Genomic DNA, 58149 nt, shown 5'->3' with positions numbered 1-58149 from the left:
ACTTTGATTTGTGTGGATCTTGGCAGTGTTGAAAGTCAAACAGCACACCCTGGCAGCAGTGTGGTCAGGCTGTATGCATGTATGTATGTTACGTGAGGGAGCCCAGAGCAAACTCTGCACTGAGGCTAACAGTCAATAAGCAGTGTGCAGAGAACCACAAGCCACACAAATAAAAGCACAGAGTCCATAAAACTTTGCATGAGGCTACCGCCGTGGTTACAGGCACAAGGCCACGGCGAGTATGCAAATATGGCCGTGGGACCCGGTGACAGAGGACGCCAGTTGGACAACATCTCCACTGGTGGTTTCCACAGCATCACACAGCATCGGTCTGAGCATGTCCACACTTAAAGATGCCGGTTTCTAAACCAAAATCTCCCTCTGTGACACTTTAAAGTGCAGCCGGGTGCTCAGAGACACCTGTAGGGGAGTCTCACAGGAGTTTATCTGTCTGTTGTAACCAGACACATCTTTGTGGCTGCAGTGTTGTGTTTTGTCCTCGAGTAAGACGCTGTGTCTGCACGCTCTGGATCAAAATGGCTAAATCATTGTGACAAATATGAGAAATTATTTCTTTCAGTCGGCACAAAAGTTATTTCAGAAATACATTTGTTCAGTAAAACACTAAGTGGATGGATAAACTGGACTAGAAAACGTGTCACGTTACAGGCTGACTACTAGGACAGCAGGAGTTCATAAAATGCAAATAGAGAGGTTGTGCGCTTTGAAAAAGAGAAGCTAAATTTTGTTTATGAATCACTGTTGGTGCCTTGATGATGCCCCAGGCCGGACGATATTGTACAATAAAGACAGTATTAGCCTTTAATTAATGCATTTTTACTATATGGTTTTGAATATTTGTATACAGCTCAGTATGAGAGAACATGCTTATTGTTAAACCTCTATAAAATGTGTTTGTGTAAGGTAGTGAGGTGAGCCAGCTCCCTCACAGATGAAGTCTTAAATCTTGGCGATATTTGCAGCTGTTTTAGTCGCGTCACAGGCAGATTCCCTGGAAATGACTGTGAAATGGGGCTCCACCGTAAAACAGCGCATTATCTCTGGTTAATGAGCATCGAGCGCCATAAAACAACTCTTTGCTCCCTGAAGGCCGGAGGTGTGGGAGTCGCAGTGAAGGTGCGTGGGACTCGTCGTGTAACTCTCCCTTCTTAGCACCTATGCTCAAAATGAGGCGGAGGTGGCGCCACGCTGATCAGTGCACACACGCCACGTTCAACTTGAGCAAACACTTTTTTACAAGCAAGAGTTTAGATAATCCTGACTGGGGAAAATGACAGTGTAAGGTTAAAAACAGAATATTGTTCATGGTCTGAAATAGCTGTTTACATTCCACACAGCTGTTTTGTGGGATGTCATGCTTTAAGCAGAGCTCTTTGTGAAACAGTGTGCCTTGTGCAAACTATGTCAGTCATTTTATTTGTCATATGCACCGAATAACAATGGATTATCCAGAGCAGAGGCATTAAACAAACAACCAAAAAAAAAAAATTATATATATACACAAATCAGAATTACCAATCCTACAAAATATAGATTGTACACATGGAGAGAATGGCACAGGGTACATTTATGAAAGGGTACATTTAGTTATTTACACAAAGTGACCAGAGCATAAAAAGTTCCTTCTGTGATGTGCGGTTACTCGTTTGGTGTTTGTGATTAGGGCTGCAGCTAACGATTATTTTCTTTATCGATTAATCTGTCGATTTTTTTCTTGATTAATCGATTAGTTGTTAGCAAATGTCGACCAGTGTATCCCAAAGCCCCGAGGTGACGTCCGCAAGTGTCTTGTTTTGTCCAAAAGCCCAAATGTATTCAGTTTACTGTCACAGAGGAGAAAAGAAAACAAAAGAAATTTGCATTTGAGAAGCGGGAATCAGAGAAGTTTTCTTTTTTTCTTAATTGATTATCAAAATAGTTGGCGATGAATTTAATAGTCGACAACTAATCGGTATCAGTTAATTAATTAATGTAAGCAACCATTGCAATTAGGAGACAAGATATGGCCCTGATGCAGGACTGGAGCTAATTAATCGATTGAAAAAAGACTAATTGAAAATCTTCAGGCTTTTGGGTGTTGGTCGAACAAAACAAGCAATCTGAAGATGTCACCTTTAGGCTTTGTAAACTTGTGACTGTGATAAAATAAAGCAGGGCTCAAACTATTATTTTCATTGTTGATTAATCTGTCAATTATTTTGTTGATTAATGGATTTGTTGTTTGGTCTATAAAATAGTGAGAAATATCGATCAGTGTTTCCCAAAAGCCCAAATGACGTCCTCAAATGTCGTGTTTAGTCCAAAACCCAAATATATTCAGTTTAATGTCACAGAGGAGCAAAGAAACCAGGAAATATTCAGATTCGAGAATCTGGGATCAGAGAATTAGTAAGTTTTTTTTTGTTAAAAAGAAAAGGATGCAAAGCGATTTATCGATTAATAGTTGGAGATTAATTTTAATAGTTGACAACTAATCAATTAATCAACTGCAGCCCTAATTGAGATGCTCATGATATCAGCTTGAACGTACTGTTGAGCCGGGGACACACAGTTATCATAAAGTTCCCAACCTGCAGAAAGTTTGAGCTGCAGCGAATTGATCCATCAACAAAACATTATCAACTACTTTGATCGGTTTGAATAAATTTAATTTCAAATGTGACGTTTTTCTTTCTCTCCTATGAAAGGAAACGGGAACAGGTTTGTATTTTGGGTTGTTGATCAGACAAAACATGGGTTTTTAAAAATGTCACCCTCGTCTTTCTCTCTGACATGTTACAGACAAAATGATGCGAAAATTGATCCACGATGATCGTTAGCGAGTATGGACCGTGTGGACCAGAGGCTTTGAGACGTCAGGTTGTCATGTTTGAAACACATTGATTTTTCAGGGTGCGAGTTTTGGTTCCCTTTTCTTTGTTCACCATGCTGACGCTGCTCAGACACACAGCCGAGTGGCATAAACTGAGTTACACATCACATGTAGGTCTCATGGCTCTGCATCAGATTTTTCATCATGTGACCTATATCATATCTGTAGAACCGTGACTCAGCGCAGCTGTTTGCAGTTTTCTGCTGATTAGAAAACAAATAATCCGAGTCACATGCGGGGAAAAAGAATCTGACTTTAAGCTGCAGTGTGAACCCGCCCGCCTTCTCTCTGCTACAGGCCAAGTACATCTGATAAGGAAACAGCAACAAGCAGCATATATTTACTAGGCCCTTTGAGTCGAGAACACATTAGCAGATTATCATATCAACAACATCTCTGCAGCACTTTATGAAGGCTTGTTACTGAGTGTACATGCTAACTCCAGCACACACCATCCTTTTATTACAGTTATAATCACCAGATCAGAACGATAGACATGCAGGAGTTTTAAATATGAGCTTCTGACGCAGAGCCTCGTTAACAAATCTAGTTATGTGTCGCTACAATGTGAAGCGTAGAGCGCAGTGTGAGGCACACAAAGCACTGTAGACTTTAAATGAATACGATTTTAAAAGATGTTCGCAAGTGTACTGTGGAGTTTTCTTAGCGGTTTGTAACGGCGGAGATAGGGCAGCTGGTGCTGTATATGGATCACAAGTGCCAGATACTTGCAGTTTGTGTCTATATCTATCTTTTCTTGAGTTGAGAGGTGATCCAAATAAAATTTAACGGCGTTTGTGGCGTCTCTACGAGGGAGTCCGGTGTGAGCTGCTATCTTGGTCTGTTGTTTTGCCCTTCAGGTCACTGCGCATGTCACGTGACTGAAAACTATGAATTCCATGTAATTGTAATTTATTTTGATGTCTTTGGGTTCTCCAGACCTTGCAGGTGTGTGAGGTTGTGTTGATTGTAGTCTCCTTTCTCCTCCGCAGTACCCGTTCACGCTGGGCGTCAGCTTGGCCCTCTGCTGGTGTCTCCTGGTCTGTCTCAGCCGGATCTACATGGGAATGCACTCGGTCCTGGTAAGCCCACACACACACATCAGGCCTGCCACCTCCAGTGCAAGATTTGTCATCATTCTGTCCGTTTGAACATGATATCCGTCATTTAGGAAACTGAATCCGACCAGCAGTCACTGGCGTCTGGTTCTGGCGTCGGCAACACAGTCACCTGTGTAACTGTAGAAGCACAACACAAACGACAGCTATACACATTTACAGCACAAGTCATTTTCACGGCTACCAAAACGTGTGGAAATGACTTTAATAATGAACATAGAACTGTGCATTTTCTGTGGCGACAGGCTAGGTTAAGTCCTTATATAGGCAAGTTCCCGCCGCTCAGCAGCCATTTTGGAAACGGCTCAGAGGCTGTTATTTTTGACTAACGAGGTGAGGCCTCTGTCTAAATGAATGGGGAGAGAGCTCCATTGCACTGTTCACCAGGACATAAAACGTGCATGTATAGAATCACCAGTGAAAGGTTTCATGACTTTGCCCCAAAATAATGTTTAAAAAACGTTTTTCCACGCAGGTTATGCTTTTACTACGTACGCACAAGCTGTTAAAAAACAGATAATTAGCTTGCTAGGGGCGGGACATGTGCATCCAACCGCCATCTTTGGCGTTACAGACTTTCCCCATTGGATTCTATTCAGGATTTCTTTCCTAAATCGTCTCTGGACTAGGGTTGCCGAGTTTAAAACAAATTCAAAATAACACGCAGTTCGCTTGGTTTGCGTGAACCGGATGCAGTGAGCGTTCGCTGTCACATTAGTGTATGTGGTCAGCAATGTCCGCCCGTCAGAGAGTGCGGTGTCATACAGCTGCACTGTGTGTCTCAAGTAGGGCTTTAGTTTTGACTCTTATTTATTAAAACTTTATATTTTGTTGTACTTTTGTTCAGCACTTTGTTATGTTATCTTGGTGAGGTCTCATAACAGCACACATTTGGGATAATCTTTTATTATGTTGTGTGTTTCTGAAAAGACGGTAAAAAAAGAAAATCGGCTGACGTATCGGATTTTAAAATCCTCAAATATCGAAATCGATATCGGTCTTAAAAATCCCATATAAGTCGGGCTCTTGTTCGGACTGAAAAGGTATTCCCCCTGGAGAAGAAGCTGCAGGTGAAAAAACTTGCGAATACAAAAAAAAACGGGAATGACGTCGGGTGCTTTTCTGCCCAGAGTTGATTTTGGTGTTTTGCACACTTGATTGCGATTTTTTTTTTTTGCAGTTTTGTTATGATCGGCTTTGAATCCAACTTGATGCAGTTAACCAAATCATAGTTGTTCATGTAGCGTCTAAGTTGACCTTACGGACCCACTCCAGACATGTTTTATACCCTGCTGTGAACATTGTCTGATTGATTTTTCCAAAAACACATTTGATTTACTTGAATGTGCAAATTCAAAGACACACGAAGCAAAACACATTTTGAGTGAAGGGTGGGACTTTTAAAATGTCCTGTCAGTCTCTGTTGTGTAATTTGTATGGTGCGATTATCAGGCAGGGTGTGAAACAGGAAACGGTCCACCCATTGGGTTTAAGCAGGATTTGGAATCTGATCTTAAGCCTCCAAACAATGGTTTCCCTTCGTTTTTAGAAATGTGGAGAAAATCCAACTTTTGCCATGTGTCTGCTTCTTGTTTACAGGCAGCAGGGGTTGTTATCATGAAGTGAACCTCTGTACCTCAGCTGTGTTTCTGTACAGAGCATCAGCTGTTCCCTGAAACAACCGCACAGTTTAATTTAGTTTCCTGAGTGCATTTCAGTCTGCACACAGAACAAAGTCCATGCAGACCTGAAACGTTCATAATGCTTTGTTAAATTTACAAAGACAACGGAGGAACCTAACTGTTTTCTAAGATGATTTCCACAGATCAACAGTCCGTGGGCCTCTAGCTTCTCTGTCTTTTGAACTAAGCCTCTCCAGTTTCTACCTGTACGTGCTCAGGCCTGTCAATTTTCTAAACTCAGTGCAGATGTACGTAAATGAAAAACTCTCTCAATTCTTACTGGCAAAACTATTAAGACGTATTCGTGCCTGCAAAAACTTGCACCTGTATCTGCTGCTGTCACGTTAGCAGATATCTTTGCTGACAGCAGGGCTTTGGCTGTACAGTACAGGTACTTTCATGGGAAGCATGATCTAACACCGCTGGGTGGGTGTGTTTACCCCTGGTGCCCTACAGCATTACAGGATTTCTCAAAATCCAGGGTTGTGACACAAAGCAATAGATAAAAATTTCTGTAGACAATAAATTGTGTTCCCTAATCAAGCATGTTGACTTGAGTGAGATTTGAACCCTGGACAGCGTCTGCAGAGCAAAACCACTGCATAAAATCTAGGACAGTATTTTAATTAAACTAGAATCTTCTTCGCTAAACGACAACATTAATGAATTAACTGTTGGGAATTAACAGAAGATGGTATCTCGAGAGTAAAACCTCTTCCCTGCAGTTCTCCCACTGCTCTCAAATTAAAGTGTCCTTTTGTAATTGAATGTGAAAGTCCATTCTTCTTCAAAATATCTTTTCTGGAGTTTTCAGCCGCACCTCGCAGTCCTGATATGGGATGGACTTAGACCTGGCTTTGGTTATCGTTTTAATTTAATCAGTTCTGATTCTCGAATGCAGTTCTTATGGACTCTCGGTTCTGATTCCTTCACCACAGATCTAATCAGCGTTCTGTGACCTTCATCCTCCTCTTTGCTCATCCTCCCCTTCATGGCTTCAGTGAAAGGAGTCTCTCTCTCTTCTTCACGCTTTGTTGATGTAACAAATGACGAGGTTGGGTCGGCGTAGCAGGTCCCGGCAGATAAGACTGTAAAATGCTCACTGCAGTTCAATCAGGAGCTGAGATATGCACAAAGTTAGGAACCGAGAAGCAGAATCCAAACGCGGGGTCTTAATAAATCCACAGTTCTTGGAAATTTGAAAAGCTTTCAACTTGGAACCTGTTCTCGATACCCAACCCTACTTTGACCTCGAGTTAAGATTGTTTTGTCAAACTGGGACTTTGGGGTTGGGTAATATGGCGTTAACGATATGACGTTTCCGTTTACTATACTATATTATTTACGACATCATGATACACAGATTGATATTGTGAAATAAAAATGCATATATACTGTACTTACACTGTCGCAGAGGATCTAATCTGCATTGTCCGCTCCCACTGGAATTTAAGTAAAATAAATTATTGTCATAGCCAGAGTAGGAAACTTCGCTAAGCACTGTAGTTTTTATTATAAGTAGCATTTGTAGTCCTGGTGGTTTGTACAGATAGTCAAGCCTCTGATGATGTGTGTCTGTCTCTCTTAGTGCCGCATTTAATCACTAATGGGATTTCAGATTGGAAATTTGTTCTGTTTTATTAGAAATTGTAAAAGTATGAGCTTTTTAAATGAAAAGTTATCAGATTAAAATATTGGATTAAAATTCACGGACCTGGTTTTGTCCATGAATTCAATGAAATAATTCAAGCACCTCCTGCAGACGAGTGTGAGTTGTTCTGTCCACGCGCCGGTCACATTAACCCTCGAATGGGGTAATTTCACTTGCTGGTAAATGATGTCAGTCCCGGTGCTCTGTCGGGGTCGGGCCGTCTGTCGCCATTGCAACAGTCTCCGTGTTCACAGCAGAGCAGCAGACGTTACGATGCACTGGCCGTCCTCCCAGACAAACTTTAGAAGGTAATTGCACATCAGAGACTTTCTGTAAGGGCTTTTTGTGGCTGCCCGCAGGCGGTGGCGCGTTTAACACCGCCACCTCAGGAACCACATGCACATCTGCCGGCTCACGCTGTCTCAACAGAAGTCTGTGACCACCTCAACAGACAAATTATTCCTGCTCAGGCCTGACCTAGATAAAGTATTTAAGATGATTCTCTCATTCAGCAGCTATTTAGATTTACAATTTACAGTGAGTAAATTATAGGACACGGCCTGAATCATCCTGGTGAACTGAGCAACTTGAGGCACGCCTGATTCACACAAAGCACCACAACTGTCATTTCCTTTTAATGAGTTACAGCATTGTCTGAGAACGAGTTTTGACAGCACACTTCAATGAATAACATCCCCGAGAGTAATACTTTTACAAAAGTATTACTTTTACCGAGTTACTTTTACAAAACGGGTGTCTGTAAAATTTCTTCAAAGAAGTTTAACTTGATATAAATGGAAAACTTCCTTGGTTCCACTTTACTTTTACCACTTTAGTTTTCAGGACATCAACTGAGGTCCGGATACAAGAACAGTTCAAGCGAAGTCAACTGACGTGTAAATCCAGTTTATTTATGTCGACTGAATGATCCCATCTGACCTTTGCAAAGCTACCATCAGCGTATCATACCCATTATAACCTAACCGTTAACTTACAACTAAGAAATTAAAAGAAGACTCCTTTACGCTCGGCTTTTTTGAATGAATCATGCGATGGTGGATAAGACACATGCCTTTGGTCGGGAGAGGCCCGGGTTCAATTGACCCTTCGCCCCCCTTAGTTACTGTTGCTAAGTCCGACACGCTGTCGGAGTTGTCGGACTTTTATCACGGCGCTGCCACAGTCTGTTGCTTCACTCCCCAGAGAAATATTGTCTAATTTTTGGAAAAAGCGATCTCAGAAAGAAGCAGACGGTTTTGCAGTGATTTTTGCATTTGAAGGTTCAATTCAGACTGATTCAAACTGACGTGAAAAAAATAAAGACAGAAGCTGAAGCCTATCGATCACAGAGTAAAAGTGAACCACCATATTATTATTGACTGTTGAGAAAGAGGGCAATGATATTAATTAATTAATTAATTACAATGTTATCTGACCCTAAAAGAGAATTCACACTGGCAAATTACCTGACTACAATAAAATGTCCTAAACTAAGAAAAAAGTTGACAACATACAGACTGAGTGAACACAGCCTGGCCATAGAAAAGGGTCGCTACAGACAGAGCTGGCTACCACAAGAGGAGAGACTCTGCTCCCAGTGTGACAGGGACAGGTAGAGACAGAGCTGCTAATCTCATGCCCTAAATATAAAACACAAGACAAAAACACTTTGCAAACATTTCCCAAATATACCCCAAATTCAATTCGAATTCATATCAGACACACAAAAACTCCCCTATTTACTGGGAGAAATGCCCAAATGTGAAATAATTGCTGCAAAATATGTCTCCTCATGCGATGAAGTGAGGACAACCAGTGGAACCTCAGACTAACAAATAATTGTACAAATTTTCAAATTATTATTATTTTGATTGTTTGATATTTTAGTAATTGTTTTGTTTTTACATTTGATACTGATTTCTTTTTACATTTCTTTTTTTTTAATCAATTCATTATTTTTGTAATTTTTGTCTATTAATATACACACACGTTACTGTTTCATTTATTTATTTTATTTTTTAATATATAATTTTTTTAACACACATACTTGCTTACTGTTTTATTTATTTATTTATTTTATTTGAATTTTTATATATTATTTTTTTAACAACACACGCTTACTGTTTCATTTATTTATTTATTTTAATTTTTATTAATTTTTTTTTTACACACACACGCTTACGCTTTAATTACTTGTTTAATAAATATATGGGGTTGATTGTTCTTATGTAGTTTGTATGATGCTTTGGCAATATGTTGTTACACATTCATGCCAATAAAGCTAATTTGAATTGAATTGATATTAAGGATCAGCACCGTTCCTGTACAGCTGGGTAGGTCTCTGTTCACTACTGTTCACTATACTCACTATACTTCATTACAGTCATTAAAAAGCAGAACGGTAGGGCTTTATAACGCTATATACTGTCTGGATAACACAGAGAACAGAGATATTTTGACTGTTTACACAGTCTCCCTGAGTCCAGGGTTACATGCAATATGTTTGGAATTCCATTAATAGTAAGTTAGCTAGCGTTAGCTAACTAACATTACATTAGGAACAATCCACAGCCGGCATTTTTCTGGATTTATTTTAGGTTTTGGAAAGAGAATAAATAGTACTTCTACTTTCAACCTCTCTGGCTAGCGACTGTATTTATTAGAAGTGCCCCAGGAAAAGCTTTGACCATAACATAGAAAAATACAGCCAAAAAAAAAGCTAGTAAACGACTCATTTTGCATTACAGACAATGGAGCGCAGCCATGAAAGTGTCGGACCTCAGTTAGAGCGAGTCCTGTACTGCGCTGTCCTGTCCGGCAGGATGCTGTCACCCACCTAAAACTGGTATTTTCAACAACGCATGTGGATGCATGTTGTAATAAAACGCCTCATGGTTTAACCAGGAGGACTTAGAGGCCGGTGTGCTGTAGTGTTGGCTGTCAGTAACTTTTTGGTCGCCACAGAGCCACAGAAGATATTATTTTATTAAATAAGTGAAGTGTACTTTAAACTTTAAAAGAAGTACGAGAGGTTGTAATGGAAAGAATGAATTGTGATTAATAATAACTAACCCAGAGCCAGTAGAACAAGTACACACTGTTTCAGCATGTGCAACACATTCTACGGGTTCATCACTAGAAACAAACTTGTTCAAGCCACCTTTTTATCTGTGTTGGACCATGGGGATCTGTTGTACGTGCATGCAGCATTGTCTCTGCGTAGGTAGCTAGATACTTTGTCACAGATGCCTAATGTTTAAACAAATGGTGGGACGGCCTTCTCTAGTTACATGTATACAGTTACACTGTTGTGTTTTTTTTTTTTTATCTACAAGGCAATCCTGTGCAAATTATGCAGTTACCTCTCTAGCGTCCTTGACTTTGCGGTCAGTGGTTACCAAACACGGTCTCGCTGGCTACTGCTTTTAAAAGTCCCCAGGGTTGTTTCCAAGTTAGGAGAAACTGCCTTTTCATATTGTGCAACCTCCTTACAAAAGATTATCCAGTTAGAGGTGCTGGTACCACTTTTGTGTGTGTGTGTGTGTAGATGTTTCCCATAGGCTGGATTCTTTAAGTGTGTGTGTGTAGGTGTCTTGGAAGATGTTTTAATGCGTCAGTGTAACTTGTAAAAGCTGTTTTGCTTCCTTTGTTGGTCAGGTCTCCCTTGAAAAAGAGATAATATCTCAGCGGGGCCTCTCCTGGTTAAATAAAGGTTAAGAAATAACTGATAAAAGTTCAGCACTCAAGTCTGCAGAAACACTTTTGTGGACCTTCTGCAGCAGAGGATGCAGCACTTGAGTGCATTGTTTGTTAGTTTGTTTGTTTACTAGCAGCAAGGAACAATTTAACCACCTGTTTCCTTCCTACAAAGTACTTTTACTACTTCTTCCTGTTACAGTTTGTACTCCACATGTCCCTCAGCCCTTTCCTCTTCCTCCTCCTGTTCCTGCACATCACCCAAAGCATGGTTCTGTCAGGCAGTCTGTATAAACCCAGAAACTCCTGCTGCTCTTCCTCATGGTCATTTTTTCCTCGCTCTCAATCTCATGAAGATGTAAATCGATGTCTGTAACCATAGCAGCTCAAACCTGCGTACCATCTTAGTAATCCCTTAAACTGTGATATCCCTTAACTAAAAACTAAGCTAAAAGAGTATTTTTCCACACTGCATCACAGTGTCACGTACGCGCTTAATCTGGATCTGGATCTTCCAACGCTTCAAGTAAACTATGTCACACTAGTAACAGGTGAAATATTCAAACCAAAGGTCAGCATCATTACATCAGCTGGGAGAAATGTAGACGTCTTGTCCGTCTTTGACACAAATCCCTGGAATTCAGATTTATTTGGGATCTCAGTGGGTTGGATCAGTTGGTTTTAGCTGCTGGGCTGTAGATTTGAACCCCAGGCTTTTTTGTTTCAGCCATCAGCCAGGCACGCCATATATTGTTCATTTCAGAATAAGTGTGTACTGGGATACTCACAGGTGAGTTGTAGTGTACATGTTTAAGAACAGTTTTACACAAAAAAATGTATAAATAATAGTTTTCTGCAAGAGTTGTTGTTTGTATGGCCACAGGTTTTTCAAGATTTTGACACCGCAACTGTTGTTCTCTATCTAACTTTTGTCTTTTTATTTTTGATTCATTTCCCACAGAGCTTTGTAAACAGGAAGTATAATGTGGCTAGGGGCCCTATGAGTCGCGCTGTGGAATCACGAGAAGAAAATTTAATCAACCGTAAAACACTGTGAAAAAACTATTTTTCTATCATGTCCCGGCACTGCTTCTTCTTTTTGTGTCAGTAATACACTGAGGGCGGCGCTCGGTGAGAGCAGCGATCGTCAGATCCACTTATTACCGTGGTGTGTTCAGCAGCATACGGAGGCTGTCAAGTAAAAAATCTATTAGATAGGGGACAATTCACATTATAATAATTGCACATACATTTGAATATTTCTATATGCATATTTTCATGATACAACTTACTCATTGATATTGATTCAACTTGTCTTTTTGTCAAGTACATTTACTCATTTTATCCAAAGCGGCTTACAATTGCTATATATGTCAAGGACACCATGGTGTGTGTCGCAGTGGGAATCAAACCCGGGTCTTCCACACCAAAGGCATGTGTCTTGTCCACTGCACCATCACCACTCCTATTGAACTGATGAAATCTTATTAATCCACCACATGATTATACACTCTTTCTGATCACAAAATGTGCTTGAATTGTAAAACATATTACATGTGTCCATTAAAAGTTTAAAAAACAGGAAAATGTTAATTATTCTATTTTCTATTCTTTGATTTAGGGTTGATGGAAAAACATTAAATAAATTTGTTGACTTTTGATGCTGTTTCTTCACCATTTATAGCTCTACAATGGGTTTATGATTAGATAGTTTAGAAGAGCGCAACATTGTTTACAAAAATGCAAAGTTCATTATAGATAACCTCCTAATTTCGCACCAAATTATTGCATTCAAATTTAAAATGTACCAAAAACCCATTAAAGTCTCAAAATCCTGCAGGAAACACTGTTTTTTTTTAGCCTTTTTGGAAAATTAGCACCATTAAAATAATGCAGAATTAGCTATCAGCAGTTCCTGTTTGCAGCGTGCCTGTGGAAATACAGACAGCTGTCTCTACATTACTTTGATTCTGAAGAAAATCTTAAAACATGATGATTCTCAGGACGTAGAAATCATTAATAAAGAGGCGCTGCTCGTAAGTGGAGTTATGAGTGTTGTTTCACATTGGCCATCTGAGATGATAAAAGTGCAAGTCACACTGAATCACTGACAAAATAAAAAAATATGACTAAAAGTGAGTGTGACACAGACATCATGGGGTTAAGTGCATGAATCATCACAGACATGTTTTCTTTAACCAGCGTAGAAACTGGATCTGTTTAAACAAAGATCTCAGAAACACAACATTTGCGTCGGGACCTCAGAGCTAACGTTATGTGAGGTGGATAAATCTGTAGGTCAACCTGATAACACAGCCTGATGTCTGTTCTGACTTCCACAGTCGGTCCATGTGGAGACTGTTTTGTTTCAGGGAGACTGTTTTGTTTCAGGGAGTGGAGCTCGAACACATGGTGAGCCATTAGCGGTCTGCTCTGGCTGGCGTGCCAAGCACTTAATCTGTTCTGGAAATCATCACGCCCAATGAAACTACTTCCTCCTCTTTGTTCTGCAGGAAGAGCTCGGAGACAAAAAGCTGTTCTGCTCCTGATGGTGTTGTTGACCTCTGCAGACCTTTTACCAGACTACTCACTGCGCACTTTCACTCAGATTTTAGGTGTTCTTCCTTTATTTAAAGGCTTAATTTATGCTTATTTAAACAAGAAGTATATTTTAACTCGTTGTTTGTTTGGTGAGCACTGCATCAACACTGGATCACCTTCAAACTGTTCTGCAGTATCATCTTAAAAGTCAAGCTTCTCCATGTCCAAGATGGCGCTGAGTATAGCTGCCTCGGTGTTCGGTGCGCTTTGTTTGTCTTGTTTTTGTGTGTTAATTCAGTTTTCGGCTGCGATTCCCGGTGCTCATTCACCAGGGAGGAGCTCAAGAACATCAGGGGAACAACTCCAGCGGATTTAATTCCAACTTTTCTTGCGTCGTAAGTGGAATTATTGGACATTTTGTTGAAGGGTTCGCTCGCTGTCGTTCGCGCTGTGAAGCGCCGCAGGAGAGGGAAAAGAGCCGGGTCGCTTGTGCGTCTTCGCCGGCGGGGACTCCGCACACCGCTACTCCTGATCTGGAATATTTTCTCATCAACTGTAAACCATTTTACTTGAGTTTGCTTCATTCACTCTGGTCGGTATTTACGTCTCGCCGCACGCAAACGTGCACGACGCACAGCGCATGCTGGCTGACCAGATACTGTGTGTGGAGCAGACAAACCCGGACTCCCTTGTTATTGTTCTCAGTGACTTTATCAGGGGAATCTCAGCCAAGAACTCCCCAAATACAGACAGTTTATAAAGTGCCCAACCAGAGGGGAACACTTTGGATCACTGCTACACCACAGATAGCAGTGCCTATCACGCCGTCACACGCGCTCCACTGGGTCACTCTGATCACGTGATGGTCCATCTGATTCCTGCTTACAGGCAAAAACTAAAGCTCTGTAAACGTGTAGTGAGGACATCAAAGAAGTGGACTAGTGAAGCTGTTGAGGACCTCCAGGCATGTTTGGACTGCACTGACTGGGATGTTTTCAAGAAGGCTACCAACAACCTGGATGAGTTTACAGAGGCTGTGACCTACATCAGCTTCTGTGAGGACACATGTATACCGACATGCACCAGGGGTGAGTTATAACAATGACAAACATTGGTTCACAGCTAAGCTTAGACAGCTGAGGTTGGCAAAGGAGGAGGCATTTAGGAGTGGTGACAGGTCCGGGTGCAGGGCGTTAAAGTACAGGTTTAGCAGGGAGGTGCGAGAAGCTAAACGACTGTACTCTAAAGAACCAGTTCTCTGCAAACGACGCCACTTCTGTCTGGAGGGGGTTCAGACAGATCACAAACTATAAACCCAAAGTCCTCCACTCCATAAACGATTCTCGCCTGGCAAATGAGCTGAACCAGTTCTACTGCCGCTTTGAGAGTCAATCGGACACCGTCCCCCGTGACTCCTCCGCTCAGCTTCAGCCTCAGTCCATCACTTCTTCCCCTCCCTCCTCAGAGCTGGCCAGCTCCACCCCCTCCCCTCCTCTCTCCATCACAGAGAGGGAAGTCAACGGTCTTTTCAGGAGGCAGAAACCCCGCAAAGCAGCTGGGCCGGACTCTGTCTGCCCATCCATCCTGAAGCACTGTGCTGATCAGCTGTCTCCGGTGTTCACAGACATGTTTAACACCTCACTGGAGACATGCCAAGTGCCAGCCTGCTTCAAAGCCTCCACTATCATCCCTGTCCCCAAGAAACCAAGGACCACTGGAGTAAATGACTACAGAGCCGTCGCCCTGACCAATGAAGTCCTTTGAACGCCTTGTGTTGTCCCACCTAAAATCCATCACAGACCCACTCCTGGACCCCCTGCAGTTCGCCTACAGAGCCAACAGGTCTGTAGATGAAGCAGTAAACATGGCCCTTCACTACATCCTCCAGCACCTGGACTCCCCAGGAACCTACGCCAGGATCCTGTTTGTGGATTTCAGCTCTGCTTTTAACACCATCATCCTGGCCCTGCTGCAGGACAAGCTCTCTCAGCTGAACGTGCCTGACGCCACCTGCTGGTGGATCACTGACTTCCTGACAGACAGGAAGTAGCATGTGAAGCTGGGAAAACACGTCTCTGATTCCAGGACCATCAGCACCAGATCCCTTCAAGGCTGCGTTCTCTCCCCCCTGCTCTTCTCCCTGTGTACCAACAGCTGCACCTCCAGTCACCAGTCTGTCGAGCTCCTGAAGTTTGCGGATGACACCACCTTCATTGGGCTCATCTCAAGTGGAGATGAGTCCGCCTACAGGTGGGAGATCTGCCAAAGACAATGATGGTGCACTTCTACACCGCCATCATTGAGTCCATCCTCACCTCCTGTACGCCTCCAGGACTCTGAGGCGAGCAGGAAAGATTGCAGCTGACTCCTCCCACCCCGGACACAAACTGTCAGACTCTCCCCTCTGGCAGGAGGCTGCGGTCCACAAAAACAGTTTCTTCCCGTCTGCAACTAGCCTCATTAACAAGGCCCGGGTCTTCCACTGAGACTCCCCCCTTACAAGTGATACAAATGTCTCTGCACATGTAAATACTGTTTCATCTGCCGTTAGGCGCAGACCTGGCACGTCGCACATATTTTGATAGTTGATTTTTATGTATGTAAGACCCAGAATAATGCTCATGTATATATCTGTAACGTTGTTCTTACATTCCATATTTATTATATTTCTACATTTATTTATGTGACTGTATGTTTGTCTGCGTGTAGCACCTCATCACTTGGCAATAAAGCTCATTCTGATTCTGATTCTCGTTGTCTCATTTTGTGTAAATTTGACCACATTCTGTGCTAATTCCCCCCAAACATCCTGACTTTACAAATGTTAACGAAATGTATATAATGTTTAATGAAAATAATTGATCTTTAGATGAATCGCGATGCAGACTTGGACGATTATGAATCGATCACAAATATCAATAATTGATTATCTAGAGTGTCGTTTAAGGTGGAGTGAACGTGGTTTGAAGGTGTAAAGTGTGTAGTTCAACCCCCATCTGACTCTATACTATCATCAGAAATAAAATAGCAGCAGCAGAGGTCAGCAATAACGCTGTAATAATGTAATAATGCTATGCAATGTTAGCTACATTTATATGAAGTAACATTAAATATCTTCATTTCATTACTACCTACTACTTTGGATTGTTATAAATACTTTGCTTTAAAAGTACCAAATAGTCAAACAGTGAGGGAAATACATCTGTATCCTGTTTGTTTTACAATCGCATCGTAGCCTCATAATCGTAATGAGGTGCTTAGAAATTCCCACCCTTCGTGAGACCAGTGAAGATGCACACCCCCTAATACGCACCAGCTGTTTGATTACGCCTGTGTGTTCGTCTGGAGCGCAGCCTCCGACTGATCTCAAGACTCCCCAGAAAGTCCAGGTCTTTCTGTTATTTCCATTTCTGCCTTTGTCCTTTCTGTCCTTTTTCTTCCCATCTGTGTACATTTATGAAGTAGTATTATTAGTAGTAGTAGAAACAGAAGAAACATTTGAATTGACTTAGCCTTTGCGAGTTTGCATGCAGTTGCATGGCGCACAGTAAGGATAGACCTTCGACCTTAAGCAGTGTTTCCCACAGGGCTTTGTGAGACTGCGGTGGACGGACCTCGGACCCTGTTCATCTTAAAGTTTAATGCATTAATCTGGTGGGCTTTGAGAGCAAAATTAAGAGGCTAGCTTTATGAAGAACTTTACGCTCTTGTAAACAATTTGATCATAAACACGTTGTATAGATGTCTGCGAAGGTTCTCGGTCATCCAGGTCATAGTGATCCAAAGAAGGTTTAACAGAACTGGAGTCCAGTTGACTTTAACCTTCTTTGGATACCTTGTATAGATATAACGGTGACACAGCATTTAAGTCAATTAATTTATTTAATGATTTCCAAGTAATTTCCCAAGTTTTTTAATGTTTTCTTTTCTTTTAATGGACACATGTAACATGTTTTATATTTCCTGTGAATATATTCCAAATAACCTTAATTCCTTACTGTTTGTACGTTGTGTTAGCACCTTATTTTGACAACCGGATGTTGTCACACGTGTATCCTCGGGCTAAGTCAGACACAGTTTGATAAATGATACTGTATCTGGGGCTCGTATTGCGTACAGCTCAGACTTCACTCCTCTCTTTAGGTAAGAGACTCGAACTGAAACACTCTCTTTGTGAAAGTGACTGAATAAAGTCGCTAACCCTGCCGGTCATCTCGCTCTGCTGTTTCAGTGCATTTACCATAAACGCACGAATACGTGTGCACTCCAGATTTAGGTGCGGCTACTTGATCATGTTCTCACAAATGAGTGACTGTAGATACAGTCAAAGCTGTTCAGTCCCTTTACGTTGCCGTAGTTAGCTCAAACGATGTTGTGTCCTTTAAAACAAAAGTGGTTTTCTCTAGTCGGATGCCAAAGTGTGCGAGCATGTGAGCTTATAGCTTATAATGTGATTTATGACGAGAGTAAAAATATTTTTGGTTAATTTTGAAACTGCAGGGGAACAAATTACACTGTGACAAGCCACCACGGTGTTGTAATGATACCACTGATGTAATTATTGAGATTATCAAGCCTTCGGACACAAATTAGTTTTTTCAGATTTTGGGCTATGTCCACAACTGCCTCACAAGTTGAACAATGGTTTAATGAAAGCTGATCGCAGGATCCATTAAGTTATTAAGGTCTCCAGATGAGCCGCAGGCAGGAGTCCCATTCGGTCAGGCTTTACATACGGGGTGATTAGTTTCCTCTGACAATTTATAAACTAATTTATTTTCATTGCACTCTACCAAATAACATGTACCTTGCTCCCTCAGGGCATCATGCCACCCACTCGCCATCAGGCAGCTCGCTGTTTCAGAGCTCCCTCTAGTTGTGTCAGTGGAGGAGAAAATTACAGACAGCTGGAAGCTTTTACTCTGTGTGTCATTAAGAGCGAGAGGGCTGATAAAAGTTTGCAGCAGCAGCAGTAACATGATAAATCACAGTAACCATCTAAGAGCCTTCCCTTCGGTTATCTCGCTGCTGAGTCGGAGGGTGAAATTTGTCCTTGCAGTGGAGCGTGTACTGTCAGTCTGCTGGGTCACGAGTTCCTGTTGAGCGGCATGCCAACATGTGACGCAAGCTCTGCGGCTCTGGCACTCGTAGTTCAGCAGCGGGTTAATGACTGACTGTGAGATCAGGGCTTGCATGCACCACAACATGTATTTAAGCAGCCAAATAGATATTTAAACTGTAACAGGACCTTGGTTTCTTCCCAGTGAGGCCGTCCAAGTTGGCTAACTTGCCGGGCACAGCTGTCCACGGTTTGGCCGGTGGACAGAGAGTGGTGTAAATTTACAGTAACCCTCATTGATGTCTCAACCAGGGAAAGTAGACACCTGCTGTGAGACTCTGAAGCAAAGTAAATACTCATTATCTTGTTTTTGTTTCTTTGTGTTATTGTGTGACTTTGGTGTTTTAAATGGTTAAAAAAAAACAAAGTCACACAAACACAAACTTACCCATCGAGGCAGCGGTAGACCAGAGAAGTCAAATTACTATTTTTGCTATTTGGGAGTCTGGTGGCTTTGACGAGAGTGACATACTGGCTGTTTCTGGTTAAACAAAAAGGCTCTTACCCTTTAAAAAAAGGTCTCTCTCTGTAGGGATCCTTTCCATAATGTTGTCAGACACGTGTAATAACAATCTGAGCCTGTCAGTGGCAAAAACAAGCACCTTAGTGGACGTACTTGGACGGAGCGCAACTGCCTTTGTTAGTTTTTAAAAAACAATGAAGATGCAACACAACAGTTTTGTTCTCTGAATCATCAATTCAGAAATAGATTTGAGCAGATCAGCGGGAATTCTTCATCAGATGTGCGGTAAAATTGTTGACCACATGGACAGTAAATGCTGGGGCAGGAAGCCAGCTGTCAGTTTGGTCCTCGGGTCAATAAATTACGTACAACTGCAATGACATTTGTGTTTGAGTCCAGAGTTCACCGCCATGTTGATCTCACTGGTTTCCAGTTTCCTGTCAACACTTCCTTTATCCATCTGCAGGAAATGCCCCAATAAATATCTACATAACCTCAGACAGAAATGAAATGAAACTTCAGTATCAGCTGATACAGTTTCAGACTTCAGGCCTGCCGAGTGTGCACACTGGATAAGTAAAGGTCAGAGGTCGGTTATCTTCTCTGTTTGTGCCTTAACTACTTAAAAGTCAAAGTGAAAATTCTTAATTTTTCCCCAAAACCATGAGAATAAAAGCCATGAATAACATTTCTTTTGATGTGAAAGAGACTTTCAGCAGGGGCGGGTGTAATACATGTGTCTTTGCTTCAGAGCATTTAATCATGTGATCACTTGAGAGTTGCTCCTAAAGGTTACTGCTACACTTTGCTGTCATATAACAAATACATGTGATAAATGTGTCACTACTCAGAAAGCTAGTGTTTGTATTATGCCGCTGAACTCTGCTGAAAAATGCCGTCAGATAAAAACTGTAACCTTCTGTTTATTTTTCCTCCAGGATGTCATAGTCGGCGTCCTGTACAGCGCCCTGATCCTGCTCTTCTTCCTGCCGGCGTTGGACCTGATCGACGGCTTCAACCTGACCTGCCGCTACGCCCCGCTCATCATCGTCTCCTTGCACCTGGGCCTGGGCCTATTCTCTTTCACCCTGGACACCTGGAGCACCTCGCGGGGCGACACCGCTCAGATCCTGGGCGTAGGTGCCGGCATCGCCCTGGCCTCCCACGTCAACCACTACCTTGGTCTGTTGCCCGACCCGACACCGGACCAGCTCCCCTTCGCCGTGCCCGTTTTTAGCGCCGGCCTGGTGGGCATGGCCATCCTGCGGCTCTTCCTGGGCGTGCTAGTGCTGATGACCACGCGGGCGCTGATGAAGGCCATCACCATCCCGCTGGTGTGCAGGGTGTTCAGGGTGCCCAGCACGGATGTGAGGAAGGCGAGGCAGCACATGGAGGTGGAGTTGCCCTACCGCTACATCGTTTACGGCGCCGTGGGCTTCAACGTGCTCTGCCTGGTCCCGCTGCTCTTCAGCTACATGTAGTACTCCTGTTTGGATGTCAGTTCTCTTCCTGGTCAACAGCGAAGTGACCCCCCAGATCCCATCCAGAACCCCCTTTTCTTAGTCTGGGTTGGGACTAACGGGAATAAAAGCCTAAACTCTGATGTGGCTGCTGACATGTTATCAGTTTTTCAGTTTCCCCCCTTGATGCCTCAGGTTGGGATGAACCAGGAGCTTTCCTGACTGAGTCTGTCTGCTCTGTTATTTAGATTTATGTAGCTCCTCTTGATCCTGGGACTCGCTGCGACTGCTCCTCCTCTATCAGCTTAATTCATATCAGAGAGGAAACTGCTTTTGTAAGAGTTCAGACAAAGAAGCACACAAGTATGTTTTTTTTAAAGACTGAATTCTTCCAATTTTCTTACAACATCTTAAGGAAACACGACTGCACAGTGAATTCACAAAACAGTTGCAGGTCATTTTTTGTTGGACCACCACTTTGATTAATCAACAAATCGTTTCAGCTGAAAGTTCTGTGATTAAACTCTGTGTGGTTCTCTGTCAGGAAGCTTCTTAATATTAATATTTATGGATACACCGAATGTTCGGCCACCGAAAAGCACTTACGGTGTTCGACCATTTCTGTCACTCTGTGTTCAGGAAAGTTTTTCATTATATTTGGTTTCGGGTTCGGCCAAGAATTTTCATTTCGGTGCATCCCTATTAATATTTGATCTTCCTCTTGTCTGTCTCGCTTCTCAAAGCAATAAGGTTTTTATGAAGTTGTACTTTCTTGTTCTTGGATAAGAGTTTATCCCAATGGAGAGAGGTTTCTCCTTCACCTGTGGAGTGGACACACCTGTGGTTTAAAGTTCTGACTGAAGAAGAAGAAGGATACAAGTCAGAAATTAGATACTTTTTGAGGTGCTTGATCGCACGTGAACAGCGTTTTCCCACTTTGTCTGCTCTGTTTACTGTTTCTGTCTTTATACAGACAAATTATCGTCAGCCCTCTGCTCCGAGAACGATTGCTTTTCCTGCGAAAAAGTACCGGGCACATACTGCATCATCCAGAGGGAAGGAAGGAAGAGAGCGCCACTTTGTTTGGGAAATGTACAGAGAGGGTTTATTTGTAATCTGTGAGGTTGTCAGGAATCTTTCCGCTTTGCTCAGCTTTTTTACCTTCACACTGTAAAGTGACTTCCCGTCGCTGCTGAGATGCTGTCGATGGCTTGCATCCACTTCCTGTTACAGAGGAGAGCTTCTTCTGCTTTTATCAGGAGGGAGGAGGTGGTGGAGAGACAGAGGGGAGGATGACGATACAGCTCAGACCAAAAATATATGTATACACTAAACAAAATTATAAACGGAACACTTTTGTTTTTCCCCCCATTCATCATGAGCTGAACTCAAAGATCTAAGACTTTCTGTATGTACACAAAAGACTTATTTCTCTCAAATATTGTTCACAAATCTGTCAAAATCTGTGTTAGTGAGCACTTCTCCTTTGCTGAGATAATCCATCCACCTCACAGGTGTGGCATATCAAGATGCAGATCAGACATCATGGGTATTGCACAGGTGTGCCTTAGGCTGCCCACAATAAAAGGCCGCTTGAAAATGTGCAGTTCCATCACACAGCACGACGCCACAGATGTCGCAAGTTTTAAAGGAGCGTGCAGTTGGCATGCTGACTGCAGGAATGTCCACCAGAGCTGTTGCAGCTGAATTGAATGTTCATTTCTCTACCATAACCAGTGTCCAAAGGCATTTCAGAGAATTTGGCAGTACATCCAACCGGCCTCAAAACCGCAGACCACGTGTAACCACACCAGCCCAGGACCTCCACATCCAGCATCTTCACCTCCAAGATGGTCTGAGACCAGCCACCCGGACAGCTGCTGCAACAATCGGTTTGCATATCCAAAGAATTTCTGCACAAACTGTCAGGAACCGTCTCAGGGAAACTCCTCTGAATGCTCGTCGTCCTCACTGGGGTCTCGACCTGACTGCAACTTCGTACAACCATTGAAGAGGAGTGGACCAACACTCCAAAGGCCGCAATCAACAACCTGATAAAGTGTATGCGAAGGAGATGTGTTGCACTGCGTGAAGCAAATGGTGGTCACACCAGATACTGACTGGTTTCCGGACCCCTCCGGACCCCCAATACAGTGAAACCGCACATTTTGGAGTGGCCTTTTATTGTGGCCAGCCTAAGGCACACCTGTGTAATACCCATGCTATCTGGGCAATACAATTTTGTAGCTTTCTCACGTAGCTGAACCAGACGGAGTCGCACGGCCTCAGATTTTAGAATAAGGTAGAAATATTTGGAAGAAACACGTGGTAAGCATGTGAAAGCAATCTGTCAGCTTTTACGTGTCACATTCTCATAAAATTAGTCTTATTATTAGGCAGTACGGTCTGCAGAATATGTTTAGGACCTCTTTACAATTCTCTCAAAATATTTCAACTTTATTCTTCAAATCTAATTTGCCTCCAACAGTGCTAGAGTTTTTTTGTCAACAAGACTGGAACAAGTAGATTACTTGTTCAAGTAGTTACTTGTTCCAGTCCAGCATCGTTAAGTTGTCGTTAGTTAAGTTTTATAAAACTTGATCGCAACAGCAGGAAGTTGTTCTGCTGAAAGTTTCATTATTTTTCTATTTTGCCACAGTATCATAGCAATATTGAATTTTATAGACTTTATAAATTTTGGCTTAAAGTCAAAACACCACCCCAGTTAGTTTTTTCAGGGTTTCTGTGTCTGATTAATCTCCCTGCTGAAGGATCAGATGCCTGTTCCCACTTATAAAGCAAGACTGTTTTGCTAACCTGAATCTTGTTTATTCCAATCACCTGTATTGTTAATGATTGATAAATAATAACCACTGGTCTAGATTGAAAAGTAACATGAGAAGGAATCAAACGTTGTTTTTTTAGGTCAGCTTCACTGAGTGTGTGTGATTTCTCTGCAGATGACACAAAGCTTTATAAAACACCAACCGGAGGATGTATTGTTGTCATTTAATTTCCCTCCGTTCATTTCGGCCTTAATGTGCAACTCTTTGTAAAGTCTGTTTCGACTTAAGAGCTCTAAACCGCATCCTCAATTACCTTTCCGACGTGCTGATGGTGATTGAGAGATAACTGGTACATGCACGTGTGATGAATTAATGATATATGCATTTTAAATAGTCACGACAGCGTGTAATGGTAGCACAAACTGATGTCGTAGAGCCTCGCAGACGCAACATAGTCAGGGAAATGTGCAAGTATTGATTTGTAAACATTTGATTCAGGGTGTGTTTTATGCATCCAGTAACCTACTTAGAGTTTTATGCACCTGGCCCCAGAGGTTTTAAAAATTGTCTCCAGATAGACAGACAGTGGCTCTGCTGGTCGTTTTAAACCTGCATTCACTGATATTCCACATAAAAACTTGTTTGTTTTGGTGCATCCTTAATTTTTTTGTTAGTTATAGAATGTTTCGGTATTTAACTGAGTGAGAATTTAATACCTCCTATTCTGTTGCAGAACAAGACTAGATGTTGTTTGTAAAGATTAGCAGGTACATTATAAAACTTAGCCCCAACAAACATCTGCAGGTTTTCCCATAAAAAAACAGTCCATAAATAAATAAATGAAAGCAGGAGGTTTGACTGATAACAGCAATTAGAAAGAATAACAGACTCCAGCTTTCTGTCCTCCTGTTCTCCTCCCACTCTGATGAATAAACCTGAGGCTGATGTCTGCAGGACTGGACCAATCTGAGTTGAAGATTAGAAGGACTTTTTATTCCCCCTGTGCCTGCTTTATATTTTTATAAAGAAGTGCCCACGGTCTTCTCTAGTGTTCCTTCAGTAGATCACATCAACATTAGGACTCTGCTTCTGCTGGAAGAAACAAACATTTCTGCAAATTAAAGGATTTCATGGAATAAAGAACTGTTCTATACATAGACAGGACGTCCTGTTGGGGTTCACGGACAAGATGACCGTTTGGCATTGTTAGTTGTGTGTTTGTAAACAACAGCAGCAGTACAGTGGTTTGTGTTTTGTCTGTTTCCTAAAGAGTTCTTATCAGATGTGCTCAGTGGACCGTCAGTCACCCTCGACATCAGTCTTGTTATAGTGAAGTAAAGATTTATTTATATTCTGCGTCGAGTCTACATTTATCTCACAATTGCTATTTATGTCAGGTTGCACGCCTTTGGAGCCACTGGGGGTTAAGTGTCTTGCTCAGGGACACAATGGTGGGCGCGTCACAGTAGGGAGTTGAACGCGGGTCTCTCGCACCAAAGGCATGCGTCTTATCCACTGCGCCATCAGAATCCCCAGCTCTACCGTCTACATCGCTCTGCAGTCACACCGCTGAAACGATAGTTGGAGTCCATCCATCCATCGTCAACCGGTTATCCTGCGTACATGGTCACGGGGAACAGCAGTTAATTTTAGTGAAATTACTAAAATGCTGAAACGAAAGAAGGTGTCGGAGGAGACGGTATGTAGGACCCTTGTGCCGGTTAAGGCAGAAAAAGGAGGAGGACGAGCCGGAAATGCGTAGGAGGAAATGTGAAGCTACCAAGCCGACCAATCACAGTTCTTACGAACTGCGTCGCCGTTTGTAGTGTGTCAGGCTACTGCGCAGATTTGATGCAGAAGTATGAATTCAGAGAAAAAGACACGATTGTCAATAAATATCAACACCGTGTCCACTGATGATGTGGCTGAAAGATCTAAACTTACTCAATTATTACAAACTTAACAAAATGAACCCCTAAATTTGGTTAAAGAATTATGATTACAAGATGCACGTTGGTCAGTACTCTCTGCTGTAACGTTGGTGCTGTTTCTAAACTCAAACATTGGACAGAACAGTCTCTGTTCTGGAATTTTCCATCATATTACTTCCTCAGAAGATTAAGTTTTCTTGGAATTGCAGACATTCAGATTTCCGTTTTCCTGCGCTCTTAAAGAGCCTCTCGTTCACATTATAGTTTCTTGAGCTTGGAAACGGCGGTTGACTAAAGGAGTCTCACCACGAGGTCCCTTTAGTAGCTGTGGATTCGATAGAAAGCTCCAGAACAACTGCTGACCTTGTGATTTCTTTTTCCAAGGTCAAGGCTGAGCTTTAAAACATCTGAAACCTTTCTTTGGAACTTTGGTCCAAAGTTGCAAAGACACTCCCGCACACCGTCTTACTTGCAAAAACAAGCAACGTTTCGATGCTTGACCTTCATCAGACATCGGTCTAAAATGTTTTGATTACAACTCACAAGCATCTGTTACACTAACGGGCGGATGAAGAAGAGACGGTGAGATTCAGTTAACCCAGTTTGACAGCTCTGACTAAAGATTGCTGAGCACCTCTGAGAGTGCACCAGGATAATATTCAGAAACATGAGCGATGTTGTTCGGTCTTGTACATTTCACTGTTCAGAGTTTGTGCTGAATCTCTCTGACTGAAGCCACACAAGTTTCATCCACACATTCCTCCTCGTGTTTAATATCCACTGCAGCAGTTGTGGGTGAAGTGCCTTTTGTTTGTTTAACCAGCAGGTGCAGCGTTCAGGTGCTGCTGCCGTCTGCCGGTGACCTTTCACCTCTGAACTTAAGACCAACAAAGTCCAGAGGAAAACAAACTTTTCGTGAGTCTTAATTTGCCTCAGTGAGGGCAGCAGGAAGCCAAGCTGACTTGTATGTTGTTGTTGTTGTTTATGGTACTGTCTTAATATGAATGCACTGTCCCCAGAATGCACTGTTTTCCCCCCCGAGCCAGGCAGAAAGGGTGAAGCTGGTCCGAAATGAGTTCGTTATCTTCCCGAGGAACTCTTGTGATTCAGGATTGTGGAAAATTAAATTTTATTTAAATCCGAGTTCAGGACAATTTGAGTTTTAAATGAGAATTCAGAAAAATGTTTGTGTTTATATTTGGTTTGTGCTTTTTAAAAAAGTACGATTTAGTTGGTAAAAATACCAAAAGCGAAGTATTCCAGCAACTGTGACGAGTAGATGAAACTACTGAAGGCACAGATTTAGTTTTCCGTATTTAAACAACAGCTGCAGCTAACAACTATTTTCATTTTTTAATAACCTGTCAATTGTTTTCTCAATTAATGGACCACTTATTTGGTCAGACAACAGCAAGACGTATTGGTCACAGTTTCCTGTAGCCCAAGGTGACGTCTCCAAACGCCACGTTTTGTCCGACCAGCAGTTTCTTTTGATCGACTAATTGATTATTGATTTGTTTTGGCAATTTCTATGTTGCTAAGACAAACTGATTGGAAGTTTTTGGTGTAATCAGTTACAAACTGTGTAAATCCAGAACTCCATCACATTTGAACCTGAACTTCGACCCCGCCTGCTCACATTTGGTCAGTGAAACACAAACCGACCAGCTTCACCCGAGCGTTCGCCAGGCTGTGATTGGTCAGGACGAGGCGTCTCCGCTGCCCGGCTCGTTTCACTTCCCCTTGCCTCGCCACGTGCCCTTAAAATATTTCTGTTTGTTGCAGCGTTAATTGTGTCTGAACTTGGTTTCCTCACTGAACCACTGAAACAGGAAGTTTATCCCTGTTGTGCTTTTTTGTTTGGTTTTTTGATTCATCAACAAAAACACACAGCTTCTGTGAATCTTGTGGTGGAGTTACGTTTGTGTAGTCTCAAATGTCACCACTGTTGACTGATTTTCAATAGAGTAATTAAATAAAATACTTTTCCTTCTTAAAATGCTTCTTTATGTCTGCGTAGTAAGGAGAAGTCATTTTCAGGTCCTCGGAGTGTTGGAGGATCCAAGGAAGACGTTTCGTCTCCCATCTGACATTTAATCACCAAAATGTGTGAAAATAGGGCCCAGGTTTAAAAACACAGAGATTATCCTTTAAATACTTCCATCTTCTCCTGTTTCTCGCTGCACTACCTCCACTTCAGCTGGCAAAACCTTTTTGATTATCTTCAACCCGTCGAGTTGACCTTGATTTTAACCTTCTTGGATAACAATGACCTGGGCGACTGAGACATCGAGAGTTTGGTTTAAACCCCTGTGATATTCAACAACACACATTTTGACCTCTCCCTCGTGAACAAGTCGCCTTTCACGAGATTTCAGAGCGAGACTTAAGCTTCCTGTCAAAAACAAAGGGTGTCACCGGGGGCAAGTTCAGTCTCAACATTTTGCACCGGTTTGCAAAGTTTTCGGGCTGAACGTCATGTTTCCTTGCGTCGTTCCGCAACGGGCTTCGAGGGAGGTGTTCTTCTGTTTGGTGGTCGTGTCACAGGTGTTACCCAATCAGCTGTGACAAGTAACACAGCGGTGTTACAAAGGCAGGGAAACGCAGCGCACACAACAGGGTGACGAGGCGCAAAAACGTTTTGCTACGTCTTGTCGGTGCTGAACTCGCCCCGGGAGTCCCTCGTAGGGATCCTGGTATATCAGTCTGAGCCTGTCAGTGGCAAAAAGAAGCACTTTTTGCGGACGCCATTTTGACGGGCGCAATTGCCCCGAAGTAATACATTGCAGCTGCCGGCTGACGCATCTACTGCACAGATTCAAAGCTCTTTGTACCTACAATCTGAGGAAGGTTCAAATCAAGGGCAACTGAACTTGTTTGAAGATACTTTAAGTGAAGATGAGAGGCGAAACGTCTTCAAGTCTCCTAACAAAGTCTACTTGATTTGATAACTACCACGTGGATGACTAACAATCTTTTTGTACGAACTAGTCATTTCGACACCTAAAGTATGTGTATGAATGAAAAACTTTTCCATCAGTTAAGATGCATCTTAAAATGTTTCTATACGTCTGCATAGTCCAAAGAAGCTTGAAGACCAAACACGGTCATTTCCAGGTCCTGAAAAGTTTTGGAGATGTAGAGGAGTTTAAACACACTGATGTCTTGTGATATTTAACATGAAGAGTATAACCTCCCGACACAAAGCTCATTTTTTGACCTGCTACTAACTTTGTCCCACAAAGTCGTGTTTCAGGGACCAACAGGAGAAGCTGTGAGTATTAAAACACGTGTCGGCTGTGGTATTTACATCCCGGCAGCAGGAAGTTTACTCTCTAGGAGCCATCCTGGGAATGAGATTGATAAATGAGATTAAACCAAACTTCCCGACAGTGATGATGATGATAATAAAAGATGTGTCCTCACTTGGGACAAAGCAGATTTTTGGGACAGTGGTTAGCTTTAGGGTCTCCAGGAAAATGAAGTGACATAATGTTAGTCACTATTAAACGTTGTGCAAATAATATTCCATTAAGTTATTTGACAAATACCAAACATTTTCATCCAGAAATTTGCACAGTTAAATGTGTTTTAATCCCAGGATCAGTAAAATTTGAGATCTCAAATTCTGTAGAATCTCTATATAAAATATATATATTTTTTTTTTAGATAATCCTAAAGTTTACATGTTATAATCTTTTCAAATGTTTTTGTTATGATCAAAAGTTTAGTTATGTTGTAGAATCCCCAAATTTTTGTACAATCCTAAATTTGTTTTGTCATAACATGATTTATTTGAGATTTGATCGGATCTCAGATTTTGTTATAATCACACACATTCTTAAAATCAAAGGATTATAATTGTTTTTAGTTGGTAGAATCCCCAAATTTTGCATCTGATAGAATCCCATAAATATGTTGATTTATTTCCCAAATTGTAAAACTTTGGTAAAGTACGGAAGCCCTAGGCCGCCTTTTGTGTGTTTTTTTTTTTTTGTTCCCGAAATAGCCGTCAGGAAATGTGTAATATTAAATGGATTCCCCTGAATGAGAAGCGCAGGAATTTCTTCATTTCCTGGATGTGGACCAATCGCCGGGATGCACACAGTCCAGCGCGGGCTTTATTATGAGCATGTGAAACTGTCTCTTTGTAAGAACTTTGTTGAAAAGAAGTATAATAAAGAAAGTAAAGTTTGTCTTTCGAGAGGATCAAACTGTATATTTCTGCCAGATTTGTCGTAATCAATATTTTTGTAGCTCCCTTTGCGACTTAACTCACAAACAAAATTAGAAAAAAGAGTTATTTTTAAACAACTGAAGCCACAGCAACCTTTAGAAAGGTCACATCTTCAGCACCTCTGGGGCCCCTGGAGGCCAAGGGCTCCATGACCATGTGGCTGTTTATTCTTAAAGTACTGAATCTTAGTCTTTTAATATGAAACTATTTCTTTACTTTGACCAAGCGGTTGATGAGTGTAGCTGGAGCTCCGTCGCATTTTATCTTTGATGTGAAAACTCTGGTCCGGACTTCTAGTTCTCTCCTGTCGTGTTGCCTTTTGCACTTTGCAGCTGCGTTAATGTTTCCCAGAAATGAAGTACTTTATGTTCTGGTTGATAATTAAGTTTTCTTCCAACCAGATTGTAGTTTTTTTTCCCTCACTGATGCTCGTTAATATCTGCCTTCAGTCAAAGCAGCAACATGCACATCACAAGCATGTCCACGTTAACTAAATATAAAATCATTTTATTTTAACCTTTTGGTTTTGTTTGCATTCACTGACTTTTTCTGTGAGAAAAACTTGTCGCTGATTTTTCGCTGTCAAAAACTGTCAAAAATCCCTCTGAGATTCATCTGAAAGGTTAAAGAGTTTAATTACAGATCCATTTCAGGAGTTCTTCATTGATTTATTGTTTAAAACAGTTGCAATCACTTGAAATGTTCAGTTTGACAGCTTAATTTTTTTTTTTATTGTTTTGTCATATTTGTCATTTTGAAGTTAAACCCTTAATATTTCCCTGTTTTCACCATAAAACAGCTCCAGGTGTTCAGACGCGTCCTGCTCTGACACACAGGAACAATAGAGCCCTCTTTAATATGGTTTCACAAAAAATATAAATTACATCTGCAGATTTTATTGTCAGATTTGATTCATGATTCAGATTTAGGCTCAGTTTCTGTTAGAAATAAATTAAATTAAAATGATAAAATAACTGGTCTCTTTTGTTTCCTTAATCCTGTTTCTGCATAAACACTAAACATATATGATGTTTAATCTTCACTTATTGAGCACTTATGAAATTATGCAAAAGAACGTGCACAGACGGACTTAAGCAATCTCACCTCTTCCAAATCTAAAAACTTCACAAACATAAATGTAAAATGTGCATTAGGTGTTGGTTCCAGAGTTTGGGGAGGTCACCTGACACGTTTTTATCTACTCTGCACTCTTTTAAGTTACATTACTTTGATAAAGTAATTGAGATAATTACATTTATTACATTACATTACTATTACATTTTGTGGCGGCTAACTTGTAATCAGGAACCTTTTGCATTTCCAAAGTAACCTTCCCACCACTGTCAGACCTTACTCTGGTGCAGTGGGCCCTGGGTTCCTGGGACTCTCAGTATGGATAACTAACAACAGTGTCGAGCATTTAGGTCCCAGTTTATGATCTATCCTTCCTGATGAATTCTATGAAAGGGCCCCAGATCTTCTTAAACTATCTTGGGAGTCAGAAATGGAGAACCGAACTATTTCAAGGTGTAAACAGGAAACCATATAATTTAGCCACCTCTTGAAGCAAGGAGGGGAAGCTGACTTCACTCCGTTTTGCAACGGCCATACCAAACATACCAAGAGCTAAAGAACCTTTGGAGCAGCCCAGTATCACTAAGAGACAGTCAGGGACCAGTTGTCTATTATAAACAGCAGCGCACAAACTGATATTGTCGTCCCAGAACCTTGTGAGCGCAGGGCAGGACCAGAAAAGATGCCCAAGAGTTTGCATTTATCTTTTTGTGATTTTGGTTTCCATTTGTTCTCAATAAATAATACAAAGTGCAGGAAAGATTTTGAACTTGGAACTATTTTGTTCATCGAAATCTGACGTTGGATTTAAGTGTTCCCTCAATTTTTGTGAGCGGTGTAATTAAATTGTACAATTATATATTAATTTTATTATTTTTGCTTCTGTTAGAGACCTCAGCTGAGTTAGCTATAGCTAACAAAGGGTCAAACCTTAGTACCTATTTGTTGGCTAAAATATATCTTATAATCTGTGGACTTTATCTTTAAACTCATACGTATCCCTGTTAGTCAGTCAGGTGTTACACTTTGGCATGATGGGAGAACTGACAGACCTCTAAACCATGTGTGACCAAACTGCAGCTGCATCAAACAGGAAAACTTATCAACTATTTCAGACGTCAAAAGAAACAGTCTGGTAAAAATCATCACAGACGTTACTTCAAAGTTCAGGAGCTTTTTTATTTGTTATTTTCTCTGCCCACGCTGAGCTCCTCAGGCGGGTTATTTACAGTCTTTGGGCGACTCTGGGCTTAAATAAAATGTTGTTGCCCTCCTCTAATGTGTGACAGAGCACATGTGAGCAGCTCCTCTGACTAATCGTGTTTGAATAAACCCACAAGGGGTTTTTAATGGCTTCTCTTCAGTGTTTTTGTTTCTCCCTCTGCAGAGCTGCTCTTCGTCCGCAGACGGTGATGTGGCGTGTCACAGGACGACCAGTTTTCCACGTCGCTCTGCCAAAGCTGCCCGGCTGCAGCCCAGGAGACAGACTGCAGCTGCTGCTGGCCTGAATATTAAAGACATTTCTCTTTGTTTTCTTCTTCTGCCCGGTGGCGAGACAGCAGAAAGGACTGTGGTTAAATATCTGTGTATGTTTTATTGGAAATGACTGAGTCACACAGGCCGGACTGAAGACACCTGCTGCCGCTGAGGCTGAGATTTAATCTTCATCAGTGTCTTTGGTTTCACCTTTTAGATAATCTTTGAAATCTTTTCTCAATAGACCAACATTCCCGCTTTCCTGACCAGTGACCTCTTGTGGTTGTGCAAATAAAGACTATCTTTGCTTGGGAGCAAAGGCAGATGTAGGTTTCTGTTTTAAGACTTAATGTGAAGCAGGTACTGGAGGTGCAATTACACGTAAAGTCAATGCAAAGACGGGAGAGGGTGCAAACAGATAGGAATTCTTCTTATTTGAGGTTTTATGGCTGTTGGCATCTAAATTGTTGCATTACCGCCTGTACTTTACTGTATTAAATAGTTTTCCCAGTGCAAACTATTTACAGTGACCACCCAAAGGACTCCCATTCAATACATTTGTCAGTTTTATGTCTCAGTTGTGTGAGTTGGTGTAAACCCATCTCTTCTCCTCCACAGTGTCCAAGAATCTGCTCGCAGCATCCTCTCTGACTTTCTGTTTATTTCAACGGCACAATTTACCACCATGGCAATAAATGCCAGAAATGGCTTCTTGTCCACGCAGATCATATTCTGATCCTCTCCATTCCTTTTTGGCTCCTGTTTCTTTTCCACTCGTTCCTCCTTTCTTTCCGTCCTCTTGGTAGCTTCAGCACATTCCACTCTGATTTTACTCACTTTAATTTCTTTTAGTCGTCTCGGACCCCACATGATGCTTTCCCGCGCAGTGTAGGCACTTTACTTGCTCCTGCTCTTCTTCACACTCCTCTCATTTACAGCTTTTCATCCCACATCTTCTGTCTCCTCTCCGCATTCCCTCAGGGAAGCTCTTTCATACGGCCTCACCCTGTAACATAAATCTAAATATATTCTTCCTGGCAAAGGTCAAAGGTATTACTTTCCTCCCTCTCCCCCCCGTCAGTCTTCTCGCTTCACAAACATCTTCAATATTTCAAAATGCCTCGTCCTCCTCTGGCAGCGGTACTTATCACTCCTTTTCTCTTGATCTCTGAACAGATTGGAAAGCACTTGAAACTGCTGTGATCTTCATACTCATCGATCCTCAAAGCTTTATCTTTCTGTCGCCTTGACACACACCCAATAATCACAATCCACCCGCTAATCGACCACACTCCAAGTTTTCCTCTGACAAACTTTCCAACCTCGTGCGAATCTCTGAAGATCCCGTCCGTTCGGGTCACCGCTATCATCCCATCACGATGCTTCACATCTGGAGCTTTCGTCTGGCATCACTTCTTCCTTTCCTGCTTCGCTCTCCACATACTGCTCTGACTCCGTTTTCCCGCCTTTGTCCACAGATATGAATTCACCCTTGGCAGGTTAAAGAAGGTGAAGGCACATTTTAAATGTGCTCCCTCCCTCCTGAGGGATTATGACTTCAGTTCATGAACTTACAGAGAGACAGTTTGATATTGCACACAGATAGATAGCTGCAGTTTAATGTATACACAGGCTATCGGCTATTCGTGGTGAAGAAACTGCACAAACAGCTCAGTTAACACACACGTGTCCCAGATGGGCAGTAGGCTATTTCAAGTAAATGTAAAAGTATTTTGTAATTTGTATTTTGCTGGGCAGAAAGAAATGAAGATGAAGTTTGTAACAAAACACTTGTAAGAGCTTGTATTTGAAATACTTAAAATACTAATTACACCACTAGATGCCACTAAAACCTTTAAGTAAGTAAAGTTTATTTAATAAAGAACCTGTCACAGAATAAAGTCACAAAGTGCTTTACAAGAGTAAAATAATAAAGTCACATATATAATAAGAGACAACAATAAAACAAAAGCGATCACGGGAGCTCTGCAGTCGGAGGCAACAATAACTACCCCAGTCTTGTCTGTGTGAAGCTGTAAAAGGCTGTTGGCTGTTTAAGGACTGACTTACCACACATGAACACACTGATTCCACCTCCTCACCTCTTTGGGTTTCCAGGCTCAGACATTATTATTCACTGTCAGCATTAAAAAAAGCAATAAGGACTATTACTGCAATTTTGTGGGTCTCTGCGGCTCATTGAGAATTTACACGTTTAATTATCTTTAACTCCAAAGAAAATAGGACAGTGTGCCTACAACATCAGTGTATGAGTCATAGCTAAGGGACCCATAATGAAGTCTCTTTTCTCTGGTGTCTTCTCTAAACCTGAAACGACAGTAAAAGCCTCCACAGGTCCAGACTGAGGATTTATTCATTTGTTTCTGTGCCACTTCAGATCTGGGTCAGCTTCACTTAGAGAGCTGCTCCCACCTGCTGGACAACTGAGGACTCACACCTGATAATTAAATACACTGAAAGATTTATATTTATTACTAATAAATAATACTAATACTAAAGTTTGGCCCAGATGGCATCAGTTTATTTTATAGTAAAGGATTTTTGCATTTGCTGTTGATGTTAAAAAAAAAAAGGCTTGACTTGTTATGGATTGACTGAGCTATGTTTTTTATTCATCTGATCATAGTGGAGAGTTTTAGTTTCCCATGATGGTGCAAATGCTTTTTTAGATGTTTTTCGTGGTAAAAAAAAATCAATCTGGTTTAAATTCAATATTTGTAATATATTATACATGTATTTATACTATCAAGACATCTTAAAGAGTTTTAAAATAATTTAAATTCTACTATCCATGTCCCTTGTGTTGACTGTTCAGTTTTCTTTTGATATGTGCCAAATATACTGCACATATATGTATGTAGCTCTACATAGGACATTTAATATAAGAGTATTTGAACATGTAAATCCCTTTACAGTGAAGTAAACAAAATTATTAAAGCAAAAACAGAATAAGATCAACCCAGTGTACAAATGATATGAATTCTCCTTTCATTAGTTTGAACTCAGATGAAAACAAAGTCACTATTTTTGTAATATACTTTGAAATTCTCATTTAATCGAGGTATTATTATTTTCAAAGTTGAGGAGGATTTCTATTCGCTAAAGCGGAACCATTTATGTATGGGACGTTTCGACCCGGCTGTAAATATTGTGACACAGTGTATGTACTCCATGCGTGTTTTGAGCCGAAGTGGTCTGGTGATATTTTCTGTGCTTTTGCGAGTTTTCTGATCAACATAAATGTTGAAATAGTTTTTAGTGGTTATCGTCCGTTTTGTTGGCGACAGACGCGTCCAAGTAGTCCTACAAAGTTACCGGATGTTTTCCCCTAATTTGTGGAAATTTCTAGCAAGTAGGTAAGGTTGAAAATAACAACACATAACACATGAACAAGATCACATAACGCGCGAGCACAGGGACTGATTTAAATGGTGATTGTGACCCGATTCCTGCTCAAATCTTTCAAAGGCAAAAAAAGCCCACACCAGACTCCACTGAAAAGATTGTATGTTTTATGTTTATTCGTGTAATGGCAAATATGAATATCACATTTAAAATGACTTTGAACATTTTACAAATTGACATGCTACTATGCCTAATTCGGCACCGGTCACATCCACCAAACGACACTGATAAATTCCTACATTGCATTACATTTTCGGTGGAAGAAGACGGTGGGAATAACGAGCCAAATAGTGGAAATTATAACTTACTTGAATTATCATTAATTATTGTACTGACTTCATGCCGAATTGCAAAATGGTTTCTATTGATTCATAAAACATCAAAAGTTGTCTCCTAATGTGCACAAAACCATGACCAATAAGCAAGGAAACAAAAAAGCTTTAGGATTTTGAATGGAGTCTTGCTGGAGAAGAGTCTTAAGTTGTTTAAATGCAACAAGAAGCTTCTTTGCTTCTGAAATGCAGCTTTAAATTTGTGATATTTTTTCTTCTTCCTGTTTAGTGTAATTATCCCGCCATGGAGGGTTTGGAGGAGAAGCTCAACGGTCTGTCCATCGCTCTGCGGTCTCGCCCGGAGGAACCCACCTACCTGCTGGACCTCACCCTGCAGCCGAGCGGGCTGCTGGCCGTGTCCTGCTCCAACTTCACCGTCCACCTTCACAACAAGGACACTCTGAACCTGCTGGGAGAGTATCGGGGCCACAGAGGGCCGCTCTGTGGGGTTGTTTTCTCCCACACCTCCCCTGACCTCCTCTACTCTGGTTCTGCTGATGGGACAGTCCGGGGGTGGGACGTCCGCCGCCCCGGGTCAGAGGCAGCCCAGCTGTTTAAAAGCGATCCGTCACACGGCTACTGTAGCGTCGACCTGAGCTGCAGCGACTCGCTCCTGTGCGCCGGCACCGAGCAGGTGAACGATGAAGACAGCTTCCTGGTGTTCTGGGACGTCAGGAAACCGGGTGGCGGGCTTCTCGGGGTGTATTCTGAGTCGCACAGTGACGACATCACTCAGGTGCGCTTCCACCCTCGAGACAAAGACCGCCTGGCGTCCAGCTCCACTGACGGCCTTGTTAATGTTTTTGACCTGAGCCGGGGGGCGGAGGAGGACGCGCTGCTGGCCACCTGTAACAGCGACTCGTCTGCCGGCTCGGTGTGCTGGTCTGGAGCAGATTACACCCAGCTGCTGTGCCTCAGCCACGACGAGGGGCTGCACCTGTGGGATCTGGGTCAGCTGGACACAGAGGAGCCTCTTACCGTTTTCAGCACCTCTGACGCTCGCAGCGTGACTCTGCTGGGTGACGGCGGAGGCGTGGATTACCTGGGTGGGGGGCGGTGGCTGGAGGAGGCCCAGAAGCTGCTGGTGGTCGGAGGGAAGAACAGCGGGGATCTCCACCTGATGGAGTGTGACGGCGGGGGGCTTCGTCTGCTGAGGAGCCTCGTGGGCGGCCACGCCTCCACGGTGCGCTGCTTTCTGTGGGACGCAGCGGGGGAGGCTCTGATCACCGGGGGAGAGGACGCTCAGCTGTTACTGTGGAAACCAGGAGGGGAGGAGCTCGCGACGGGGAAAAGGGAGACCATGAAGAGCGAATCAGCTTTGAGACTCAAATCCAGGCCGCATAAAAAGCACGGCTACCAGAGAGAAAAGAAGCAGCAGAGCCGAGAAACTGAATCAAAATACTGACTCATACTGACATTTTACATTCTGAGAGAAATCACATTTCAACTGGAAGTTTCCTCTAAACTGTTCTGTACATAAAGAATATCGTGTGTACACAGCCCCCCAGGAGAGGAAATCCTTCACACCTGGTGTTAACATGTGGTCTGGATTCTTTATTTGAATAGAGACATTTGATCCACTGGCCTTTGCTTTCACACCAGGTGTTAATAAGTCATCATTTTATCTCAGTTCTGCCCACACTGTGATCAGATGTCAATGTGCAAATGAGTTAGGTAGAGCTGCCTTATTGGTGTAGCCTGGTGCATCCCATCGCATCCCGACTGCAGTGGGTTCTCCGTGCATTAACGCCTGCACAGATATCCAGATTCAGACCGAACATTAGTGAACTTGTCTCAATCCTGCACCACAGTTCTAAGCAGGTATGAGGTACGTTGATGCTGGAAAAGTGAAGCTTAAATACACTCAGAGTCAGATTAAACCATTTGAGTTTTGAATGAGCTCATTTTATTTTTTTCAGGCAATGAACACAAATAAAACTACGCAGGGCAGCTCCAGGAAGATCTCAGAAAACAAAACAAAAACTTAACATATTTGGAAAAAGATTTAGTTTTCTCTTTGTGAAATATAAGTGCCAGTGGCAGTTTGACTGACGACCACGTCCTGCGTACTCTCCTGTTGGTACAAATCAGTACGCTACCTGAAGAAACGGGCCACTGTGAATCTAAACGTACTGTACTGCTGAGGTTTCTCTGAGATTTTCATTTTTAAATCAAGATTTTTACCAAATCAAGCGTTAGTTCAGGCAGGTAACAAGTCACGCTCAACTGATAGCTCAGCTGATTCCTCTCTGAGCATTCATTGGCAAATTCCATATAAGGTGCCTTATTTAAGCTGCTGCAGCCTGCCTGCCCTGGCTGCTTCCTCTCCAAACAGCTCATAAACAGTGTTGGGCAAGTTACTTCCACAATGTAATACATTATAGATTACTAGTTACTGTCATTTGAGAGTAATTAGTAATATTACAATATGGAATTGTAACTGAATTGTAATGCGTTACGCTACTTTTGAGTTACTGAGATTCTGATGTGCTGCATTGGCAGGTTCTAGCGGTGCAGAGTTATGTCCCCGGATCGGATGGGTCTGTCATAAAAATGAACCTTCTGATTAATAGCGGGAAAGACGCTGTGTGCGTTTACGCGCCCGGTACAGCGGCAGGTCGTTGATTATTTGACTCTCCCGACAGGATCGGTCAGGATGAGCTGACAGCAGCCTCTCTGATCAGGAAAGTAAATCGTTAAAGAAACACACAGCTTATAGAAATCTGTTTTTCGCCTTCTCTCTAACTGCTGTTCAACATCGATCAGCTCCAACTCCAACATGATCCGCTCAGTTTCAGTCACCACTGTTCGTAGCAAACTACACCAACGAAGAAGAAGAAACTCAACACAGTGGAATGTAGAAACCCAGAAACACAGGCACCAATGCACAAGGGTAAATGCAGCAGTACCAGGCGGCCGGGCCGGAGTGGCAATGACAGAGACGCCGTTCACTCTTGTTACAAGTCAGTGTAGCAGCAAAGTGATTTTGAAGCTGTTTTAAGATAAAATTAGCACATAATGTTGCTTTAAAGCTGATGTGATTCAATCTGCTGGATCTTGTTACTGCATCACATCCTGAAAGTCACCGGAGCCGCAGCGGGATCGTGTGTGACTCAGGAGAAATCCTGACCGTTCACCGAGCTCACGAGAGAGACGTTAAAGATTCTCAGTGTGGTGAATCAGCGACCTCATGGAGTTTTTATTTACTGACGTTTTTACTGACCGCTCTGCAGAGGTGGAAGAAGTACTCAGATCATTTACTGAAGTAAAAGTACAAAATTATTAGAATCAAAATACCAAAAGTAAAACTACTCATTATATAGAGTGGCCAATTTCAGAATATTATTTATAACTGGATTATAATTGTTGATGCATTCATGTTGGTGAAGGTGCAGACTTTATCTGCTCGGTAGTTTGTGATTTCCTCCCCTGGGATCAAAGTTTTTGTCTTCATCTAAAGTAAAAGGATAAAGTAGCAGAAATTGGAAATACTCAAGTAAAATACAAGTTATGTAAAATTGTACTTAAGTACAGTACTTGAGTAAACGTACGTCACAGCTTTGCCGAAGCTACCTCCAATTTAAATTACACGTAGATGAAAATGTAAAGTAGTGATATAATATTGTGTACCAGGTGAAGCTTTGACGCCGCCAGAGTTGAGAAGAAGGTCTGTAATTTTAAGTGAGAGTTTTTAGAATGGAGGTTTGGATTATTAAGGCTGCTGAAGTTTATGCAAGTACTCTGGAACAGCCTGCCTGAAGAAAGCAGGTCTGCTGAATCAGGGAATTCCATTTATTCCCTTCTTAAAACATCGTTTTATAGAAAATTCTTTCCTGATTTTAGTTGACTATATGTTTCTTTTCTTTGAACTGTATTTTTATTCCTTATTAAAAATCAGTCCTTGTTTTCATCTGTTTCTTGTTTATCTGCTTTAAATTCAAACTTGTTTTTGCATTTTCTGCCGTTGTGAAAGCACTTTGTGACACAGATTTTTGGAAAGCGCTCTGTAAATAAAGATTATTATTATTACTGTACTTAAGTACATCTCTGAGGTATTTTGTTTTTCATATAACTTGAATAGTTTTACGCTACTTTATACTTCACAATATGTCAGAGAGAAATATTGTACTTTTTACTCCGCTAGGTATTTGGCGTCTATAGTTACTAGTTACTTTGCACATTATGATGAATAGGATAATAAGTTTAACCGTCCAACAGTATAGAAAATGTTCATGTATCTCCACCTATAATACACTATAATACATTTTAGTAGTATGCCATTAGGTGCAGTGCAAGGAGGGGCTCTTGTGGTGGTGGAGCAGGTCAGTGAGGTTGGAAGGGGCCTGGTTATAGAGGGCTTTGTGTGTGAGGAGGAGGATTTTCTACTGACTGCTTTGGGAAACGGAGGCAGTGAAGATTCGGGAAGGGGGTGGTGTGGTTGAGGAGGCGCTTTTGGAGTTTTGGAGAGTTTTGGATGCATTGAAGTTTGTTTAGGGCTTTGGCAGATGAACCATAGAGGATGCTACTGCAGTAGTCGATTCGGGATGTAATGAAGGCGTGGATCAGGGTTTCAGCAGCAGAGAAGGTGAGTGATGGGCAGAGACGGGCGATGTTTTTGAGGTGGAAGACGTCAGTCCTAGTGATATGGTTAAAGTGAAGTTCACAAGTGAGGTTGCTGCCAAAGACGACTCTGAGGTTGCAGATATGCGGGGATGGAGACAGGGTAGAGTTGTTGATGGAGAGTCTGAAGCTGTTGCTGTTCATTGTGAGGGATTTGGGGCCGATGATGAACAAAGTTGGTTTGCATCCAGGTTTGTATATCCTGAGGCAGTTGGTCAGATTATATCCTAAAAGTATCACTTATATACATTATAAAAAAGGCTCAATAGGTTTCAATAAACATATTGAAACCAATTTAGTCCAAAATGAAAATAATCAGTCTCAATAAGTCATTTGTCTTCCAAAACACACTGTAATGCCTGCATGGAACTGACCAAAAACTCAAAAGACCTCTAAGAAATGTTCACTAATATAATACCAATCAAATGCAAAACAATAGTATGTACAATCAGAGGTAAAACTTCACAGTAGTGTGTAGAAAATGATGGGAAGTATAACGTGTGTCCTGTCATCCCTGTTAATCTGGTCAAATCTGTTACCGTAACGTCAGTCTTGTTGCTGACATTAATTTGATGGAGAAAAAAACCCCAACTAAACTATATTATATTTTTCCAACGAAGGTCAAAATGAAGGGCAACTGGACTTGGTTGAAGATACTAGAAGACGTTTCGTCCTTCATCTTCAGTTCTGACTGACTGGCAGGGAAACTCAGCTATTTAACCTCAGTGGGGTCGTTGGCCCGGGTCATCGATACCGCTGGTTCGTTAGTGTTCCTTGTTGCTGTGACGACAGTCGTTACGGTCGTTAAGACTACCTGTGGCCGAGACTGAACGACCATCGTTGGCATCTTCACCTGAGGCCAATAGGTTACGTTTGTTGAGTTTCCTGGGAAGTGATGAAAGGACAGCATTGTAAGTGGGGGATAAGTGGTGGCGTAGACCCCCTCCCCTGTTCAATGACGGCTTCTCCACCCTGGTGTAGATGCTTCCTTGACACCTCTTTCAAACCATCCATCTTCTCTGTCTAAAATGTGCACCTGGTGGTCCTCAAACAAAGCCTGTGGAGACCCTAAATGGACTTTGTGAAGACAGCCACAAAATCCAAGAAGAACAAAACTACAGGGGAGGAAAAGAAGGTCAAACGCAACAACATTGTGATTCCATACGTGTCTGGAGTATCAGAGAAACTCAGGAGGATTTTTAACAAACATAACATCCCTGTGTTTTTTAAACCCAAGAACACACTAAGACAGATGCTGGTCCACCCCAAAGACCGCACACCCAAACACAAGAAAAGCAATCTAGTGTATGCGGTCCAATGCAGTGAGGAATGCACAGACCTGTATATTGGGGAGACTAAACAACCACTACACAAACGCATGGCTCAACACAGAAGGGCCAACTCCTCAGGTCAAGACTCTGCAGTCTACTTACATCTGAAGGACAGAGGACACTCGTTTGAGGACCACCAGGTGCACATTTAGACAGAGAAGATGGATGGTTTGAAAGAGGTGTCAAGGAAGCATCTACACCAGGGTTGAGAAGCCGTCATTGAACAGGGGAGGGGGTCTACGCCACCACTTATCCCCCACTTACAATGCTGTCCTTTCATCACTTCCCAGGAAACTCAACAAACGTAACCTATTGGCCTCAGGTGAAGATACCAACGATGGTCGTTCAGTCTTGGCCACAGGTAGTCTTAACGACTGTAACGACTGTCGTCACAGCAACAAGGAACACTAACGAACCAGCGGTATCGATGACCCGGGATAACGACCCCACTGAGGTTAAATAGCTGAGTTTCCCTGCCAGTCAGTCAGAACTGAAGAAGTCCTTTGGATGAGGGACGAAACGTCTTCCAGTAGCTTCAACCAAGTCCAGTTGCCCTTGATTTTAACCTTCGTTGGATAACTACGACCTGGATGACTGAGAATCTTCATAGATATATTATATTTTGGACTTGGCCATTCTTTCGAGATTTCTCTTACATATTTTTTCTTCACAGACGTATTCGCCATCCAAAATTAGGGTCCTCTTGGTCATCTCAAAGAAAAAACAATATTGAAAAAATAATCCAAAATCTGAAAATGATCTCACTGAAAAGAGAGACTAATGTACTGCTCATTTATGTGTGTTCTATTACATATACACCCGGCACCGCTCCCACCGGCCAATCGCCGTTGTACGTAGAGCTTAACCCTTACTTTTACTTAAGTAAAAGTACAAAAACATTACAATTAAAAAAGCACTCATAATGCAGAATATCCCATTTCAGAATAATATTTATTACAGGATTATAGTTTATTATTACGTTTATTGATGCATTCATGTGTAAACATCACTTTAATGTTGCAGCTGGTACAAGTGGAGCTCATTTTAATGACTCTGTAGACCACAAAACTTCAATTAACAGCCTACTCTCAATTAAACACCCGTCGTAATGGAATTACATGTAAGTAGTTACTCCCCAACTCTACTAATTACTTGCAAATTATGAGGTAGGTACATTTATTTGTCAGAATATAACAGGTTATATAGAGAATCTACTTACTGTATATGATTGTTAAACCACCCAACAGTATATAAAACGTTTAAGTATCTCCACAACAGGCAGCTATAACATTAATATGCTGCTGACATGTTAATGCATCAGTAATGATAAGCCATATGCATATATTATCATGCATCTGAACTCTATGAATGTATTCTAGATACCCAATGTGCAATATTCTCTGCTTCAATACCCTGGCTACTGTCCCAATACTGTTGTTTTTAAGGATTATATCCATTCCACATCAACTCTACCAGTACTCATATTCCTATTAATATCTAATTCACTACTACTATTTATTATGCCCCTTAATGTTAATACTGTAAATATCTACACTCCTTATATTTATATTTGTTTACTTTTCCATGTCAGCTCTACCTGTACTCATTCTTCCTATTAGTATTTAATTCACTACTACTATTTATCATTAAATTTATTTTATTTTGTAAAACAACGTACACATCACACTCCTTCATATTTCATTATATTTTTTACTTACCTGCTTTCTATTATTATTTCTATTCCTCAATATCTGGATACACAAAGTGAGTAATTGTAACACAAAGAACTCTCCTCAGGGGATCAATGAAGTATTTCTGATTCTGGTATTGCCTCCATGGTGAGTATAAAAGTGCATTATAGTAAAATATATAATTTTTTCACGCCTGTCTTCACCAAATTACATGTAACTAGTTACTTTGCACATTATGATGATTGTTACAGTATATAAAACGTTTAAGTATCTCCACAACAGGCAGCTATAACATTAATATGCTGCTGACATGTTAATGCATCAGTAATGATAAGCCATATGCATATATTATCATGCATCTGAACTCTATGAATGTATTCTAGATACCCAATGTGCAATATTCTCTGCTTCAATACCCTGGCTACTGTCCCAATACTGTTGTTTTTAAGGATTATATCCATTCCACATCAACTCTACCAGTACTCATTATTCCTATTAATATCTAATTCACTACTACTATTTATTATGCCCCTTAATGTTAATACAGTAAATATCTACACTCCTTATATTTATATTTGTTTACTTTTCCATGTCAGCTCTACCTGTACTCATTCTTCCTATTAGTATTTAATTCACTACTACTATTTATCATTAAATTTATTTTATTTTGTAAAACAACGTACACATCACACTCTACACTCACATATTTCATTATATTTTCTACTTACCTGCTTTCTATTATTATTTCTATTCCTTAATATCTGGATACACAAAATGAGTAATTGTAACACAAAGAACTCTCCTCAGGGATCAATGAAGTATTTCTGATTCTGGTATTGCCTCCATGGTGAGTATAAAAGTGCATTATAGTAAAATATATAATTTTTTCTTAACCAAATTACATGTAACTAGTTACTTTGCACATTATGTTGATTGTTACAGTATATAAAACGTTTAAGTATCTCCACAACAGGCAGCTATAACATTAATATGCTGCTTACATGTTAATGCATCAGTAATTATAATCCATATATATATCATGTAATACTGAGTCCGTATTGCCTCCATGGTGAGTGAAAAAGTGAATTATAGTTTTCTCTCCAGTCCCCCCCCCCCCCCCCCCATAATGCACGCCCATGAACGTAGCTATATTCATAGTAAACCTACATTTAGTTATGTAACTCTCTTTCCTGTCTAATATCTGGAGATAGATCCACTCTCCCTTCACGCAGCGCTGCTTCGGCGCAGAAGCGGGCTAAATAAATAAATAAAAAGTACAGTACAAGCTGGCTCAGAGTGAAGTGTGGAGGCGAAGCGCTGGCTGGGCCTCGGACAGGTTTAGCCTCATTCCAGCGCGCTGTGTCCTGGAGACTCCGCGCGCACCGCACACCACAAACCCCGATCTCTTTCCTTGTCCCTTCGCCTCCACCTAACCTGACGGATTCAGAGCCTCATTTCCCTCCGCTGTGATCGACATCGCTTGCCGTCCAATCCAAGCGCCCGGCACCGCTCCCGCCAGCCAATCACCGTCGTACGTGGATCTTAACCCCGTCGAGCACGCTGCGGTGCGCCTCTGTTATGTGTGCCGTGGTCTCAGCCCAGCAGTGTTGACAATAGGGTGACAAGAAACAGCCCCGACTCAGAAACCGAGCTGAGGAAAGCACCAAATTACAAGGGGGTTTGGGGAAGACGAGCAGTTGAATCAGTAACAGGAATGTAATTGCGTGAATATAATCGTTTTATATAGCCGTGTTTTTGTTATTCATGGGAGTTTGAGGATTATTCCGTTGGAAGGAAAAAAAAAGGTACTCGTGGGTTTGGCTGTTTCAGGCCAGATTTTCCTGCTGTTCCGCCGCTGCTGCTGCTTGGGGAAGGCTGCGCCGAGCTGGGAGGTAGCCTAACCGGTTAGCCCGTTAGATTGTCCAAAAACATAGGATAACTCCTCGCCGCCGTCTCCGTTGCAAAACCGCAAAAGGATCAAGGTAAAGTACCACGATTGGAGGGGTAACAGCCTCTCGGTCGGCTGCAGCAGCTTGTCGGGCTCGGGTCGGGACTCGGGACGGTGTGTGTGTTCCAGTCTTTGGGCGCTAGCTAACGGTAGCAGCATTAGCACTGCCCCTGTATTTACATCTGGGATGATGGGTGATCGCCCAAGCCCGCCCAGGTAACGTTATTTTATTAGCACAACATGTAAATTTAGATTTCTTTCTATTCCAATGTTTCATGTAAGCTTTCTTGTGTTTCCTTATTTTATTTTTTTTCTGCAAGGCGCAGCGCAAAAGCTAGCCGAGGCTACATGTTCAACTTGAGCTAACCCGCGGTAGCCGTAGCACTAGTGTTAGCTCGCTCGCTAGCAACCTAAAAATGCCATTTTTTTTATATAAAGCTGCACAGCTGTGATAAAAGGTTAGATTGCCTAAATGTTAATGCTATTTAAGGGTTTATTTGTACTAGTAGGAGACCACTAACTAACAGTGTGTGCGTTAAACACTTTGTAACGGTTAATCGGGAAGCTATCGTTGCTAGCTAGCTAGCTAACGTTAGTGAGGTTATCGCGCTGTCAAGTTTTGAATATTATGCTGCTGCCAGGCCCAACATGGCCAAGCTAACGCTCCCAAAACTGCTTGATTGTTTTGACCTTATGCTGTGGATCGCCTACTTTGCTGCTCTTGCTGATAATCGTAAATAACATCAAATTACTCTGTAAATGGATATAATCTTTATGATGTTGTTTGCCTTAGGCAGAGGCTCTAAGTGACTGATCTTTCCAGGCTGATGTCAGTGGAAAGCAGTAGGTTTGCTTGAAAGTAAAATGCTGATGTTTTAATCCTCTTGGGTTGAAAAATAAAAAGCCCCAGAGAATCTGGTCTGAGACAGGTTCAAGCTTTTCCTGTGAAGTGAAGCCAACTGTGAAATGTTTCGTGATAATGCGATATGAACTTTGACTGGCTTTTGCACTAAGATACTGTGTCTGACAAACTCCTGACTCTAAATATACCACCCGGCCGTCTGTCATGTTTTCTTGTACCATCGTTTCAATATCTGTGGAGTGTGTGTGTGTGTAGGGATGTCACAGTACCAGAAATTTAGTACTGATACCAGTAAAATTCCACGATTCTTGATGCCACGGTTAAAAACAAAACAATAAACCTCATTTGCTTCAACTTACACTCCTTTCTCTCTACATTACAAAGAACAACTGACAGCTGTGAAAGTTGGGAGAGGATCTCCAGGACAGATCAGATGTGATTTGATGTCTAAAGATGAGCAGACTATTGCAAGTACAGCTTTGCACTGTGCATATTTAATTATTAAATTCAGACTAACAGGAGTGAAATGTTTAAGGGTGGTCACTATCTATATTGGCAGTTGTCCAGGATTTTTATATTTTAAAAACAAAAAAGTAATTGATGATTAAAATTGATGTTATTGAACTTTTAAGATGGTCCCTAACTCCGCTATAGTGACCGGCACATTTGACAGACAGTCCTTGGCTTTGCAAACTGCATCGTCATCTTTGGTGATATTCAGGTGATCAAAACTGTGAAACGTTCAACCTTGATTACCTCTAACTGGGCAAAAATCGAGGCTTTGACACAGCTAATTGAAAGTAACATCTGCTACATCCTGCTAACTTCACCTTGGTTTCCATACTCTTTCTGCAGCTGCACTTGTCGCTATCTTCCATGTGTTGGATCTCCGGTACCTTCTGTACCTGGCAAAACGGGTACTGACATGTATTCAGAATTTTGGTATCGACTTGGTATCTGTTCTCGTGACATCCCTAAATGTGTGAATACAACCAGCCAGACAGAGAGATCATCACCCCTAATGACTCTGTACGTGGATGATGAGAGGTAGACACATGGTGATGAGTGAGACACGCAGAAAGATAAAGATAAGGGGTGATTAAATGTACTCATTATACAGGAACAAGCTTCTTCTGTCTACTCAGACTTTTACTTTCCACCTGACCTCTGCCCTGCCAGTCATGTGTCTCAGCAGCATGCCAGAGGCCAGGTGTGGCGTTACGCATTACATGTGATGGTATTTGCAGTGCCATTGTGTGTTTTTATAAAGGCGTACTCTTTAATCTTGGCACTGTCACACAGGCTCATCTTCAAGGTTTCTGAATGTCACGTCACGTCGAGGGCAAGTCCAGCCGTGGCTGAGATAGCTTACCATCCAAAGTCTCCTGTCTTTATGACACTGATGTTGTTACTGCCTCCTCCTTATCAGCTGTGTGTGTGTGTGTGTGTGTGTGTGTGTGTGTGTGTGTGTGTATTGAAAGTTACTGAGTTCATTAGTTCTTGACTGTGTGAGCAGCGTAATTATGCCGTGTCTGAATCACACCAATTAGACGTGGCGTCAGATTGCAGCATTCAGTCAATAATGGCAACAGGAGACTTTTAGAAGAAGTGACTTGTAGAAAGATGTGAAATGCTAGATCAGGGATTCATGCTGATATAATTAGTGCTGAGACCACTTATCTATTTATCGGTAAATCCAGGAAATTGATGTGTAAACAGAATCTTTGTTATGCATAAATAATCGTTTGAAACTTTATTGGTTCTGGCTTCTGGACTTGGTAACAGCTGCACAGATGAAAGTTTTAACTTGTACCTAACCTGATTTTTAAGGATAATTTATTTTAGTTTTCTCTGTTTGTTGTGCAAACATCTGTGTAAACACAGATATTGAATATAAAGTGGACTGATCCAAAACAATTATATCTGATTGTTGCAGTTTTGATAATTTATAGGAAAAATTAAATAAACTCTCTAGTTCCAGCTTGTCAGATGTTAATATTTGCTGGTTTTCTTAATAGAAAACAGAATATTTTTTTTGGCTTTTGGACTGCTGGTCGTACAAAACAAGACATGAAGACATCACCTTGGGCTTTCAAAAACTGTAAGAGGCATTTTTCTCTATTTTCTGACACATTATAGACCAAGAGATGCATTGATTCATTAAGAAACTTATTGGCTGATAAATTGATATTTGCAGCCATAGTTTAAGGACATTTCTTTTAGTTTCTTGTATGTAGTCTCCTTTTGTCTACTTAGTGTTTTACTGTTTCAGTTTTTATTGTATGTCTTTTGGACCGGTGTGTGTCCTTTTAATAAAAGCTTGATTGATTAGTCATCAAACATTTTTTTATAACAAACAGGCGGACAAAACTATCTGGTTCCAGCTTGTCAGATTTTAATATTTGCTGGTTTTCTTAGTGTTATTATAGAAACTGAATATTTTTTGGCTTCTGAAAATGAGGGCTCTGGCAACTTGTAATAAGTGTGTCTTAATATTTGCTGATATTTTATAGTCCGTTCACCCTCTGCAATTTTCAAAATTTTTGTGTTTAAATTGAAGACCTTTCTTCAAAAATAAAAAGCCAGTTTTTATGTTCCTCTGTTCCTTTTTATCTGTAACATAGTCTGTAGAGTAATTAGTGTTAAAATAATCTTTTGTTGCTGACCTGTCCAGAGTTTCAGCAGTTTTTGGCTTTAATATTATTTGAAGAACGTATCTTTAATTTCTTGTGTTTAGTCATGAATGATGCTTTCTAGCTTGGCTCTGCAAAGACACTTAATATATTTTTGGTTGGACAAAACAAGACATTTAAAGCGGTCACTGATAGTGCTGAAGGAGTGAGTAAATTAATTGTTAGTTGCATTTCGGGATCATTTGCATTACGAGTCATCAAAGTTATTCAGTAGTAGATAATATTATCCATCATGATGAGACTGTATGTTGGCATAAATGTCGTGCTGGAGTTTAAATATTTGTCTTTCTCAACTAATAGGCTGCGTTTTGCAATCTGCTGACTTGATTTAGTCGCTCTAGTAGAACGCAGGAGTTGAACGCCTCTACCTGCTTGTTGACTTGAGATGGAAGCATTGCAGTGAAGGAATATTCATACCCAAAAGTTGAGTCAAACATCTTGCTTGAATTCAAACTTGGGACCACAGGCGAGATCCTAGCGCTTCCCTCCTGCCAGCCTCCCTTTTATATTCTCTCTGTGCATTTTGTTCTCTCACTTCAGCTCCTCTCGCTCTGCCTTGCCGTTGCCTATTTGTTGCCTTCCTGTTGAGCAGCAGCTCCCTCCCTCCCTCCCTCCTCTTCCTCCCTTTCTGCTGCTCTCCCCGTTGTTCGCCGAGCCCCCTCCTCTCTCCTTCCTCCTTGTTCTTTAATCCCACCCTCCCCGAGCCTGTTTCGATGTCATCTGGCCGCTTATGTAAGAAGCATGGGAGGGGAACGGCTGTGTCGCTTGGGTGCCATACGCCTGATCAGCCGCCGTAGTCTTGTTTCTCCCCTCGTGTGTTGTGGTGGCGCTGGAGTGCTTTCGCCATTAGCCGGCTACTCGGCGAGCGAGCTAGACAGTGTGGGACTGATGGTTGTACACGGGGATTCCAGTGCCCCTTTGCACAGGTAAGAGGAGCAGCTGGAAAACCCTGTTTGTGCAGTTTTAAGGTTGAGGGGGACGGATTGTGGTTCCTCCACTGGTGAGGGTCACCAAGTGGCGAAGGCATGAAAGCATTGACAGCTCCCACCGTTGCTGTTGGCGATGTAAAAACTATTAGTTGATTAATGCATTGTTTATTGAGATGTACAACGTCACAGATGCATCCTAAAAATGCAGCAGACAAGTGTTTGTTTGATCAGAGCTGAATGAAGCCAACTGGCTGTTTTTAAATAATCCTTACAGGGATTGAAGGTTGTGTTAAGATGCTGTGTGTGTGTGTGTGTGTGTGTGTGTGTGTGTGCATAGTTCAAACAAAGTCAGGTTTATTTCTGTAGCCCAAAAAGGCATTACGTCTCCAGACCTTCAGCTAACAATTCATTTCCTTATTGATTTAATTTGCTGATATTTTTCCTGTTAAATCAACTAATTGCTTTGTCTATGAAATGTCAAAATGTGTCCCAAGATATCCAGTTTACAATTTGATATATAACTGAGAGAAGCAGCAGATATCCACACTGAAGAAGCGATAACGAGAGTGGAGTAAAACGGATCATTGATTGCTAAAATAGTTGCTGATTATTTATCTGTGCATCAGATAATCACTTAACCAACAAATTGTTTCACCTCTAGTCACACCCTCTATTCTTAAACCCTCGTTCAGATGAGGAAAATCTCCTCCCCAAAAACACCCTCAGTGTCTGTGAGGTAAACTTTTTATTTTATTTTTATTTTTTTTGTAGGATATTGGATGACAGCTGCTTCTCCTCTTCATCTTCACAACTACAGGAATTGTAGATTTCACCGTTTTACAGAAATAAAACCTGATTGTCACAAAGGCGTCAAAGAGTGTGTACGTCAGAGCTGTTCCGCTATAAGCCATTAGCCGGAGATAATCTCCGAGCGAAGGTGATTTTCAGAGGCTCTGCCCTGCTTTGTCTGGTCTTTGCTGAGGCTTAGCAGCACACAGGGAACAGGTGTCGATTCCCCCTTTTTATTTATGCTTGCAACGAGGCTGAGACGATGCTGGGACTCGCCGTGTATGACATTTGAATAGTTCTGTGCCGAAACTTTGAAAGGCAAAACAGTCGTCTAGAAATGGAAATTCTTTCCTTCAGGTGCTGTACGGTCTCCCATCATGCCTTGTATTCAGCCAGCGTTTTATGTTTACCGCCGAACACACAGCAGGACTTTTCAGATTAATGGCGAGATACCTGCCAGATTGGCTGGTGGAGGGGGTTAAAGTAGCAGCCAATGACGAGACAGATCAGCTGGAGGTATTTTCCCACCCTGCTGACGAAACTGATGCCCAACAGAAGGCGTTCATGCAGACGGATCATTAACAGCTGTGTTGTTATGAAATAGAAGGCAGTGAGCTGTGTTGACAGACGACTCTCTGCATCTGTATGTAATTGGTTTTGTCGTGTGAATCTGTCTGCAGGGTTTAGTAGTATATTAAAATAGTACCCCCTGAGCTCTAGTACATTTGTGTACGGTTATTTTCATTATCAATCAATCTGTCAGTTAGTGTTTGCTCTGGTCAGTTAATTGTACAGCGTTTCCCACAGGACTTTGGTGGGTGGACCTTGGACCCCCCCCCCCCCCCCCCCAGGTTAGAAGAAGATTTTGTACATTTAAAAGTCAAATGTATTAATCTGGAGCACTTTGAGAGCAAAATTAAGAAGCTACATATATAAAGAACTAACTGCGCTCTGGTCAACAATTATTTTCCTTAAGTAAACAATTTTTATCATAAACACATTGTATAGGTATAAACGGTGACACATTCATTTAATGATTTTCCAACAACCCCAAATAAAAAGATAAGTATAAGTAATTTCCCTAATATTTTAGTGTTTATTTGTTTTGCTTTTAATGGACAGATCATAGATCAGGGAAGTTGACAATTATACAACACAATGTTATATAATGAAAACATGTAACATATATTATACTTCCTGTGAATATAATCCAATTAATCTTATTTCCATACTGTATTTACGTTGTGTTAACACTTTATTTTGAAAACCGGCGTTCACCAAGTCCGACATGATAAATTAAACTGTGTGTGGCTCGTATCTAGTACAATTCAGCCTTTATAGCCGAAGTCTTCTTAATTAATGGGAAACGCTGTTGTATCCCACAGTCATGTGTTTTAAATGGTTGTCTTCTCCAAATAAAGGGTCCACTATCCTAAGATAATTATTTGACAATGATCTCTTATGAGAAGCTGAATCCAGCTCATGTTTTTGCTTGCCAATTTGTGACTTAATTTTCTGTCAATCGACCTATCAATTAACACTGATTGTTTAATCACTACATGCTAGACTGCCTTGCATAAAATAAAAAGCTCCTAGACTTGCATCACAAGACTAAATTAAGTGTTTAGTTTAATATTAGGCTTATTGAGTTTTGTGAAAATGACTGGCTGTATTTAAGTAAGGCGGTTGCTTAAAACAGTCATCTGGTAACTGCATTGATAACGAGAAGAGATGCGCCAGAATCACATCATATGTTTGTGTCGCAGCAATTAATCAGCAGCACGTTGCAGTGTCTTGGGGGGGGCTTGTTGTAAGTTAGGAAAGTAGGGCACGTAGCGCTTTTCGCTAACAAATTTCCTGGGGGAAACCCTGAGCGCTGTCCACACCTGGGCCTGGAAGATAATAGAACAAGGGTTTGGCCACGTCGGGGAAGTTGGGAACAATCTTCTTCTGTTAGTCTCTTGTCAAGAATCATGTTTAGAAAAGGCAAGCTGATGTAAACAAGCCTATTTAGTTGCTCTGCTTATTAATTACAGTTGTCAGTTTTGATTATCATCTTCCTCTATTTGAACATATATTCATCACCACCCTAACGCCACCTCTCGAACCACAGATGGACGCGATGCTGCGCTCATTAATCACTTTTAAAACAGCAGCACACTGTATATGATGATGGACAATCAGCTGTGCAGCCTCACATAGTTTGTAAAAGGCTTTTCTCTGTCCACAACCTCAGGCAGCAGGCTGACGAGTGTGTTTGTACTGAAGGCTGAGTTTGTCCTCTCCCCTCCTCCTCTGTCCGCTGTTATAAACGAGGCCTGGTGGACACACAGTACGACTGCCTGTGTGACTTTGACAGAGCATTAGAGATGAGCCTGCAGCGTATCATTCACGTCTTATTACGTAACGGTTTCTTGCTAGAGCTCTTAAATTAATTTCTCCTTCAGACTTTCATGTCACCCGGCTGGGTTAGTGAGGACTGATCGGGGTCTTTGTCGTCTCCTGACATCAGTGTCTCCAGCTATTGTTGCTCATGTGGAAGTCGGGACAAGTGAACGACACAGCGAGTAAGAACATAATTAGATTGACACTTAAATTACTTAACTCTAATTGAAGCTTCAGTCCAGTGATCAATTCCATTATAATTAGAGTTTGATGGATTTTGAAGGTTGATATTGACACCAGTATTTTAAGTCATTTATCTCAATCTCAACTGGATTTATTTCCATTAAATTTGGCGCAGACGTTCATGGTGCTACGAAGATTAATCTTAATGACTTTGATGATCTCTCTGACTTTTTATCTTGTGCCATCAACAGCACAAAGTTCATGTCATGGGACCTTTTTAAAGAAACTACTGAATTCCCTTCACCATGGTTCAATTCCCACCATGACAAAGGGCACCTGACCAAGACATTTAACCCCCTAATTCCTCGGCGTGCAACCGTTGCCATATATAGCAACTGTATGTCTTTTTGGATCAATACATCAGCTGAATGAGAAATAATTTATTATAAGTTCGCACAACTTCCATTGGGTCTTTATAAAACATATTGCCAAAATGACAACAGAAAGAAAGGTACTTTTACAGTCCTCAAAATATTAGGATGAATCCAGTAAATAGAAGATCAAACACTCTGGAGTAATGAGTTTTACAAACAAAAGGGTTTGATATCAAAATCCTCATTGATACGATTGGGAATCTGTGTATAACCTTCAGTCTATCTCTACTTTGAGGTCAGACATAACATGCCGACATGTTGACATTGTAAATGTGACACTAATATGCGACATGTTCTGGTGCTGACATGCTAGCAAGTATTTAAATTCAAACCTCTGCACATAGTCTTGCTTACTGCTGGTTTGTTGCATATTTACATTTACATGTACATTTATTCATTTAGCTGACGCTTTTATCCAAAGGACCAACAACACGTAACACGTTGGGGGGGAAAACACACACACATAGCCATGCAGGTAATCAATGAAAAACCCCAGAACAGCTACCAAATCAAGAATGAACCTCAGTTAAATTAAACGTTTGCAGGCTAAAATGCTAATCGTCACATCAGCATGTTAACATCTAATCATCTAAGTGAGTATGATGGCCTTGGACGTTGTGTCTCATCTAATCTGCAGGATCAGATGGGTTCCTCGTCCCCTCTGACAGCCGAAATAAATCTTCACTTTCACTTTTGCAAGCTTTTCCCCGTGGGTGTGGTTCAGAGGTTCAGTTTGCAGCGAGACGTGTGACTTCTGCTGCGGCTTGTTTTTGTTGTCGGCGTCTGAGCAGCCAGTTTGTTAGATGTTTTTTAGACGTAATCAGCAGCAAACACACAGCAGTGGACGTTTCCTCAGCTTCCTCCCACTGTGGCGGCGCATCACGGCCACAGAACCAGCTCCGTTGTTGTGGGTAGACACTGCTGTTTGGTGTTTGTGTGTTTGTGTTTGAGTGTAAGTGGTCTGTTGGCAGGTACTATAACCAGCTAAGGCCTAAATAGTGTCCCATGCTGGGAAAATGAGGCTGTCTGCAGCGGCTGCACAGGTTTGTTGTGAGACTAATAAAATGCTGGAGCAAGGCGGACTGAAGCCGAGCTAAAGGACTCAGTGGGGATGTTTTTTCCTTTTCTCCTTTGCTTTCATGAGCTCCCAACCAGGAACAAACTTTGTAGCTGTGGAGCTGCGTGAAAATGGCTAAACATGTCACTTTGGTGCATTTTTAGCCCCAGATAGTTCAAAATTTAATAAGACAACATGAAAGAAATAGTGAAATGTCTAAATGAGCCAGTAAATTCTAAAATAAAATAATTATTTATTGAAAGTGATTGGCTGAAAGCGAGGGAGGTGGTGAAGACACCACTTAGCAGGAAAAGTTAAAGGATAATTTTGGCATTTTTAAACCATATTTTGGTGTTGAAATGACTAGTAGGTACAAAAAGTTTTGGAATCCAGGCAGTAGATGGCTCCCGGTGAAACCCTTTGTTTTCAACTTGCTCTGAAATCTTGTGAGAGGCGAATTTTTGCAGGAAGACGCTGGTTGAAATGAGGGAGCGGAGTTTGTTGTGTACGTTGAGGAGCTGCTTGCAAGACTTTATTTTCCAACACCGCAAACTCCTGTTTCCACTGTCGTCTTCCTGCAACAGTTCGCCTCTCACGAGATTTCAGAGCGAGACTTAAGGAATATGTTGCAGCCCCTGCTGTCGGTTCAGCTGCAGGGGCTTTTGTACCTACGAGTTTTGATTAAGGTTACACAATGTATTGGTTCATTTACAGATTCTATTTATTCCTGATGTCTTATTTATTTAACACTGAACTCTTTCATACAATGACGGGGTCATACAGGTGATGAAACTTCTAATAGGGATAAAGTTCAATGGATAAAAGGAAGTTATAGGCATTGAATATTATATCCATCTCCATTTAAACACATCTTTAATTTGAAAACTGTGTTATTTCTGTAGGACTGTTAATATAGAGTGGTTAATCATTATTCCCTTGGTAAACTGAGATCGCTCTAAGCTTACATCTGATGTGATTGTGTTAACCGCTCACCCCCACCCCCTCCCCGCTTGTGTGTTTCTCCCAGCAGGGCTATGTCCTCGGCAGCCACCACGTCTCCATCTGTGGACAAAGTGGATGGATTTTCACGGAAGTCTGTCAGGAAGGCCAAGCAGAAGCGGTCGCAGAGTTCGTCCCAGTTCCGCTCTCAGGGCAAACCCATAGAGCTCACGCCCTTGCCACTGCTTAAGGGTAAGTGTGTGTGTGCGAGTGTGAATAGTGGGGTTTATGGTGTGATAACGCTGCCAAACACTCGCATTAAATAATTGCTGAAATGAACTTACAGCTATGTTTCTGCTAAAGTAATCAACATCAGTTTATTATGAACAGATCACAGATAAGACGGGGGTTTCACACATTAAGCTAGTCGGTGAAAGTCTTGCTTCATTAGGCGCAACTTACTCTGCTATTGATCAGTTTCAACACAGTTTGAACTTGTGACTTCTCCATTTAGGATTGAAGTCAGTCACTTTCTGCAAAACTAACACATAATAGGTTATTAATTTGAATGCAAGCCTTGTAGCCTCCTCTTAAACTACGTCTTTTACTTCACGGTGCCTCACTTGAGTTAAGAGCTAAAGATACTGTAAAGCACATACATTTTACAAAGTCAGTACACCATTTTTCTCCTTTTGTCTTCATTAAATAGAACAGCAATTGGCCAGTTTACTTATATGGCAACAGGGCATGCAACATATCAGAAAGCATTTCAAATCAAATGTGACAGCCCTGCTGTTAAATGGTTTGTTTGCTCCAGCAAGTTATAGCAAGCTGAGTAAAGAAACTGAAATTATAGATGGCAGAAAGCAAAGCTCAATGACCAGTCACTGTAGTTACACTCGGAAATAGATTTTAGGAGCAGAAATATGTACTTTACTGACTAAAACAGGAGCGTATCTGTTCAGTCGGATGTGTTGAAAAACACAGCTGAAACGCCTGCTGTGTAGACCAGCCTTTACAAAACAGCAACTTTAAGCAGTTAGCTGAGCTGAAATTTATCCCTGAACAACCACATTGAATATGCAGTTCCAAAATCCTAATTATTTAATCATCTGGAACGACAGAAAATGAAATGAATTAACCTCCTTTAAGGACTTGGTGGTGAATGTTTACGGGCGCCCTGGTGGTCTTAGGGGTTTAAGGTGCTGACCATGTGGTTGTGGTGTCCCAGGTTTGAGTGTGACCGCTGACCTTTTTTGTTGCACGTTAAATTTCCTGCGATTACTGATTTTACACACACTTCCATGAAATTCAGTCATGTTTGTTGTCTTTAAAGGTCAAAGCTTTTTCAAACATTTGTATACATTGACCAATCAGAGGCTTGACGTCTAGATGAGTCAATAAACATCTGTAGGGATGCACCGAATGTTCGGCCACCGAAATTAATCGGCCGAAAATAGCAAAAAATCACTTTCGGTGTTCGACCTAATATGTCAAAAGACCGAATACATTTTACCAAACAATTACATTGACCTGTCAGCAGAGTGGAGGCATTTTAAAGTGTCTGAGAAAGACGCAAATATGGCCGTTTGCAGATGCCGTTCTGCTGAATTGACTCCCAGCACATCCACTCCATCTGTGGCTGACTTCTTAGAAAAGAACCGCTTTGGGTGTTTCTGTCACTCGTCTGTGAGAAGGCGATTAAGCTAGCCACACCTACATTTGGAGTGCACACGTATTCAAGCCTTTATGGTAAATCCAGTGAAGCGGCCCAGAGCGAGCTGACAGGCAGGTTAGAGACTTTATCCTGTCAGTTTGTCTCTTTACAAAGACAAGTGCTGCAGTATGAGAGTCCTGCCTGAAGAGAGGCTGTGAAGTCTTCATGTTACGCCGGACGAGAACCACATACAACATTATTTATCAAACTGGGTCGGACTGGATGAATTTAGCGCGAGGAGGAAACACATGTGTCAACGTCTGGTTTTCAAAATAAGGCGTCTATACAGGATGGAAATAAGATTAATTGGATTATATTCACAGAAAGTATAAAACATATTACATGTGTTCATTAAAAGTAAATGGACTCGTGTAATTTACTTTACCGGACCCTCGGGGCCTCAGACCCCCCCCCCCCACCGTAATCTCTCTCCAAATCCTGTGGGAAACACTGAGGAAAAAGCACATTTTGACTATTTAGTTTATGCCATGGTAAAAAAAAAAAAAAGAAGCAAAATAAATGGATAAAAAATGTCAAAGTACTTCATCGGGTTTCAGTATTCGGCAATTTTTGTCATTATATTTGGTTTCGGGTTCGGCCAAGAATTTTCCTTTCCGTGCATCCCTTAACATTTGTGATGTCAAGATTCTGCAGTGAGTTTTCGACATTAGCTTCACCTTCACCCC

General features: G+C 41.6%; 2 protein-coding genes across 3 annotated transcripts; both read left to right on the top strand.

Moving 5' to 3' along the window:
* Nucleotides 1–3885: 3885 nt before the first annotated feature.
* Nucleotides 3886–20766, top strand: LOC119919153 (sphingosine-1-phosphate phosphatase 1-like; the record flags this gene model as incomplete). Its single annotated transcript, XM_038739623.1, is given in 2 exon segments — nt 3886–3975; nt 20102–20766. Coding segments are annotated over 2 exon segments (633 nt in total), but the record flags the coding sequence as incomplete, so codon positions are not given.
* Nucleotides 20767–35311: 14545 nt separating this feature from the next.
* Nucleotides 35312–39919, top strand: LOC119919154 (WD repeat-containing protein 89-like). 2 transcript variants are annotated; one of them, XM_038739625.1, is made up of 2 exons: nt 35312–35500; nt 36115–39919. In XM_038739625.1, the coding sequence occupies exon 2, from the start codon at nt 36130–36132 to the stop codon at nt 37288–37290; it is 1161 nt and encodes a 386-aa protein (XP_038595553.1). In that variant the 5' UTR covers nt 35312–35500; nt 36115–36129; the 3' UTR covers nt 37291–39919. The 2 variants fall into 2 exon arrangements, with proteins under 2 accessions (XP_038595553.1, XP_038595552.1); XM_038739624.1 differs by having other exon boundaries at nt 35312–35504.
* Nucleotides 39920–58149: the final 18230 nt, after the last annotated feature.

Source organism: Micropterus salmoides, unplaced genomic scaffold, assembly GCF_014851395.1.
Source record: "Micropterus salmoides isolate LMB-PRFRI ecotype aquatic unplaced genomic scaffold, ASM1485139v1 Ms_hic_scaffold_2580, whole genome shotgun sequence".
In the NCBI taxonomy this organism is placed as follows: Eukaryota; Metazoa; Chordata; class Actinopteri; order Centrarchiformes; family Centrarchidae; genus Micropterus; species Micropterus salmoides.
This window is presented reverse-complemented; position numbering and strand designations above follow the sequence as displayed.

Bases quoted from the DNA above. Each gene is read 5' to 3' on its own strand.
- LOC119919154 (XM_038739625.1), top strand. From the start codon at position 36,130: ATGGAGGGTTTGGAGGAGAAGCTCAACGGTCTGTCCATCGCTCTGCGG.